We start from the raw sequence: 72,089 nt of genomic DNA, 5'->3' as shown, positions 1-72,089 counted from the left end.
AGTCGGGGCAGTACATACGAGTCTCCCTCCGCACACCTCTTCGCCAACAGACTCTACATCTCCTAGTGGGAAAGTCTTTTGAGGTTGTGGGAGGAATGTATTCTGGAAAGTGGCGATCTTTCAGTCTAGCCACATCCTCCACCACTCCATCTCTAGGAACTCTTGCCTGTTCCACTAGAACAAGGCTGCCTATTACAGACTCCTGAAACTTAACAAAAGTCATATTTGACTCAGGACAAGAATTCTGGAGCACAACAAAAGCATTAAAGGTTGCCAAGTGGAAAAGATGAGTAGCCAAGTTCTTAAACCAAATGTAAGCCTTACGAAGAGCAGCGTAAGGTTCCAACCTCTGATCTACTCTGTCAACACCACCCATGTGCCTATTATAGTCTAAAATGCACACAGGTTTGCGTACTTCAGCAGCCTGACCCCAAACAGGCACAGGTGCAGTGCTTTCATCATGGATGGTAGTCAGCATGTACACATCTCTCCTGTCTGAAAACTTCACAGCTAGAAGCTCCTCACATCGCAACGCACTGCACTGTCCCCGCACAAGCTTTTGGCAAACAAGTTCTTTTGGGAAACCTTTACGGTCACAGCGCATTGTGGCACAAGCTACAGTGCCCACTTTGGCCAATTCCTTGAACTACCGCACGCCAGTGTAGAAGTTATCTACATATAAATGGTGGCCTTTGTTAAATAATCCTCTACCTATTTCCCACACAATTTTCCCAGTCACTCCAAAAGTGGATGGACAACCAGGGGGGTTAATGCTGGACTCCTTACCGGTGTACACCCTAACATTAGAGACATATCCAGTCCCACTGTCACACAGCATATACCATTTAATTCCATAGCGTGCCCTCTCACTAGGAATGTATTGCCTAACAACCAAACGGCCCTTGAAGAACACCAAAGACTCATCCACTGCTATTTCTTTTCCTGGAGCATAGATCTCAGAAAAATGATCAACAAAGTGATCAAGGACAGGCCGAATCTTAAAAAGACGGTCACAATCAGGGTTATCTTGTGGCAATTGTAAACCATTATCGTCAAAATGCATCATCCGAAGCAGAAGCAAATACCTATCACGCTTCATGACTGCCGGAAGTATAGCCATTGCCATCAAGGTACTAGTAGATCAATATGAAGCCACTGATGGCTTCCTTAGCAAGCCCATCAAAAAAGTTAATCCCAAGAACTTCTTCATCTCTTTAAGATTTGTGGGGGACCACCGGGTAGCTCTAGAATGGGGCTTAAGGCTGGCACTGTTGTCCCTCAAAAACTGGTCGGCATACAAATTAGTCTGCTCAACAGTCTCTGCCAAAAACACATCATCCATAAACAACTGAAAAAAATTTTTCTGCAAAAATGTATTCACTCTACACCCCGGAACACCAGTAAAGTCTGGCAATGCTTGCTGCACCATGCCAGGGGCAACCCAGAGGCCAACACTATCAACGGGAAGTGCTGCAACCCCAGCTTGCAGCCCAGATGTCTCTTGCCGCACTACACCAACGGGAAGCCTAGCAGCCCCAGACGCTTCTTGCCGCACACACCAATGGGAAACCTAGCAGCCCCAGATGCCTTTTGCGGCACTACATCAACGGGAAGCCTAGCAGCCCCAGATGCCTCTTGCCGCACCACAGCAACGTGAAGCCTTGTAGCCCCAGCCTGCAGCCCAGATGCCTCTTGCCGACCTATACCAATGGGAAACCTTGCAGCCCTAGGCTGCAGCTCAAATGCCTCTTGGCGCACTACCGGCGCATCAATGTCCACCTCTAACACAGGTACTTCATCAGCACTAGAAGAAGCTTCATCATCCGATGATTCCATGTGAAGAGAAAACTCAGTGCCTGAATCTTCCTCTCCTACCTCTGCCTCAGAATCAGAGTCAGTCTCTGAACCAAGGTCAGAGGAAGACTCAAAAAGCATACCAACAACCTGCTGAGCAGTAATCCTGTGGCTAGCCATTATCCTTACTAAGAAAGGAGACTGCACAAACAAGTCAACAACAACCAACACTGTGCAAAGTAAGTAGTAAACAAAGTGAGGCTTTAGCACAAACATCTATACACTCCAAAACAATATAACTCTTACCAAAGATAGCTACACTCACCAGCACCTACTCTGCAGAGACACAGCAAAAAGCAACGATATCCCACTAGAAAGAAGAAAAAAAACAATTACACATAAGACAACAAAGTACACATCAAGCACTAATGCAAAAAAGATTTTGACACTCAAAACACAGAAGCCAAACAAACTGCTATTACTACACCATTTACAAAAACACATTCATGTAGGGAAATGAAACTAATTTAAAGTAAATAGTACAAAATAAATTCACTTACCAAGCACATGCAACTACACAAGCTGCAAAACCAGCAGTAACAAAACCACAACCTACAACAATCCAAACAGCAAAAGCCTTGAACTAGAATAAAATAGAGAAATAAAAAAATTACTATTACATTTCACAAACAATATGACAATTAAAATTATAACACACAATGTCGCTACCCAAATGGACATTCGGTCAGATGGACATTCAAATAGGGTTTGAGACCAATGGGAATTAGGTGAGGTTTTCCACCAAGCCACTGGTTATATTTTTGGATTTTTTTTCTGCCCGCCCCCCTTGGTGGCAGTCTGTGTTTTTTTTTGTCCTTACTGTACCCCCCACCCCCACCCGGGAGCAGTAAGGTAAAAAAAAAGACCGACTGCCACCGAGGGGGCAGGCAGAAAAAACATCCAAAAATACAACCACCTTTGGAAGCGAACCTTGCCCAAGGGGTCGCTTCCACACACTACACAACACAATCCCTAGGGCCTAGTGGGCCAGAAAGGCCGAAAAAATGGGCAGATCTGGGGCACACAAGAAATGCTCCCTTTTGGAGGCAACCCTTGCCCAAGAGGTCGCTTCCATCCAAATTTAAATGCCACCAAAATAATCCCTGGTGCCTAGTGGCGTTTTTCGGCACCCCCTGGGGCAAAACGGCTGAAAAAACGGGCCGATTTGCCACTGGGGGGGGCAAACAATCATTATTAAAAATTGCCCCCACTTGGAATAGACTAATGCCCAAGGGGTGCTTCCAACCAAATTTAAATGTCTGCCTACATGTCCCTGGTGCCTAGTGGCATTTTCTGCCCCCCCCCCCCTCCCGGGACAAAACGGACCAAAAAATAAAATGGGCCGATTTGCCCCCCGGGGAGGGCAGAAAATCATTATTAATATTTTCCCCCACTTGGAAGCGTCCCTTGCCCAAGGGGTCGCTTTCAATGCTGAAAATTAAAATCCCTGGTGCTAGTTTGAGCATTTCCGCCGCACTATCGCGACTTCTGTGCGCGAACGTGAGCCAGAAATGCCCTGCAAAGAGACATCAGGGGAGAGGAAAATCTCTTTCCTCTCCCCTGATGCCTCCATGCATTCCCCAAATCCCCCCGGGAGCGAGGACTCCTAACTGTTTGGTCGACTGCTCAGGAAGCAAATGGCTTCCCGAGCGTCTGGGACTTCCTCATGTCCCTTTGTGGGGCGAAAACGGACACCCGTGGGGGGAGCGCCAGCACTTCCCCCATGGGTGGGGCCCATGTCGAGCTGGACTCGTCATCAGCACACGTCCACTGTGGTGCCATGACGAGTCCAGCTCGTCACCAGCAGGGAAGGGGTTAAGTGCACATCAGATGAAATGTAAAAACATTTTTACAAATATTTTTCCGATATTTGTTTCAGTTCAATACATATACATTGGATTACATTACCTCACCGAGTAACGTTTAATATCCGAAAACTCTGCCCCAATGATTGCGTGTGATTTGGATACTCTCTCATTCATGACTTCTAATTGGACAGATCTGTGAAATTTAGCTAGTCTGCGGTCTGTAGACATTCTACTTTCTTGCTCTGCCTTTATTTAGAGCTACAGTTTCAGTGGGACTGGAAATGCGTGTTCTTAGTTTGATTTATGCCCTTGCTGTGGTACAGTGGCCCTTTTGTTTATGCGACTACTGCTTTTTAGGTCTAGCCTGAGCCAGTGTGCATGCATGTTGTGGTAGAGTAGCGAAAGGAGCCCTGCCCACTCTCCGCCCATATTTGCCATTGGCTTGTGTCATTGTCTGTCCTAAATGCTGGATTCTGATTCGAAAATAGGTTTGATAGTCCCTCCATAGTACTGCCTCCACTTCAATTGCCACCTCCAATGGCGACTGGCCCCTTTACTTCAGTTGTAACATGGTATGTGTTATTTAGACTGCGTGCACTATTTTCTATATTCAGTTCCTCTTACTGCTGGCATGACGTGCTTTGGTGCCTTCTGTACCTCCCCTCTCCTTCCCGTTGGTGTGCCTTGTTTACCCCCTTCCCTCCCTCCTGTTCTCCGTGCCTTCTCCCACCCTGTCCCCCCGCCCGTGGCCATGCCTTCTAATGATTCTAATAAAAGAATAATGATTCTGCGTATCTGCCCGTTTGTGAAGAAAAAAATGATTGATGCATGTGCCTCATAATTTCTTATCTTTCGGCTGTAGTTCCTGAGGGAACTTACATTTATTTTCGATAGAACGCCTCTGTCTATGAATATTACCATAAAAGGCACCTGGATACCTGATGCGGTGTCTCTGAAATAGATTTCTCCTTTTTACCTTTTTTTGCTAATGTCCCTTTTAGAAAACAACAGTTTTGAAGTCATTGACGACTGAGGTTAGGTTTTTTGTAAAGGGAGGGGCCGGGTGACCACATTTAAGTGAAGTGGAGAAAGTACACTATTCTTTTGGGGAGTTGACAGTCTTGGGGATTCTAGAAAGGATGTTTTGACCATAAGTTTTTTTCCAATCAGTGGTTGAGTGATAGGATTGATGATGTAGGATTATGGCTTGGTATTTGCAACAATTTGCAAAAGTGATGAGAGTCATGTGGGTGCAAGGATGATCATTTTCTTATTGTCTTTCTGTAATGCAAGAAGTTGAAACATTTTGGCGGAATTGGAGTTCTTTATGGATAGTTTCTATTTTCTCTTAACATAATTTGTAATTTTGTTAACAGTAGTACTTCATCCGGGATTTTTGGTTGGTTTGTAGAGGTGTTCAGTTTACTGACATGATCTGGAAGAGAAATTTAGAACGATGAGGGGCTTCTTTAATCTTATTCTTAAAAAGTTTGTTTCAGTCAACTTAGTGAGAGTTGCTTTTTTAGCATTTAATTTCAAGAATAAGGTTTTATTTGTGTGGCAGCCCCTGGTCTGATCACATCTCAGGGTTTTTAGACAGATATCTATTTTAATAGCATGTTCCAGATTTTAAAGGAGTTGTCATCTTGACCTATTCTGAAACATTGAGATGGGGTAATGTATGGTGATCAGACTAACATAAAAGCGAGTTTACCGTTGATAGTATTGCCTTTTTTATTGATTAGGTTGTGGATAACGTTGAAGCAGGATCACATTTATTTTAGCTTTGTTGCTTTTTTAATGTTCCTTTGCAATTTTAAATCACCTAGGGAGATGATGGTTCAGTATTGTATTTTAATTGGTGTGATGAGTTCACTGAAGCAATCCACAAAGCAGCGAGGTAGTTGATACTGAAGCACCGCATTTTATTACATTTCAGTTAGATCATGATAAACAGCGGTTTGAAGAAGGAAAATATTGGTGAGTTACCACTGGAGTGCTTTCAGGAATTCTTGAAGTCTTTTTTTTACATTTGCAAGGCCTTCTTCATCTTTCCTTGTGTAGAAGTGTTTAACCATTAAATATTAGGATATCAATGATGATGTGATGTAGGTGTGAGCTGGATCTCTGAGATCGTAAGCGGATGTACACCATGTGTGCTCAGGAGGTCAACAATTCAGTGTGTATCAGATTAAGTGGTCTCACATTGATAAGAAGGAACTTTAGTCCAAGAAGCAGAAGGTGATCAATGGACTGTGTTTGCAGTAACTAGAATCAGATTTTTGGTGTAAACACCTTGTTATGGATTTTTTCTGTGATGTGTTTAAGAGAGTGTCTGAAAATAGGACTTGATAACTACGAGAGAGTTTGGAATGCCACAGCATAACAATGGGTCATAGAGTTCTAACTGATTATATTTATATTATAAAGAATGTTGGCAATAAATGAATATGTAGCTGTCAAAGCAGTGATAGTGAATATGTTTGGGGCTAGCTGTTAGGATATCCAGCTCAAAGAAGGATATAGTGTGATCTGTGTATATAAAGGACAATGCTGCTGCAGAAGGGCTTATTCATAGATCTTGGTCAATTGACTTTGTTCGGCTGTGTACTCTGAAGAAATATATTTTCCAACTGATAGATTTGGTATTCATCAATGTAGGTAGAGTTTGTAAATCCACCTTTCGTGTTCCTTTTTGCTGAGTTATCATTTTTCAGAGTTTAAGATTGTATCTCAGCAGTGCATGACTGGTGCACATATGTTTATTTTAGTTAGACGTGTGCACTACAGAAGAGAGATACTGCATTACACCACCATTAAACAAATCCCGCCATCTGTGTTAGCAGTCATTGAAAGAATTTTAGCAGCATTGAATTGGAGAATAGTGTTATGCACGAAAGCAAACCATAAAGACCCTGAAGAATTGCAGTAATCATCCAAGTGAATATGAAGACCAGAATGCAACAGTTGTACTCACAAAACTCTACTGCCTTTATGTGATGGAACTTGAGGGGCAGTGTGCATGTGGTTGGGCGTTCCACTATCCTTGCTGAGTTTATAGCTGGTCTGGTACAGACAGGCTGCATTGGGAAACAACGCAATAGGCAAGTCAAAACATCTTTTCATGAAACCCCTGACTTAGGTTTTTTCCTGGCTGAGTCATTCTTCCATTTCGGGCTTTCTTCCAACAGTCAGTGAGACATTCCAATTATTTTTTTGAGCCTGAGACCAGTGTTCTTGCACACTATGCTGCCCACTTTTCGAAGCGGATGTAGAGTAAATGGACTTGATTTACAAAGGTAAAGTGAGACAAATTTAACTTTATTACTTTCAGTATTCACAAAGTAAAAGCCCTTTGTGAATATCGAAAGTTGTAAAGTTCAACTTTTGGCATTCACAAAGGGCCTTTACAATTACATATGCCCTTTAGGAATACCAAAACTTGTAAAGTTAGACTTTCACCTCATTTTACCTTTGTGAATCGGGCCAAATATGTCTATTCAATTACTGCCGGTACTGTCTTACTTCTAAAAAACCAGACAATGAATAATGGGTTAATTAGATCTGAGGTCAGAGATGTTATTGAGCCCATTGGGAATGCAGGGATGCTTGTTTCTGGATTTGCATCTTCTTCAATCAATCAGGGGGGTTTGTATAGCAGAGGTACTCACCCGTAAGTGTCTCAAGGCTCTTAGGGGAAAGGGGGACTGCTGATCCATCTGGGTTCAGTTGAAAATGAAGGTCTTCAGATCCTTTCTGAATTGGGTCAGCGACAGGGATTGACTGAGGTGGAGGAGCAGGATGTTCCAGGTCTTGGCGGTGAAGTGGAAGGATCTTCCTCCAGTTCTTGTCTTGTGGATCCGTGGGATGGAGGCAAGGGCCAGCTGGGCGGAACGGAGGCGTCTGGCGGGAATGTGAAATGTGAGGCGCTGGTTCAGTGTTGTGGAGAGCTTTGTAGGCGTAAGTGAGGAACTTGAAGGTGATTCTTTTATTGAATGGGAAGTTCATGAAAGTGTTCAGTGATATGGCGGCTACAGGGGGTGTTGAGGACCAGTCTGGCTGCGGCGTATTGAACATTTTGTACTTTCCTGAGGAGTTTCTGAGTGATACTGGTGTAGAGTGCATTGCCATAGTCGAGCCTGCTGGTGATGAGTGTGTGGGTGACCATCTTTCTTGCTTTAATGCAGATCCATCTGAAAGTCTTTCAAAGCAAACGTAGTGTGTGGAAGCAAGAGGAGGATACAGCGTTGATCTGGCAGGTAATTGTGAGCGCAGAGTCCAGTATGATACCGAGGTTGCATGTGTGGTCCATGGGGGTGGATGGTGTTCCCACTGCAGCAGGTCACCAGGGGTTGTCCCAGGCAGAGGGGGTGGCTCCTTGGATGAGTATTTTAGTCTTGTCCGAGTTTTGCTTGAGGGAGCTGTCCTTCACCCAGGAGGCAATGGTCTTCATCCTGTTGTGGAAGTTGATTCTGGTGGCCGAGGCTTCTTTGGTGAGGGAAAGGATAAGCTGGTTATCATCTGCCGTGGTTTCTTACTATGCCTGCAAGGGGTGCCATGTAGACATTGATGAGGCTAGGGCTCAGGGAGGAGCTCTGGGGTACTCTGCAGCTGATCTGTGTAGGTTCAGAGCGGAATGGGGGTAGCCTTGCTCGTTCAGCTAGAGAGGACGAAGTGGACCCAGTCCAGGGCCTTGCAGCAGATGCCATCATTGTGGAATCTCATGATTAGGGTATGGTGTGAGACAGTATTGAAGGTGGGCGAGAGGTCCAGCACGATCAGGACTGTGTTTCACCCCGGTTGAGGAGGGCACAGATGTTGTCAGTGGCGGTGAGAAGCTCGCTATCGGTGCTGTGATTGCTTCAGAAGCCAGAATGGGAGACTTTCAGGATGTGGTTCACTTCGATGAATTTGTAGAGTTGGGTGTTGATGACCTTTGGTCCATTATGTCAGCGGACAGCTTTTTCCACAGGGGATTGATCTCAGTGTTTTTCAAGTCATCGGGGGAGGTGGCAGTCTCGATGGATCAGTTGATGGTGCACTGGAGTTTGGGGGCGATGGAGGTGGTGGATCTGTGAAATATGTGGTGCGGACAGGGATCCGATGGGGCACCAGAGTGGATGATCTTCATGGTCTTCAATGTGTTGTCCATAGTAAACGGTGTCCAGTTGGGCAGCTTAGGTTCAGGTGCCTTGAGGTTAGGTGCAGTGGTGTTAGGCTAAGTGGCAGGTTCTTGAGCATCGAATCTGTCATAGATTAGTCTGATTTTGTGGTGGAAGTAGGTGCTGAGTTTGTCGCAGAGTTCTTGGGGGGCATCTGTGGTCTTGTTGCTGGGTCTGGTGGACTCCTTGATAATGGCACAGAGTCCTTGACTGTGTGTACGTCGGTGAAGATTCTGTCTTGGAAGGCCATTTGTTTGTTGATTTGAGAAGTAGGTGGTGTGTGGTGATGGAGGTTTTGAAGGCTGCATAGGCTTCTGGGGTTTTGTTGTTCCTCCATCTCTTCTCGAATCGTCTGCAGGTCCGTCTGGACTTACGGAAGTTGGGAGTGAGTGAGCTGGCTTTCATGGAGTGTGGTTTGCAAGGGGGCCTTCTTGAGGGGAGCTAGGACATTGGTGCAATTGATGATCCATTGGTGGAGGTTGCGAGATGAGGTGTTTGCGTCTGCTGTTGTCAGCAGTGTGGTGGTGCTGAGAAAGGGGGTGAGATGTTTCTCTGTGCTCTTGTTTCAGCTGTGACAGGGGTGGTAGGTGTGGTGATGTAAGGTGAGACAGTTGAAGGTGAAATGCACTCAGTGGTGGTCGGTCCAGAGGAGTTCAGGGTGTGGTCATAGGTGATGTTCCAGCTGGCGGTGAAGACGTGGTCGAGCTTGCGCCCTGTTGTGTGGGTTGGCGCGGTGACTAGCTGCTTCAGTCCTATGTGGTGAGGTTTTCCAGATGGGATGTCCATCTTCTTAGGATTTTAGACACTATCTTTCCTTACAGAACCATAGTGTTTTGTTTAACAGATTTAAGAAATGGATTGGAGCTAGTGAATTGTCCTGATTGGATGTTGTTATTATGCTTAGTGTGATGTGAATAGTCTAACTTTATATAGGCACCAGTGAATGCAGGTATCTTAAAGGAAATACAAAATAGCTGCTGTTGTTGTCCAGTGAGTCAAGCAGTTAAGTCTAGTCTCCAGTTTAGTCATTAAAAGTAGAGTGCGCTTTTGGGGAAGCAACATTTGAACATTGTCAGATTATATGTTATAGTAATGTTGTCTACATTTGATGGGCCAATGTGAAAAAGCTTGAAAGATAAAATGTTCTAGAAGACTGAACAGCGACCAGCACAGAACTACCAAACCACAAACACCTGATTGCACGGTCATGTAAGCTGCTTCAGAATGTCCATGGATGACCAGTAGTAGAAACCGTCCCTTGCCACATCAACAGCGGAGCAATCAAAAAAAGATAGTTATGGTTGTTATGAGGTGCATGGGGCAAGCACTGATGTCTGAGTGGATTCCTGAAAACCTGAAGTAGAGGCAAAGATGGAAGCCATTTACATAGTTGCTGACGTCCACGTTTCACTGAGTGCAAAATAAATGTATCAATAAAAATAATGTGGGTAGTAATACAGGTTCACACAATGAAGATGCTGTTGGTTTCTGGCTTCAACAGCTATTGTGTAGGTACGGGCCAAATTACATGTCTTTCCATAACATCAGGAATGTCTAAGATAGCTTTAAATTAAATATGATGTTACTGGTATAGCTGGGAGTTGTGCTGGAAATAGAGGGCCTTTCATAAACTTTTGACTCAAAAAGAAGAAAAGAATCCTACTTTGAACATAATTCTCATGGTCTTGAATTTTGGAGTGTGCACTGAGTGCCAGTTCTGAGGGAGTAGGAGCTTCAAACTGGAAATGCATTTGGTGTGCTACCTTAAACAGCAGTAACAGTGGTTCTAGTAGATAGGTTAATCTCTAATGCATTGAGAGTATTTGTATCATCCCTAGATGTGTAAATGGTATTAGTCAATGATTTGCACCATTGGGCATGTGAAGACCTCAAAAGAATATAAAGAAACATTAATTTCAAATATATAAGATGATTATCGCCCTTGTTGGTTGCAACACAAATACTTCTAGTACTCCAAAGGAATGATATAATAAAACAATTGTCATATATATCCTTTATCTCATTGGAGACTTTTAAAAAAGAAATGACCATCAGAGATGAACCACCATGATTATGAATTTGTGATAACAAGTGGTGAAATATGACAGAGAGAATGAAGTTGAAAATATTATTTCATGATCAAACTCCACTTCAAAACTCACATAGATTACCACACCTGCTAGGGTGAACATTCACACTGATTGTAGCTAATTCATATGCCAGAGAGTCTGAGATACTATGCATCTAAGCAGATGCTAATTAAAGACAAAATCACAATAGAGGGCGGGTATATCAAAGACTCCTAATCACCTGAAGAAAGGCTGTACATGGCCAGACTTGCTTCTAAACATGGTTCAACTCTCAGGATGACAATTACAACTTCAACTGTACTCAAAGCATTGAATCTGAGACCTTCCAAGACTGCTTAGTACACCTAGCAAATTTGAAGTATTCACTTATGGAGTTTCCTCTGAGGGAGAATCTTGTAGTGGGCCAATGTCTGCATTTTAGGTGCAATTCTAGCATCACTGCCTGTTGATTTTATTCAAAAACGTTCTACACTAGTGTTAGACCTGTCTGCATCTGGGGGTGTTCTAACTATCATGATTTATTTTTGTCCCCCTTAGCCTCCCAGTGTTTCTATTTTTATTTTTTATGTCCACCAGGATTTTTCAGTGCTGTCAGGGGGCTAGGTGTTCCTTGACTATGACGCCATTTTCCCTTCATACACTGTGAGGCCTAGTCTAGCTCCTGGAAAATCTAGGGACACTCATGAACCTAAAATGGTGTCCACCAACTGCCATAACGGACATTCCAGGAGGACAGACCCATAGACTAACATGAGGAAGGTTCCAGAAACATCTAGTGGCTTCCAGAGGTCTCAGGCCACTCTATAAAAGGCCAGTGACCAGCAGCCATTTTGTGCAGTCTCAGGAGTGACCAGTGAGGAGAGAGGCGACTTGTGGAGGAGGATTGCGCACCAGTGGTGACCAGATCGACCTGTGGGCCGGCTGTCGCGTTATTGGGAAGTGCCCCCTTTCAGGCTGACCAAACCCCACTGTCACGTCATCCATTAATTGTGACCAGAGACATTGTGACCAGATTTCAAATCACCGGGTCATGTGTTGAAAAGACCCTCGCAAACTGCTGTAAAGCGACCCTTGTGGGTGACCTGAACACCTGCCCTGAAGGCTGTGGGCGGAGCAGGTGGATGTCGATCCAGAGCTGTATTGTCTGGCTGAGGAGTGAGGACAGCCACATTCACCCCACTCGAGACCAGCTCTCACACTGTGGAGAAAGGCGGTGAGATCGGCTGAGGCTCCTACCTGTGTGTAGCGCCGTCATCAAGCCTGACCCACACGCGAGTGAAATGCCCAGCTGTCCCGTGTGTTGACGGGAGGAGTTGTCGTTGGAGGTGAGGCGGAGTCCGGAGCCAGGAGGAAGGACCCGGCGCGTCAGAGGAGGTGCGCCCGAGGCGGAGTCCGGAGCCAGGAGGAAGGACCCGGCGCGTCAGAGGAGGTGCGCCCGAGGCGGAGCTTCGGCCTGAGGTAACGCGGAAGGAGGCAGAAGCGCCGCCACGGAACCGCCAGAGGAGCGTCCCCGGCTAGCGTAAGCCCTTCCCATTTTCCCCGCCCCGACGCCGACTTCCTCAGAGGCCCCGCCGTCAGCGCTAGGAGAGAACAACCGAGCGCGAGGACATCTCAAGCTGGATTGCCTTCAGATAAAGTAAGCGGGGGAGAAACGAGGGGAAGCGGGAGGCGGCAGAGCCGGCTGACACAGAGCATTGAAGCGGCAGTGTTGGGAAAAACAACTGAAAAACTAATGAACCGTCAGGAATAGAAACGTGAGGAACTTGGCCATCAACCCTCTCAGTATATTAGTATCCGTTAAGACCAAGCTAATAACAGGGGGAGCAGTGACAAAGGGAAACGAAGCTTGAGGTTCTTGTGCCTTGCGTAGGAGTGGTGCATGTTGGGCCATAGGGTGCCTGTAACGAACAGAGCTCAGTCACAACAACTTCCCAGGCAGTTAATCACTCGGAGTCAGTTCTATTACAGGAGAGGAGTAGCCGTAGAATAGTCCCAAGGAAGCCTAATTAATGTACCTTGTCTCCTCTTTAACTATATAGTTGGCTGTGGGCTTTGTGAACAACGCTGCTGGGGGTAGAAGTCTGACAAGCTTGACCTGGGCCCTGAGTGCAGATGGGTAATGTACATGCCAAGATTGTGTAAAGCGAGTTTTCCCTTCTGTAACAACTAAGTGAAGAAGCATTCTGTGAAACTGATAGTAATTTACCTCAAATGTGATGTACCTTTGATTGATCTGCACTGAATTGAGAAAAGTATTGAAGTTGATGTGATATATATGAAATCTGTACTGAACTAAAAGTGTACTGCTTTTGCCTAAGAAAAGAACAAAAGAGAATTTTTATAAAAGGTACTGGTATTTTTCTAAACTGGTGTAGCGTCTTTTATTTTTAGTGGTCAGTCATTGAGTTACTGTGAGTGGGTCCTGTAAGCACTTAACCAACGCCTTGGAGTTTAGCTGTTTCCCCTACTGTGCCAGGCTACCCTATGTAGTCTAGGATACCCTAGGTCTAACATAATTGGTGTTTCAGCGGTGGGATTGCGGATTTGTGCTTACACTCACTTAGTAGTAACGCAGTGCTTACCACGGGACTACACCTGGAGTTTTCTCCCTGCGGCCCTCCTAATCTGAATTTTGTTTTTCTAAATTTACTCCTGGTGGTGGGTGGAGGTGACCCTCAGAGTTTCCTATCCTTGTAACTTACTTCGGGGTGGTTGTCCACACTTTTCACTGACAAGATGGAATTCGAAATGTCAGAGCTGGAGACCTATACTGTGGCACAGCTCAAGGATTTCTGTCAGGAAAGGGGAGTGTTCGTTAGGCTAGGGGCCAAAAGAGAAGAGCTCCGTACTAGTCTGCGAGCCTGGGTGGAAGCGCACACGGAGGGAACGGTAGAGGAGGAGGAATCGGACAGAGGTACTGTCATTGATAGGACTGCGGAATGTCCCCCGGGGGTGGGTGAGATGTCAATCAGCCCCAAGGCAACCTCAAGGGAGGGCAGCAGTGTGTCATCGAGAGGGTTGTCAGAAACCGAGTTAGCTGACAGGAGAGAGGAAAGACTGTTAAGGTGGGAAATAGCAAAAATGGAGTTGGAAGAAAGGAGGGAGGGGAGGAGGTTGGAACATGAGTCCAAGCTGGAGATGGAAAGGAAGAGGTTGGAACACGAGTTCAAGCTACGAGAACTCGAATTCCAGGCCCCTAACATCACTCCAAATGGTGGCAGCGAAACCAAGGTGAACACCAGAGAACCCAGACCCTATTTACCCAAAGATGTCATGACTAGCTACGTACCAAGTGATGATATTGCAAAATGGCTAGCCGCCTATGAGGTCTCATTGAGGGCCCATGGGATCTTGGAAGCACACTGGGGGGGTGGGTTGTATAAATACATGCCGCCTGCTGGCAGGGATACCTTGTTGGCCCTGGAGCAGCGTGAGCAAACCCACTACCCTGCTATGAAGGTGGCGCTGATAAGGAAGTTTGGGCTAACCCCTGAGAAGTATAGGCAGAAGTTCCGGGGTAGCCACAAACTAGGCACGCAGAATTGGGTGGACTTTTTGGATTACGCCAGGAAGGCATTGGAGGGTTGGGTGAAAGGCAGCGAGGTAGGGGACTATGAAGGTTTATATGACCTCATACTCAAGGAACACCTACTCGAGAAATGTTTTCCCGAGCTGCGCCAGCATCTGGTGGACAGCAAGCTGACCAGCCCCAGGAAGCTTGCTGAGGAGGCGGACATCTGGGCTAGTACCCGGGTGTCATCTAAGGGGACTGGAGGGGATTTCCAGAAGTCTGGACAGGGCGCCCCCCAGAAGAAAGAGGGCGGGGATAATAAGAGGGAGTTCTCAAAAGGTCCACAAAATACTTCACAAGGAAGGGGCAGAGGATTCATCCCTAAGAGTAACCCCCCTCGCAACCCTAATCCTGGCCAAAGCCAGCAGCCAAGGGTTGTTCATTGTTTCGAGTGTGGTGGTGTGGGACACTATAAAGGAGATGTGAGATGCCCAAAAAGACCACCCCCTCCCACTGGAGGAAAAGCCCCGGGAATAACTAGTGTAGTGCTCGGGGAGGAGATGCCTTTGGGTAACGGAGGGGAGCGGGCGGGTGTCACTTTAGTGTCCCTGGGTGATAAGGAGATGGTGCCAAAGACCCAACTGCCCTCTAATACTACCAAGTATGAGCAGTGGGTCACCATCAACGGCCGTAGAGGGGAGGCTCTGAGAGACACAGGAGCCAGTATGACTATGGTAAGGAGTCAACTGGTGTCTCCAGAGCAGGTCATCCCAGATGTACTCCATCCTGCCGTGATGGCTGACGGCAGATTGGGCCACTATCCTGTGGCCGAGGTTCCCTTTGAGTGGGGAGGGGTTGCAGGCCCACTTCGAGTGGCCGTAAGCCCTGCCGTGCCTGTTGACTGCCTGTTAGGAAATGATATGGAGCACAATGCTTGGAGGAGGGTGGAGTACCAGACTCATTCTGAGATGTTGGGACCCCCTGACTGGGCCTGTGTCAGCACAAGGTCCGCGACTACCCGAAGGGGGAGTTCACTTACGCTGGAGCCTGGAACAATGGCCCAGCCGGCTGCCAGAGAAGAGAAGGACAGGAGGCCGGAGGACCCTGCCTCGGCATCTCCACCTCGTGAGACAGACAGGCCACCTGCGGAGGTGGATCTGGAGTCCACAGGGGAGAATGTTGCTTCCTTGGAGAACCTACCCATCCCTACTGAATGGCATGTGGAGGGAGGTCCTTCCCGGGAAGAGTTCTGCAAAGCTCAGAAGGAGTGTCCTACTCTTGAGGGGCTGCGGCAACAGGCCAAAGCCCAGGCAGCAGGGAACATTGTAGGGAGCTACCAGATTTACTGGGAGGATGGACTCCTCTACAGTTAGCCCAAGGCACCTGGACATGGTTCATCCAGGGCCTTGGTGGTCCTTCAATGCTTTAGAGCCTTTCTTTTGGAACTGGCTCATGAGATACCATTGGCAGGACACCTAGGACAGGACAAGACCTTTGCCCGGCTTGTCCCCCACTTTTACTGGCCTCGGATGAGAGTGGCGTCTGATACATATTGTCGGACGTGTGTGTCTTGCCAAGCCAGTGGGAAAACAGGGGTGAAGCTAAAAGCTCCCCTGGAACCACTACCTGTCGTTAGCACCCCCTTTGAGAGGGTGGGCATCGACATTGTAGGGCCATTGGATCCACCAACTTCAGCTGGTCACCGGTTCATCCTGGTTTTAGTGGATCATGCCACACGGTACCCAGAGGCAATACCTCTGAGGACCATCACTGCACCCGCAGTGGCAAGGGCCCTGATGGGGATCTTCACCCGAGTGGGTTTCCCCAAGGAGGTTGTGTCCGACAGGAGGACTAACTTCCTTTCAGCATATATGCGGGCTATGTGGAAGGAGTGCGGTGTTACCTATCGGTTTACCACCCCTTACCACCCACAAACCAATGGTCTTGTGGAAAGGTTTAATAAAACCTTGAAAGGCATGATAAGAAGTCTGCCTGAGAGCCTGCGGAGGAAATGGGACGTCCTCCTACCCTGTCTCTTGTTTTCCTACAGGGAAGTGCCACAGAAGGGAGTGGGCTTCAGCCCCTTCGAACTTTTGTACGGGCACCCTGTACGGGGTCCTCTCAGCCTGGTGAAGGATGGATGGGAAAAGACTCCCAGGAAGCTTCCCCAGGACGTGGTGAGCTACATGCTGGCCTTCCGGAGCCAAATGGCCAAGTTGTGGAAGCAAGCTTCTGACAACTTGGAAGCCAGCCAAGCAGTTATGAAGGAGTGGTATGACCACAATGCTCACCCAGTGGAACTGGAGCCTGGACAAAAAGTGTGGGTGATGGAACCTGGAGAGCTAAATGCCCTCCAGGATCGTTGGACAGGCCCCTTTGAGGTATTGGAGAAAAAGGGTAAAGCCACTTACTGCGTGGATCTTAAGACCCCGAGACAGCCCCACCAGGTACTGCACGCCAATCGCCTCAAGCCACACCATGAGAGGCCCGAGGTTGTCTTAATGATGGTGACCGATGGAGCAGAGGAAGAGGAAAGTGAACCTCTCCCTGATCTTCTCTCGTCTCAAGAAAAGGATGGGTCAGTGGAGGGAGTGATTCTCTCACCATCCCTGACTCCTGAACAGCAGAGAGATTGCCGTCAGATCCTGGAGCAATTTTCTTCTCTGTTCTCCCTTGTCCCGGGTAGGACCCACCTGTGTACCCATGACGTGGACACAGGAGACAGCCCACCTGTGAAGTCTAAGATCTACCGGCTGTCGGACAAGGTGAAGGCCAGCATCAAAAGTGAAGTCGCTAAGATGCTGGAGCTAGGAGTGATTGAACCTTCTAGTAGCCCTTGGTCTAGTCCGGTGGTTTTGGTACCGAAAGCTGCCCCGCCAGGCACCACACCTGAATTGAGATTCTGTGTGGACTACCGAGGACTAAATTCAGTAACCAAGACAGATGCTCATCCCATCCCTAGGGCGGATGAACTTATTGACCGGCTGGGAGCTGCCCAATACTTAAGTACCTTTGACCTAACTTCAGGGTACTGGCAGATTTCCCTTACTGAGGGGGCGAAGGAAAGGTCAGCCTTCTCTACACCTCAGGGACACTACCAGTTCTGTGTGATGCCCTTCGGGCTCAAGAACGCCCCTGCCACTTTTCAGCGGCTGGTTAACAAGGTCCTTTCTGGTATGGAAGCTTTTTCTGCTGCTTACCTGGATGACATTGCTGTCTTCAGTAGCAGCTGGGAGGATCATTTGCAACACTTGCAAGCTGTTCTTCATGCCCTGCAACAGGCTGGCTTGACAATCAAGGCAAGCAAGTGTCAGATCGGGCAGGGGTCGGTGGTGTACCTAGGCCACTTGGTGGGCAGAGGGACGGTGCAGCCCCTCCAGGCAAAGATTGAGGCTATCATAGCCTGGGAGCCCCCCAAGACTCAAACTGAGGTCCGAGCCTTGCTGGGCCTCACTGGATACTACCGTCGCTTTGTGAAGGGGTATGGCACCATTGTGGCACCCCTCACTGAACTTACTTCCAAGAAACAACCCCGACGGGTAGTCTGGACGGAGGCTTGCCAGCGAGCCTTCATGACCTTGAAGCAAGCATTGTGTACTGCTCCAATACTCAAGGCCCCTGATTTTGCTAGAGAATTCATTGTCCAAACAGATGCGTCAGAACATGGCATTGGGGCAGTGTTATCGCAGCTAAATGATGAGGGCTTGGATCAACCCGTGGTTTTCCTGTCTAGGAGACTACTCCCCAGAGAACGGAGGTGGAGTACCATTGAGCGAGAAGCCTTTGCGGTGGTCTGGGCTCTGAAGAAGTTGCGGCCATACTTGTTTGGTTCGCACTTCCTGGTTCAGACAGACCACCGGCCCCTTCGTTGGCTGATGCAAATGAAGGGGGAGAACCCCAAGTTGTTAAGGTGGTCCATCTCCCTACAGGGAATGGACTTTCGGGTGGAACATCGGCCTGGATTGGACCATGCCAACGCAGACGGTCTATCCAGGTATTTCCGCCTTAGTGATGAGAACTCCCAAGGGATTGGGTAGCTCTCCCCACTTTCAGCTGGGGGGGACGCGTGTTAGACCTGTCTGCATCCGGGGGTGTTCTAACCATCATGATTTATTTTTGTCCCCCTTAGCCTCCCAGTGTTTCTATTTTTATTTTTTATGTCCACCAGGATTTTTCAGTGCTGTCAGGGGGCTAGGTGTTCCTTGACTATGACGCCATTTTCCCTTCATACACTGTGAGGCCTAGTCTAGCTCCTGGAAAATCTAGGGACACTCATGAACCTAAAATGGTGTCCACCAACTGCCATAACGGACATTCCAGGAGGACAGACCCATAGACTAACATGAGGAAGGTTCCAGAAACATCTAGTGGCTTCCAGAGGTCTCAGGCCACTCTATAAAAGGCCAGTGACCAGCAGCCATTTTGTGTAGTCTCAGGAGTGACCAGTGAGGAGAGAGGCGACTTGTGGAGGAGGATTGCGCACCAGTGGTGACCAGATCGACCTGTGGGCCGGCTGTCGCGTTATTGGGAAGTGCCCCCTTTCAGGCTGACCAAACCCCACTGTCACGTCATCCATTAATTGTGACCAGAGACATTGTGACCAGATTTCAAATCACCGGGTCATGTGTTGAAAAGACCCTCGCAAACTGCTGTAAAGCGACCCTTGTGGGTGACCTGAACACCTGCCCTGAAGGCTGTGGGCGGAGCAGGTGGATGTCGATCCAGAGCTGTATTGTCTGGCTGAGGAGTGAGGACAGCCACATTCACCCCACTCGAGACCAGCTCTCACACTGTGGAGAAAGGCGGTGAGATCGGCTGAGGCTCCTACCTGTGTGTAGCGCCGTCATCAAGCCTGACCCACACGCGAGTGAAATGCCCAGCTGTCCCGTGTGTTGACGGGAGGAGTCGTCGTTGGAGGTGAGGCGGAGTCCGGAGCCAGGAGGAAGGACCCGGCGCGTCAGAGGAGGTGCGCCCGAGGCGGAGTCCGGAGCCAGGAGGAAGGACCCGGCGCGTCAGAGGAGGTGCGCCCGAGGCGGAGCTTCGGCCTGAGGTAACGCGGAAGGAGGCAGAAGCGCCGCCACGGAACCGCCAGAGGAGCGTCCCCGGCTAGCGTAAGCCCTTCCCGTTTTCCCCGCCCCGACGCCGACTTCCTCAGAGGCCCCGCCGTCAGCGCTAGGAGAGAACAACCGAGCGCGAGGACATCTCAAGCCGGATTGCCTTCAGATAAAGTAAGCGGGGGAGAAACGAGGGGAAGCGGGAGGCGGCAGAGCCGGCTGACACAGAGCATTGAAGCGGCAGTGTTGGGAAAAACAACTGAAAAACTAATGAACCGTCAGGAATAGAAACGTGAGGAACTTGGCCATCAACCCTCTCAGTATATTAGTATCCGTTAAGACCAAGCTAATAACAGGGGGAGCAGTGACAAAGGGAAACGAAGCTTGAGGTTCTTGTGCCTTGCGTAGGAGTGGTGCAAGTTGGGCCATAGGGTGCCGGTAACGAACAGAGCTCAGTCACAACAACTTCCCAGGCAGTTAATCACTCGGAGTCAGTTCTATTACAGGAGAGGAGTAGCCGTAGAATAGTCCCAAGGAAGCCTAATTAATGTACCTTGTCTCCTCTTTAACTATATAGTTGGCTGTGGGCTTTGTGAACAACGCTGCTGGGGGTAGAAGTCTGACAAGCTTGACCTGGGCCCTGAGTGCAGATGGGTAATGTACATGCCAAGATTGTGTAAAGCGAGTTTTCCCTTCTGTAACAACTAAGTGAAGAAGCATTCTGTGAAACTGATAGTAATTTACCTCAAATGTGATGTACCTTTGATTGATCTGCACTGAATTGAGAAAAGTATTGAAGTTGATGTGATATATATGAAATCTGTACTGAACTAAAAGTGTACTGCTTTTGCCTAAGAAAAGAACAAAAGAGAATTTTTATAAAAGGTACTGGTATTTTTCTAAACTGGTGTAGCGTCTTTTATTTTTAGTGGTCAGTCATTGAGTTACTGTGAGTGGGTCCTGTAAGCACTTAACCAACGCCTTGGAGTTTAGCTGTTTCCCCTACTGTGCCAGGCTACCCTATGTAGTCTAGGATACCCTAGGTCTAACAACTAGGCTTAACATTTTCCTGCTACTTAGCTACTTATTGTTTATATGCAAAAATGACAAGGTGATGGATGGAGTGCTTGAATTAATCTCAGTCACTGGCAATCATTCAAGGTCGCATCCCAATCCTTGGACCCAGCCACATGCAAATCAGTCTTAATCCTGTTTCTCATGGGAACAGTCCAGTCTGAGCTGCCAGGCCAGGTTCTCCCCTTACTGGAACATAAGCAAGCCAGGACCAGATTTGCACCAGTTATGGGCTCTTCAGTCAGGTATGGTCATGCGCCCAAGTTAGGCCTGGTAGGAAATAATGCCAATTTACATGTACACTGTTCTTTCATAAAGTTAACTTCCCTTTGTCAAGTTAACTTTTGACACACATTTGCATTTTTTACACTTCAGTATGTTTCTAAGAAACATCAACCTTGCTGACACAAAAGAACTTTGCGATAACTCTATCACACTGCCTTGGTGTGAAGTGCAAGGCCTTCATGTGCATGATACAAATGTGTTTGTTAGTACGTCTATATGGTGACACACTTATCTGTGGAATACAAACAATAGGCAGCCAGATCACAATCACAAACCAACACAAGGATGCCCTTTTCTATCTATATAAACCAACGCCCACTGGAGGGCTGAAAAGAATCTAAAAGGAAATTACCCTGTTGGTGTGAGCGAGATGCCGAGGCAGATGTCCTCTGAGGAAAGTCGGAGACACGACTGAAACGCGTCAGGACTACCAGAAAATAAACAAATTGAGTGCGGCTCGGTTCTTTTCTGTGAAGAAGAGAGCGGTAATAATAATTACGGGCTTGGTTCTGCCCGGAGGATCGCACAGCCAGCAAATGCGCCGCAATATTGCCCGAAAATGAACCAACTAGAAGCTCGTGAAAACATATAGGGCAAGCTGGCGCTACCTAGAACTGCTAAGGTATGGCTTCCCAAGAATGTCGAAAGGAGGCATTTCAAGGAGCAACAGTATCCAAAATGAAAACGGCGACAATTAAGGCATAACCCACTGGAGGGCTCGAGAACACACCACAATTCCCAGAACGCTTAGCAGCAAAGAAATAAACCAATGCCCACTGGAGGGCTGAAAAGAATCTAAAAGGAAATTACCCTGTTGGTGTGAGCGAGATGCCGAGGCAGATGTCCTCTGAGGAAAGTCGGAGACACGACTGAAACGCATCAGAACTGCCAGAAAATAAACAAATTCCAAGAAAATTGCCTGTTGGAGTGCGGCTCGGTTCTTTTCTGTGAAGAAGAGAGTGGTAATAATATATATATATATATATATATATATATATATATATAGGAGGGCACAGAGTATGGGTGCAGTTCTGGACCAAAGCAGTCCCGAACTGCAACAAAAACCTAATTGGTTATCATCATCAGGGTTCCGTAAATTCACAACTTGCAGAGCGTGCAAGTTTGGCATGAATAAAACTCATTACAGAACTCCTTTCTCTGCTGTTGAGATTCCAATTAGAGGTAGCCATACCTGCAAAACTGAATATGCTGTGTATGTCCTGACGTGCACTTGTGGCCTCAATTATATAGGCAGTACTAAACAGCAAGTGCACGTCAGGATCTTGCAGCATATTCGAGCCATCTTACATTGTGATCAGGCATATCCAGTGGCTCGCCACTTTGAGAGCACACACAACAAAGACATCAATTGTCTCTCGTACTATGTGGTGGCATCTGTCCCCAAACTCAGAAGAGGAGGCAATCGTGAGCTCACATTAAGGCGACTTGAATCAAGTCTGATCCTCGAATATGACAGTAAATGGCCCAATGGGCTCAATAATACTGAGGATTACGTCACTTTCTTTAAAGACTTGTTTCAGTATATAATGCCCAGATATACATCTATATCTCTCTTGTTTTACAGCATCCCATTTGCTCCCCAGATAGGTCAGGTTCCCTGTGATCTGGGGAGTGGGTCTAGATACTAGTGTTTCACCTATAGAGGATTGTGTTTCTATATGATAATGGTAGTGGCTAGTCAAGTTCCTTGTCAGTCACTCCAATGTAAATTTCATCAATTTCTGATTTCTCTTGTACATAGTCCACTTTTTGTACTTATATATTCAATATTTTTAGATGTGAGATTTTTTTTAACACTTATTTCACATAGGGTGTTTTTATCTAATCGTTTTATATGATGATGTTTTTATACCAGTATTAAATATTTTTTATATGCTTTTAATATGACGTTTAGAAAGGTAAATATTTTCTTTCGATGTCATGATCAGCATTTATGCATTCTATACACAGGTCAATATCATCATGCACTTTTAGCACTTTTTCCTTTCCCTCTGACTGCATTTATGCACAAAATATAATTACTCCATGAATTGCAGACTGTGATTCAATGAAACGTTGTGATTTGCACTTCCAATTTTACCCGCTCCCTCGTTGTTTACAGGTCGCTATATTTGCACAAAGCATAATGTTTGCACATGGATTTATCCTGCAATAGTCTTGGAAATTACATAAAATAGACAGTATTTTATTAGAAATATCAGTTTACTATGTTAAGTTATTATTTCATTGTAAATATAACTTTGGTTGGAGATTGTTATATGCTCTCCCTTTCTTTTTCGAGATGGTAGAGTCTTTTCTCTACCTTTATGATCATGTGACCTGTTTTGAAAAGTGGCGGGGAGGCGGGCTTCACTGCATTATAAATACAAAATGAAATCATTGGGTCATTGCATGTGAACAAGGGCTTTGTAAGCCCGAAACGCGTCTTGCCCTCTTGCCTACACCTTTCCTGCAATAAAAGACCTGTGAATTTAGAATTGCGGTCCGTCTCCTGCTTGCCTCGCTGTTCCTGTTCCTGGGTTGTAGTGGCGTTCTCAGGAGTTTGCGCATATATATATATATATATATATATATACTTTTGTTTCCAAATACAATCAGAGGAGAAGCTTCTGCTGACTTTGAGGGGTGCCTACATGCTGAAGCTTTCGCTTAGCAGCTGACTGACATCTTCTTATCCACAGGTGTCCAGTTCATTACCAAGGCGGGTTCCTAACTTATTACCAACCAGGTAAAGGGGTTACAACATCCAGAAGGGGGTCTCTTGGCATACCATACTCTCACATCCTAGACACATAGGTTAGGGTTTGCATCGTAGGAGTATGTTAGGTCATCATAATACTTGAAGTGTATGCATATCACAGGTGTCTCAACAAGATGGTTGAACTCTTTGTTTGATTTACTGTTTTGACACTCATTATAACTTTTGTCTGCTTCTGTCTATTTACAATTGCAGCACACGTTTTCTATACAAGAATCACTACATTTCAATAAATATTGAATAACGTCCCTTTGTGTATTTTTCATATATTGGTCTGAGAGAAAGAGAGCACGAGTGGCTGAGAAAAAATTCCTATGTCTGTCACCACGAGTCCTGAGAGAACAGGGCTGTCATGTTCAGTTGTTGCTAGAACTGTTAGCTCCCTGCCTAAGCTTATTGGGACTAACAGTGGCACTGTGAGCTAGCTGGTCCTTGGGGCAACATATCCTGTGGGGCTACTTGGAATCCATCTGGCACCATCCTAAGATTATGTCATCCGCAAACAAGCAGTTCCTGCTGATTAGTGGGAACTACACAACATTATAACTTACAGTGAGCCCGGGTCCCACATCTGGGTGTGCTTGGCACGTTTAGGGTATCAAATGCAAAAACAATAAAGTAATAAAGGGAATGCTTGAATTAATCTCAGCTATTGGCAATCGCATGCCACCTTAGCTTGGACGCAGCCATATGCAAATCAGTCTTGACCATGTTCTTCATGGGAACAGTACAGCCCAAACTGCCAGGTCCTCCCGGTACTGAAAAACTAGCAACCCAGGACCATATTTGCCCTGGTTCTGGGCTCTTCAACTGCGCATACCCGGTACACTAATGGCATCAAATGCAAAAACAACAAGATGATGCATGGAATGCTTGAATGAATCTCAGCCACTTACAATCACTCAGGCCACATCCCGTTCCATCATTTTTCACCCACCATGCCACCTCAATTTGGACCCAGTTCATACGCAAATCAGTCTTGACTCTGTTCCTCATGGGAACAGTCCAGTCTGAACTGCCAGGCCAGCTGGAATGGAATGGAATGGAAAGGAATGGAATGGAAAGAGGATTTATATAGCGCGATGGCTACCCAGAGGTGTCCCAGCGCTGCAGAGGAAATAGGTTTAAGCTGGATGCGCTGGATTTAATGGATTTAGGTAGATGTTTTATTAAAAAGCCAGGTTTTAAGAAGCTTTCGGAAGGTTAGCAGATTGGATTCTGATCTGAGTGAGAGGGGGAGAGAGTTCCAGATCTTGGCTAGATTGTAGGAGAGCGACCGACCTCCACATCTGGCTCTTCTGATACGTGGCACTGAGGTGAGGTGAGAGGTCGCAGATCTGAGAGGGCGATTGGGAAGATAGGCTTTTACCAAGGGGCGGTTGATGGTGGGGCCTGTTCCCCAGTAGGAGCGGTGAGCGATACACATGCTCTTGAATTCAATTCTCGCTCTCACCGGGAGCCAGTGGAGATCCTAAATCGGCTTTGACTGAGACTCGACGAGGGATGTCGAGGAGGATTCTTGCCGCGCAGTTTTGGATGATTTGAAGTCTGTTGAGTGTGGACTGTGGAGCCCCAAGGTATAGGGCGTTTCCGTAGTCGAGGCGGGATAGAATTAGTCCTTGGACCATGATCCGTCTTGAGTGGAGCGGCAGGAGAGGGAGAATTTTGCGAAGTAGTCTCATGAGCCCGAAGCATGTGGCAGCAAGCTTGGTTGCTTGGTGGTTAAATGTAAGAGTTCGGTCTAGCCAGATGCCTAGACTCTTGATTTGTTCTTTGGGTTGCGGGGGGCTGCCTAAACAGAGGGCCAGATGGAGTTGATGGGTTTAATGATGTTGTTTCCCAGGAGCATTACCTCTGTTTTATCTCCGTTTAGTTTTAAGCAGGAGCCCGACATCTAAGCGGCAACTGCTTCCAAGCAATTATGTAAGCTGTGGTTGGAATTGAGTGGTGGGTCCAGCGCTACCACCAGCTGTGTGTCGTCCGCATAGGTGACAATTTTCACACCAAAGGGCCGGACGACATCAGCCAGAGGGCTGAGATAAACGTTAAAAAGGGTGGGACTCAGGTAGGAGGAGCCCTGAGGCACTCCGCAATTAAGAGGTTTAGTGGAGGAGGTGAAATCCTTCTCAAATACCTGGAAGGATCTGTTTGTAAGAAAGGATCTCATCCAGGTGAGAGCTGTTCCTGAGATTCCTATCTGGCCAAGGCGGTGGAGCAGAATGTCGTGATTTACAGTGTCGAAGGCGGCACTAAGGTCGAGTAGGACGATGGCTGCTGACCCGCCACCGTCCTTCTTGCCTCCTCCGTCACTGCTATCAGAGCAGTCTCTGTTCCATGACGAGGCCTAACACCCGTCTGGGTGGGGTCCAGAATATTGTTAGATTCCAGGAAGTGAGTCAAGACAGAGTTGACATGCTTCTCGAGAAGTTTGCTGAGCCAGGGTAGAAGGGAAATAGGTCGGTAGTTAGAAGGATTGGTTTGATCGAGTCTGGGTTTCTTTAATAGTGCCTTGACCATAGCTCTCTTCCATAGAGGTGGGACAACGCCGGTATGGAGGGTGGAGTTGAGCAGGTCCTGGATGGTGGGTGAAATCTGACTAGTTATCGGGGTAAGAACCCGTGGGGGTGCTGGGTCAGTGGGTGATCCAGATTTGACCTGTCCCATAATCTTTTGATTAGGTCTAGTAACGGGATGCTATTGAGAGAGTTAAGTGAGACTGTCGTAGGGCCTATGTTGGCGATATCGCAGGGTGAGGTGGTGGGGTGAGAGAAAGAGGAGTTGATAACTTCTATTTTATGGTAAAAGAACTCGGCTATCTCCTCACAATGGGTCTGAGTATTGTTGTGAACCTTTGGGGCCCCGGGAAGTTGCAGGAGGGATTTAGCTATCCGGTAGATCTCCTTGGGTTTCGAGGCTGCCTTGTCGATTTTTTCTTCGTAGTATTTAGCCTGGGCTAGTTTGATGTCTGCTTTATAGTTTTTGATAGCTGTTCTATAGGTCGCTTTGTCAGCTGGAAGATAATCGAGACGCCATTTCCTCTCAATTCGTTTGCAGGCACGTTTAACCTCCCGGAGATCAGTCGTGTACCATGGGGCTGTCGGGTTGCCCCGCTTGGGACAGGTACTTTTTAGTGGGAGTACTCGGTCTAAGGAGCTGGTAATCCATCTATTGTAATTCTCGTTGCCCTGGATGGGGTTAGAAGTATTGACGGGTTTAGTGCACTGTAAGTTGTCCTGCCATTCAGGTTGGGGGATTTTGGACCAGTTGCGTGACTGTTGAATCGTCGGGGGTTGGGAGGGGGGTGATTGGGGAGGGTCCAGGTGAAAGGGATGAGAAAGTGATCAGACCAAGGGAGGGGGAAAGGTTACCGACGTGAAGGTTGGGGCAGTTGCTAAATATAGGATCCAAGATCAATCTGGCGAACTTTTCCTCCCAGGCCCACAAAGTTCAATGTGGCATCCCCCAGGGATCTTCTCTTTCCCCCCTTCTTTTTAATTTATATGTCTTTCCGCTCATCTTTGCACTGCAGAGGATGGAGGTCACGATGTTTAATTACGCCGATGACCTCCAGCTCATTTTTAACCTCTCCGATTCCCCTGTCTCTATTTATAATTTTCAATCAGTGATGGTCTTTGTCAGGGATTGGATGAGCTTTAACCATCTTAAGCTCAACCCTGACAAGACCGAGCTTCTTCTCACTGGTGGCAAACTTAACCCTTGGTCTCCCACTTTCTTCCCCCCTCTCTTGGTCCCTCACCTTCTCCTTCTCTCTCTGTTAAGACCCTGGGGATCACTCTTAACCATCAACTCACTTTACACTCCCAGATCAGCACGGTGGTTTCTTCTTGTTTTTTTATCTTGCACACTATTCGGAAGATCTCACGGTTCTTTTCTTTCTCAGCCCTTAAATTGATCGCGATGGCTATGGTCCTCTCCCGTTTAGGTTATGGGAATGTCCTGTACAATGGCGCCCCTGCATACTCCATCCCACGGCTTCAACTGGTGCAGAACCAAGCCGCCCGCCTGGAACATGGCTTACCCAAATCACACCACACCACTCCCCTTTTAAGATCCCTCCACTGGCTCCCTATTAGAGAAAGGGCCTTTTTTAAGATGGGATGCATGACGTTTCAGGCCCTTGCGGGAACAGCTCCCTCCTTTATTAGGTCTAAAATCGTACCCTATATCCCCAGTAGACAACTGCGTTCTTCTTCTCTGTCCCTTTTGGTGGTGCCCAGGTTTAAGAAGAGCAGAATGGGAGGTTCTAAGTTCTCCACTCTGGCTCCGCAATTTTGGAACTCTCTACCTCTCCAAATGAGATCAACACCATCTTACCTGGAGTTCCGCGCACCCTAAAAATCCATTTGTTCTTGCAGGCTTCTAAATCTAAATCCTTCCCTTTCACTCAGGAACCATTGTTTCTCCTCAATAGCGCCATGAAAGCGCCTGGTGTACGTGCGCTCAATAAAAACTTTCAAATTCAAATTCAAGAGATCGCCCTTTAGATGAGTGGGCTCAAGGACACGTTGGTGTAGTTCGAAGGCCCTTAGGCTAGAGGATAGTTCTCTGGCGTTTGAGTCGTTTGGATCATCAAGATGGATGTTGAGGTCGGCCAGAATTGTAAAATTAGCGGAGCTAAGTGCAAGATTTGCAGCTGTTGGAGCAAGATTAGACAGAAACTGTCCTTGTGTCCCTGGCGGGCGGTATATGAGCATACCAGAGAAGGTGAGTGTTGGGCTAAGTTTTATATTAAAGGGAAGGCATTCACTGTCTGGGAGATGCACAGGGGTGCTAGTGACTTCGTATCCTATTTTATAGATTACTGCTAACCCACCGCCAGTTCCCGTTTTACGGTCGAGGCGGAATATTTGGTAACCAGGTGGAAGGGTTTGTACCAAGTCGGGTTCCGAGTGTTCCTGCAGCCATGTCTCTGTGATAAAAAGGATGTCTGGCTTTATATCCTCTATCATTAGGCAAATTTCCATAGAGTGTTTGGGGAGTGATCTGTAATTAAGCAGGAGCATGGAGTATAGTGTGGGTTCCGTTTTAGGGTGAGGAAAAAGGTGAAATCCGCACTGGTTGCAGGTGGGGTGTTTTAGGGATGGGTCCCATGCGTGTTGGCAGGGTGGCCCTACAGCCTGATTTAGTTGACGGAGGAGATGGGAACTATAGGTGATGACCTGGTATGATGATTGAGCAGGGGGGTGGCCCCTTGCCCCGGTCGGCCGCGGACGGGCGCAGATGGGCTTACCTTTGGCGCGCCTTTGGCGCGCATGCGGCGTGCCCGCAGCGCGCTTCCGTGGGATGCACATTTATATATGAGAGGGGGCGTGGCCTCTGGGCCGTGGGCGTGGCCTGTGGGCTGAGGGAGGCAAATGGCGGTGAGTCTCACTGTGCCGTGTCAGCGTTGAATCGGCTGTACGGCGAAGCAGTGATAAGGAAGGTGAAGTAAGCACTAGGTGAGTGCAGTGCAGGTTAAAAACAAATTATTTGTGACTGTTTTCAATTTTTAAAAAATCTAGCGTCTCCCGGCTTCCGCCTCAGGAGAGTAGTGCCTCTGAAATGCGTGCTCTTGATCAGCGCGCTTTAAATAGCCGGGGCCAGGGGGGCGTGGCCTCTGGGCCGTGGGCGTGGCCTGTGGGCTGAGGGAGGCAAATGGCGGCGAGTCTCACTGTGCCGTGTCAGCGTTGAATCAGCTGTACGGCGAAGCAGTGATAAGGAAGGTGAAGTAAGCACTAGGTGAGTGCAGTGCAGGTTAAAAACAAAATATTTGTGACTGTTTTCAATTTTTAAAAAATCTAGCGTCTCCCGGCTTTCGCCTCAGGAGAGTAGTGCCTCTGAAATGCGTGCTCTTGATCAGCGCGCTTTAAATAGCCGGGGCCAGGGGGCGTGGCCTCTGGGCCGTGGGCGTGGCCTGTGGGCTGAGGGAGGCAAATGGCGGCGAGTCTCACTGTGCCGTGTCAGCGTTGAATCAGCTGTACGGCGAAGCAGTGATAAGGAAGGTGAAGTAAGCACTAGGTGAGTGCAGTGCAGGTTAAAAACAAAATATTTGTGACTGTTTTCAATTTTTAAAAAATCTAGCGTCTCCCGGCTTCTGCCTCAGGAGAGTAGTGCCTCTGAAATGCGTGCTCTTGATCAGCGCGCTTTAAATAGCCGGGGCGAGGGGGGCATGGCCTCTGGGCCGTGGGCGTGGCCTGTGGGCTGAGGGAGGCAAATGGCGGCGAGTCTCACTGTGCCGTGTCAGCGTTGAATCGGATGTACGGCGAAGCAGTGATAAGGAAGGTGAAGTAAGCACTAGGTGAGTGCAGTGCAGGTTAAAAACAAATTATTTGTGACTGTTTTCAATTTTTAAAAAAGATCTAGCGTCTCCCGGCTTCCGCCTCAGGAGAGTAGTGCCTCTGAAATGCGTGCTCTTGATCAGTGCGATTTAAATAGCCGGGGCGAGGGGGGCGTGGCCTCTGGGCCGTGGGCATGGCCTGTGGGCTGAGGGAGGCAAATGGCGGCGAGTCTCACTGTGCCGTGTCAGCGTTGAATGGGCTGTACGGCGAAGCAGTGATAAGGAAGGTGAAGTAAGCACTAGGTGAGTGCAGTGCAGGTTAAAAACAAATTATTTGTGACTGTTTTCAATTTTTAAAAAATCTAGCGTCTCCCGGCTTCCGCCTCAGGAGAGTAGTGCCTCTGAAATCCTCCCTGAACTGGAACACAAGCAACCCAGGACCCGTTTTGCCTTTGGTATGAGCTTTTCAGCTGGGAATAGCTTGGTTCCAGTGGCATAGTGAGCCAGGGACCCACATGTTGGCATGTCCAGTGCACTTAGGGCATCAAATGCAAAAACAGCAAGATGATGGATGGAATGCTTCAATTAGTCACAGCCACTGGCAATCACTCAGCTCACATCCCAGTCTATCATTTTCTGCCAAACAATGCACCTCAGCTTGGACCCAGTCATATGCAAATCAGTCTTGATCTTTGGCAGTACGGGCTGGATTGTTATCATTAGAGTAGGGTCAAGACTGAGTTGCGTTAAGCTGGGTCCAGGGCTAGACAGGGAACCAAAAACAGCCCTGGCAAAGTGCTCAGCTGGCCCGCTGTGAGGGTCGGGGGTGCGGCCGAGCTGTTTGCCAGGGTTAGTTTCGGCTGATTTTGTTATAGGGGCCGATATTGCAGCTACGCTGCAAAAACAGCCCTGTTAGAAAAACGTCCCCCATTGGCCCAAAACTGGCTCCCACCCTGGTGACCCACAGAGGAAATGCTCGGTGCCCGCTGCGGCCAGTCCGGCCCTGGCTGTGTCTAAATTGAGGTGGTATGGTGTGCAAAATTACAATGAATTGGGATGGAGCCCGAGTAATTACCAATGGCTGAGATTACTTCTTAGTTCTTTTTTAACAGTGCGTGTGCCAATAACCATTAGAGACAGTGAGCTTGTATGCAAGATATGTCTGGGTGCTGGTGGTGATGCCTTTGTAAATGACACAGATGGTTCTGGTGATGGTGTGGGCTGGTAAGAGGAGGAAAACGAGCTTCATCAGGATGGTGGTGATATGATTATATTTCTTCAGGCCCTTGATGAATGAATGAATGAATGAAAATATTTATAAAGCGACTGCTGCCGAGGTGTCCTGGCGCTATGGATGATGAACAGACCACAGTGCAGTCGAGGATTATTGTTGAGTAAAATGCCAAGTTTTAATTTCTCTCCGGAACACCCTTCAGTTCCTTTCCTTTCTCAAATGAATAGGAGGTGAGTTCCATAGTTTAGACGCAAGAAAGGAGAAACGTTTCCCTCCCCATCTTACTTTCTTTATCTTGGGAAGTTTCACCAGCCCAAAGGTGGCCGATCTTAAGTCACGCACAGGTATGTACCGGGAAAACAAGGATTGCACATCCTCTGCCACACCACCAAATAGGGCTTTGTGAGCCAGACAGAGTGATTTAAACTCGATGCGTCTTCGTACCGAGAGCCAGTGTAGTTGTTTTAAGGCAAATGAAGTAGGATGGAATTTAGGTAGATTAAGTAAGTCTCTGGCCGCCGCCTTTTGAATTGATTGCAGTTTGGCCAGTTGTCTTACACCCGTTCCCAAGTACAGAGCATTGCCATAATCAATTCTCGAAAGAATTGTGGCAATTATCACAGTTTTCCTCAAATTAAGAGGAATAAACGGAAGGATATTTTTCAGGCAATAAAGCCTAAAAAAACAGGCTGATGACAGTTGATTAATCTGTGCATCCCAGTCCAGCTGTTTATCAAACATAAAGCCAAGATTTCTGGCCTTGGTTACTGGCACTGGGCAAGCCCCTGCTGAAGATGGCCACCAATGCTGACCCCAAATTGCAGACTTATGACTGAACTCTACAACTTCCGTTTTTTCTGTGTTTAATTAAAAAAAGTTAGCATTCATCCAAGTCATCAAAGCCGTGAAACAATTAGAGAAATCAACTGCCATTACACCCTCTGCCTGGGTTACTGATACTATCAGCTGAGTGTCATCAGCATATGGCACCAGCGAAAACCCCAAACTCTTTATTAGTTGCGCCAATGGAGTAACATAGATATTAAAAAGAGTGGGGGATAGTGCAGAGCCCTGAGGGACACCTCCCGGCAGCAGAAATTCCTCCGACTGAAGTCCGTCCCAGTGGATAATTTATTTTCTGGATGCCAGAAATGAGGACAATAAGGCTAAAGCTTTACCTGAGATACAAATGTCCTGTAGCCTTTGAATTAACACCTGATGATTCACAGTATCAAAGGCCGCTGTTAAGTCTAGCATAACCAGAATGGCCCTACCCCCCGAGTCCATGATCTTCCGTATTTATTCCGCAGCCATAAGCAATGCAGTTTCTGTAGAGTGGTTCGAGCGGAAGCCATGCTGGGTGTTATCAAGAATACTGTAAGATTCTAAGAAAGATGTTATCTCCACATTCATGGTCTTCTCTAATACTTTGGCAGGGAATGGTAGACAAGAAATGGACAATAGTTTTTTCGTCCAGCGGGTCGAGTTTGGGCTTTTTTAAAAGGGGACGAATGCAGGCCTTTTACCACTGCCCGGGATATACTCCGGAGGAAAGAATGGTGTTTAGCACAGGGGTCAGGACAGAGCTAATTTCTTCTGGAGCCAGGTGAATTATGGATTCGTATCGAAGCCCATGTTAGATGTGAAGACATCTAACATGGGCTTCGATAGGAATTCATAGAGCATATTATCAAGCCCATTATCGCCGCTTTATCGGCAGTTTCCTGCCGATAAAAGCAGCGATAATGTATCGCCCGTCCTTGATAATATGCCCCCAGACGCTTCTTTGGTCTTCTTCTGAAGGTCAGAGTGAAAGTTTTCATTGACCTGTAAGTCTAGCTCCTTCATAAAATTGGTATAATCATCTATTAGATCCTGGAGTGCTCGTCTAAGCCACCCCATCAGCATGGCAATGGTCGCATTGAGGATTATTGGGACGGGAATCGTACCGATGTATCGGATGTCTCTTTCTCTCCCAACAAGTGCAGCTTCAAAACTGTTGGAATATAGGGAGAAGGGGAAGGGGGCAAGAATACACCCATGCATCACCACCTATTTGATCTTAAAAAGCTTTGTGCATTCACCCTCCCAGCCATAGCACTCAAAGGCACTCGCCTCCGAAAACATCTGTCTGATAAAGATAATAATGGCATCCTGTTATGTTATGTTATGTTATGTTATACTGTATTTCTAAAGCGCACGGCTACTCAAAGTGTCCAGGCGCTGCTACAATGAATCCCCCACCGCCCGTCTAAGAAGAAAGCATCACAAGAAAGAACTCAGAACAAAAGTGTTTTCAATTTCTTCTTAAAGACTAGTGGGTCCGAGACCCTCCTAAGCGTACGGGGAAGCTCATTCCAGGCAAGGCCAGCTTTGCGGGTGAAAGAGCAGCCCCCCAGCCTATGACGCAGAAACCGCGGATTTTGTATGAGGAGTTGGTCCGAGGACCGCAAATGCCTAGATGGAATATAGAAGGCGAAGCGCTTCTGAAGATAGAGTGGGCCCTGTCCATACAAGGCCCGTTGGACAACGGCCAGCATTTTAAATTTCAGGCGAGCCTCGACTGGGAGCCAGTGAAGGTGCCAGAGATGAACCCGCACACTCTGCCTGGACGAAAAACCCAGCAGGAGCCCCGTGGCCGCGTTTTGGACTACCTGCAGTTTTTTTATCAGATAGCCCGGGCAGCCCACTAGAAGCGCGTTGGAGTAGTCTAGCCTGGAAAGAATAAGCGCCCGAACCACCGTTTCTTTAGCCTCTGCAGGCAGGAGGGGGAGAAATGTGCGTAGCGTTCTCAGTAAGCCAAAACAAGTCCCAGTGAGTTTTTTGACATGCTTCGCAAAATTCAAATTTTCCTCTAACCAGACCCCTAAATTTTTTGCAAGACCTTTGTCAGATTGAGGGGGCGGAAAGTCTGGAGGCCACAGTCTGGCTCTGAAATCCGCAGGAAACGCTCCGAAAAGGAGCACCTCAGATTTCTCCTCCTTACATTTAAGCTGCGCGTTGGACAACCAACGAAACACAGCAGAGAGACAACACTGAGCCGAACTGACCGAATCCTCGCCCCTTCTCCAGGTGAACAATAGCTGTGTGTCATCCGCATAGGCCATCACCTTAGCCCCCAGTGACTCCACCAGGTAGACCAGGGGAGTCACATAGATGTTAAACAAAAGGGGGCTAAGCGAAGAGCCCTGCGGGACACCAGTGGAGAGAGGGGATGGAGACGAGGCAAATGGCGGCAGCCAGACATGCTGAGATCTATCCTCCAGAAAGGATCGAAGCCAGCTCCAAGCTGAGCCCGCCGTCTCAGACATAAGAGCCCAAAGCTTTGAATGCGAGACACAATCAAACACAGCCATTAGATCCAAAAATACCAAGAAGATAGAGCTTTTCTTGGCAACAGCATATTCGTCTATTAGCATGCTCAAATTTAGGCATTGATCTATGGTGCCTAACCCCATTTTAGGCGCTACTAGGTGTCTGTTAGAATATTGTTAGCCTCAGCCTAGACCTCCAGTCTGTGCAGCAAAATGTGACCCATTACATTGGCAGTGAAGCCAATAAGTGATAGGTGTCTGTAATTCTTTGGGTGTGACTTATCCCCCTTTTTATAAATTGGATCAATGATTGATTTATTCCATGTAGACGGTGGACGAACCCTTGCAATGACATTGAGCACATTCACAAGCAGTGGAGCCCATAAAGCCCGACAGTTTATAAAAACATAAGCTGGTACCCACCAGGTCCAGAAGCCTTACCACTACTACATTCACCAAAGGCCCTCTGCACCTCTGCTAAATCAAAAACAAAAGAGATAGCAACTGCACATTGATCATTTGTGTCACCAGATTAAGACAAACCAGTGCCACTCGAGTATATCATCGAAAAATGTTCTATCCACCTTGATTCCTGTGTGTGTAAATCTGTGGAGGGGCCAGTAGATTCCCTGAAATAGGGTGCATTTAGCACATTCCAAAAACCAGAGCTGTCCTTAACCATGGTAGCTGTCTGAAGAGCCTCCCAGGTGGTCTCCTCCATCTCCTGTATCCTGATTTCTCGAGCCTCTTTATCCAGTGCACATGATCTTCTACCAAGTTCCTTGTTATCCGGGTCAGTGCACAGGGCAAGATGTAAGTCAGCCTGGGCATTTGTACAAGATAAATTAACCATCCCTGGTAATACGACTTTGTGGGATGGAATTCACATGGCAGTGCTTGCTTTATGTTAATCATAATAGCAAGGAAGGCCGGGATAACTTGTGATGGGACCACTGCCAGGTCCAGGCATACGAATACCTCTGCCTGGTTACAATTAAGAAAACCTGGAAGAAAGTGCACTTGATCCACCTTGTCCCATCTGATGGTGAAACCATTTTTTCTTGCTGACACCGGTTTGAATACCACTCTTGTCTGGTATTTCATATCCCCCAGTAACTTCAGGGTCCAGGACAATTTGGCATGATCACTGAAGCCCAAGAATAAAGTCTCAATGTCATCCAACCAAATACCTAATGTCTCTGATGACATGATGTTGTCAATTGAAGATTCACTATCAACCCCTCTAAAGATACAGGCAAGACAACCTGATGGATCGAACACCTCATTCATCATTACAAGGTTACACTTAACCAGGAGACTACTAAGGGCATTGCCATACACATTCATGATAAGTGTACCTGTGTATCCCCCTCATTATCAGTTTACCCACACATTGGCCTTCCAACCTTCGGACAGTGATTGCCATTAAAATCACCCACCAAAAAGAGCTTTAGGACCTGGGGGTGTGTGTGGGGGTGGGGGGGTAATTTACAATAGACCACAGGGCTATCCTGAAAGCTTCCGCCACCTGTGAGGCATTTTTATTTAAACAGTTGTTATAGTAATTAACAATTAACAAATCCTAATCCCTGGCAACATCACACACAAGGCAGTGAAAATAAGGGGAATCATTATGAAACTTGATCACTTCCCCGAAAAAGGTATTTGCAATCAGCGTAAGTTGACCACCTTTAGCTCTACCGGCATTTGAAGGGATACCTGAAGAACGATATGTACCAGACCCATCTATATACATTGGTTAGATCTCCCAGGTTTCTTGTAGACAGATTACATGGTAACTTGCCACTAACTTGACCTAATCTTGGTCTCTCCATTTTTCTTTAATCCTGCAATGTTCCACAATAAGACCTAAACTGGCTCAATGGTGTTAACAATGGTGTTAGCATCTGTTGACACATGAGTCTGGGTATCCCCCTACTATCAGTAGTTTGCATTTTCGGTAGGGCATTCATTCAATCGCACCTATCCAGCCCTTCTATGGGTATATGTTTGTTACTCTGCATCAATCCGGCTGGACCAGAAGCACGATTGTGTACGCTGTGATATTTAAAGAGTGGTCTTCCTGCACCCAGAGTTGGTTGGGTGGAGAATTATGAGGATTGTAAAAAACCCTAGTGTGGAAACATATCTGATAAACTCTTGAGGAGGGGAAGTGAGTTGCTGTAAGAGACTCAAAGCAAATACAGCGACGTTAAAGTTAAACAATGTGCTTTAAGCCCCCTGAAACTCGGGGCAGCAATAATTGAAAATCAAATCTCAAAAATGTGCAGTGACTGGTTGCCTAGCCCAAATGGCTTCCCATCAGCCATCTTCAAAGAAGATAAATCATTCTGGGCAATGAGCCTGGAGCCAGTCTTTGATAGAATCACAACTCTCAATATCATTCTTGCTTCAGGTAAAGAGTCAATTATTTCCCCAACTACTGGCTCATAGCGCTTCTTGACATTGGTACAAAATATGTAGCTAATTATCTCCTTGATGAACTAACATCCTGGGCTGCTGAAAGGTGCTTCATCTGTTTTTATCAAACAGAATATTCAAAGGGCATTGGTACGCCATGAAACAAACGAACTCTGTCAATACTGTTTGATCAGTACAAGAAAAATGTTCAGCCTTTTTATCTCTGCTTTATAGACAACAAAGCTGCATTTGACAGAGTCAATCGGAGCAAGCTCTAGAAAAAGCTTGCCATCTACAACATTCCTCACTCCTTGCTGCAAGCCCTGATCATTCTTCATACAAACACCTGGGTCAGAATAAAGTTTAGGGATGTCATACACCTATCCAAAAAGATTTAAACACACCAAGGCTTAAGACAAGGATGCCTACTAGCCCCCACACTGTTCAATCTCTCTTTGGATGACCGTTCATCTACCATAGATCAAGTTAGGTCACACGCTCCAAAGGTGGGGAGCACTCTTTTGCCAAGCCTAAAGAATGCAGATGACTTAGTCTTGCTCAGCCAAGCAAAAGTTGGTCTTCAGATACTCTAGAATGCCTCTGCTGCTTATTCCAGAATGAACTAAATGGAAATCAATATAAAGAACACACAAAATATGGTCATAAGAAAGCCTTCCTCCAACTCCCAATCCTGGAATCTGGGAAATAAAACAAATTGAGGTCACAACTGAATACAAATATCTGGGTCTGCTATTTGACAGACAGGGTTCCTTTAAGCAGCACATGGAACTTATGAGGCTGAAATCCAATTCCATTTATTTTAACAGCCCTTCAACGTCTAAAGCCAACAATTGCTACATCAACATACACACCCTTACTGAAGATAATACAGGCTAAATTAGTATCAACCATAGAGGCACTAATAGGCAAAGACGCTTCTTACTTGTACAAGCTCTTAGTCATGCTTTTCAAGTTGGTTTTCCATCTTCCATGTTATACATCACCAGCTCAGCTAAGATTGTAGTGTGGTCTCATGAAACAAACTTTGGCAAGGCAAGGGGAATTTATCAAGTTCTGTTATAAATTTAAAAATACCACCCCCAAAACACTGAACTACCAACTCTGGGAATAAATTGCCAATAATGACACCTCCCCTGCTAGGATTGATCTCCTATCAGACTTAGTATCCCTTGTCCTAAATCAGTTACCGGACTAAGCTGGCAGTTACTCCCAAGTTAAGAGCACCATAAAGAAAACAATCTAGGGCCAGATGTGGGAGGCCAAATACCAGTCGGTAACGGCCGATTTCGGCCGTTACCGACCTGTATTTGGAGTTTCAGATGTAGGGGGCCTTTAATTTACCTATTCGGTAAATTTACAGATTTTGTAAATTTACCGATTCTGTAAATTACTGAATCGGTAAATTTACAGAATCGCTAATTTGTGATGTAGGTGGCACTGAAAACAGTGCCACCGGCCCTTCAGAATTCGTTATTTACCATCAAATACTATTTGATGGTAAATAACAAATTCCTGTGTACACATGTACACCTGTGCCATGTGGCACACATACATGCCCTAAGGGCATGTATGTGTGTCACATGGCACACAAGCCTGAATCAGGGGTGCAACAGGGTGTCAAAGTGACACCCTGCCCCCCTTGTAAATTCGGTATTTTTACAGAATTGATATTTACCGATTCGGTAATTGCCATTGGTTCCTATGGGCCTTAAGGCCCATAGGAATCAATGGCAATTACCGAATCGGTAAATACCGAATGTTACAGATTCGGTAAATAAATCAGTAAAAATACCTACATAGCATTTACCGATTTGTAAATACCGAATCAGTAAAATTCGGTATTTACGAATCGGTAAATACTAATTACCTACATCGGGCCCTTAGTGTTCCTCTCTACTCGCCGACAAAGAGGTATTTTCCAAATGACCGCACACCTGGTAAACAATAGCAACCTACAAAAGCCTAGCACCTCAACCATACCTGGGTGCAGGCATCAATTCTCACATTAAAAGATCCTTTTCGCAATACCGTCTGGGCTGTCTGCCATTACTTTTACATCTGCTGCCATGGTCTCATACTAACAGCATGGAGGCATGCCGATTATGCGACCAAGGCCCTGAAACTGTAGTTCATCAAATCACATATGCAAATCAACAATGGAGGACCTTAATACCATATTAAAACTACTATTTAATATCAGGGGGATACGCTGTTGTAGGCAGGCGGTTATAGCCTGTTTTGTTCCTTCAGTCATACAGCTAAATTGCAGATTGGTGAAATATCTGTTGAGAGTCCAACAGAAACTCAGAAGCTTGGCAGCTGCAAATGTTTCGGCCAAACATGTGATCTTGATCTCTTTTAGCCCAAGACCAGTTTTTGTACTGCCACTTTGTTGTATCTTCTTGCACAGATGAGCACGGTCATTTCGTTCATTTTGAATTGACCAGTCATTTTTCGACCAGCACAAGGGCAAGCCTCTTTTATGGACTATTGCCTCCGACTTTATAAGCGACCCCGTCCTCAGTCTTTTGTTTTCAAACTTCAGCACCGACCTCTATTATTCAAGAGTTCATTGAGAAAGGAGACGTAATGACATTTTAAAAGTCAATTTGATATCATATAGAGGCAGGTATATTTTACAGTTTTATCACTTTGTACAAACTGTTGTGTATCATCAGCATTGACTTCTATCTCTATCTCTATCTCTATCTCTCAAAAGCTCCTGACTAAAGGGGCAGAGAAGGAACCTTTCAATGACTATAATATATCACATTGCGGCAGTTTATCTTTTACGATTTGTTTTTTACTTTGTACAAGCTGTTTTTTCGAAAATCTAATTTTTTTTAATGCACTCGTTTCACTGATCGGTGCAATGGTTTTAATTGACAATGCACTTAAAAAAATGAACTTGACATGACTTGAACTTGATGGAAGGGATATTGCCAATTACTGAATGTTGTCATATGTTTTTTCCATTCTCATGTTTGTAGTGGTTTATTTTCAGTCTATTTCATTGCAGTCAATTTCCTTGCTACCAATGTCACAAGGTATATAACATTTTCTGATGGGACCCATTTAGGTTTCTTTTCTATGGGACGAGATGTTGAGGATGTTTTATGATTAAGTACTACCACAATCTTTAAGAGATGAGTTAGCTGTGCTTGGATAGAGCACCAATAATATTGTAATCTTAGGGAATTCCTCAAAAATATCTTCCCACAATCATATTCTCTCACATCTTGGACACTGCAAGCTGGTATTTGGATACCATTAATTATTTTCTGTGATGTGAGGCATAGTCTTAAGAAGATATAATACGTTGTACGCTTTTGGTTTGCCCTGGAAGTAATCTAGGTATTTTCTCACAGAATTGGCTAAGCTCTTGTTATTGAAAATCAGAAACAGCTGTGGCCCATTTAGTTTGCTTCTTACAGAATAGATACATTCTGGTAATCAGTATTCTATATCTTGTATTATTCTTTCTAGTTTTCAAAATTCAATCAGATCATCCTTATGATATATACTTCTGTACTGATGTTTAATCGAGGTGATCTCATTTCTCTGTTGGCTTTATTTAAAGAAAATAACTCTGATCAGTAGCTTTACAGATATGGATTCAACTTTCCCACCTTCATTTTAGCTTTCTCTATTTTGAACCGGATCGAACCTCATATTTAAATCTCTTCATTTGTTCCACGACTATTCAAAATGGTCTTGACTCCAGGGAACAGTGGAATTGCTATTGACCTCTCTATCCTGTGGAAAAAAATTGAACATAGTCCGAAGGAGTGGATAATGAATCTTGAGTAGAATTGTACTAAAATATTTAGAATGGCAAAACTTAAACAAAACCCTTTTATCTTGTCCTTATGGACCATTGCAAAAAAATCTATGGACTGGGATGCTGCCCAAGCGATTGCGAGTGGCTGAGATTAATTTAGGCATTCCATCGATCACCTTGCTGTTTTTGAATTTGCCACCTTTAAGTGCGCGCGCTGCATCACATTTGGCGATGCAGTGCGGGTAACGAAATTCATTTTTTTTTTTTTTCGGTATTTACCTGACATCGTCCATATCCCGCATTTTACAACCCCCCACCCTGCCCCTCCTCTGCCTGACGTTACCGCCCAGTGTAACGCCCTGCACGAGCCGTGGCTGCAAATGACTGGTAGTGGCTGAGATTAATTCAAGTATTCCATCCATCACCTTGTTTTTTGCATTTTCCACCTTTAGTAAACCGGATAGGTCCAGGTGTAGGTCCTGGGCTCAATGGTGCCACTGGATTCAATTTAGACTTGCTGATGAGGGGTGATACATCGAAACTAGTCCCAGCATGATTGTTTCCGGTCCAAGGAGGACCCGGCCTGGCAATTTGAGCTGTACTCTTCCTATGGAGATTAGGGTCAAGACTTATTTCCTTTATCACTGGGTCCAAACTGGGGTGGCATGGTGAGCAAAAACAATGGATTTTGGATGTAGCCCCAAGTGATTGCCAGTGTCTGAGATTAATGTAATCATTCCATCCATCACCTTGATGTTTTTGCATTGCATTATGCAAGCATGTTATCTGTCCCATTGAACAGTTTAGTATTAATCAACCTTTTCAAATAACCAAATGATGCTGTTATATAATATTTTTCTACATCGGGGAGAGCCCAACCACCATTTAGTATTTTAAAACTTTTTTTTTTTCTGCAACTGACTCTACTCGTTTTCTGAGACCAGTTAACAATACTAATTATTCAATTTACATCATTATGGAAAGGATGGTGTAGAAGCACATAAGTGTTGTAAACAGAAACGAACACTGAGGAAAAACTTTCATTGTGATCAAATCAATCATACCAATTAAAGAGAATATCCAGTTGTTCCATCGTTGTAGCTGTTGAGTTAACTTTTTCAATAATGAGGTTTAATTGAAGAGATACAATTCAATAAATCTAAGTAGCCATAAGCTTGTGAACTTAACCTAATTAACTGAGTCAGTACATTAATCATTCATTCTTAGAGGTCTCCATAGGAAATTCTAGTTCACTTGGGCCAAGTCTTTTTCTGTATCTAAAAAAGTGGACCTTCGCATCCTCTCTTCATTTGTCTACTGGACCTGTAGAAGGACCCTCAACTTAATGCTTGCTGCTTCTTACCTGCTGTGCACTCTGCCACACTGCTGCTGTTCCTGGAAGGACTGCTTTGTTGCATACACCCACAACGAGTTTGCTTGGCTCATCATACCATCATCCTTGCTGACTTCCCATGTGAAAACCTCAAAAGGAAGTAGTGTCACATGGTCAAGATTGGCCCGCTAGAAACCATTCCATTTTACATGCTCATGTTTCTTAAGTTGACTTCTCTTTTTATACACAGTGACTTTTGACATACGTTTGCGACTATGACCATGCAGGATAACATTCTCTGAATCTGCATAGCTTGCATTTCCACTTCATAGGCACACTGTCACGATACCTTGAGCATTCAGTACAAGGGATAAAGTTCACTGTTCAAATGGTATTTATGCAATTGTCTGGTAGGCGGCGATGCTATCCAACTAGAATAAACAATTGTGGCCTTATGGGGGTAGCGACATGGTCACTTGAAATGAAATGAAATGAAATGAAGGAGATTTGTAGAGCGCGGCTGCTGCCCAAGGGTGTCCAAGTGCTGAGTAAAGGTAACAGAACTCCGAGGGAGGAGGGGAAGATCCAGGTGGGGAGCTAATTGCTGAAAAGATGTGTTTTTAACTCTTTACGGAATGACGAAAGGATAGGGTTGGACCTAAGTGAAAGGGGAAGGGAGTTCCATAATTTAGCAGCGTTGAGCGTGAAGGACCTGCCTCCTGCTCTGGATCTTTTCACTCTGGGAACTACAGCAAGGAATGCGTTCTCTGAGCGAAGTGACTTGCCGGGACAGTAGGGAGTGAGAAGAGTGTGGTTCATCTCAGGTCTGGCTCTGTGAAAGGCTTGGTGCGATATGCATAGAGTCTTAAATTGTATTCTATCCCTGACCGGGAGCCAGTGCAGTGACCTGATCCCTTGCTTGGCTCATTCTCTGCGTGGGATGAAGTTTCTGTAGCACGTAGTCAGGGGCTCCTAGGTAAAGGGCATTGTTGAAATTGAGCCAAGGTTGAATGAGGCCTTGAATAACAACCTGTTTAGCTTCTAGGGGCAAAATAGGCAGGATCTTTCTTAGCATTCGGATAATCCCGAAGCAGGTTGCTGCTGTTTTAGTTGCCTGCGTATTGAAGGTGAGGGTTTTGTCCAGCCAGACTCCCAGACTTTTAATGTCCTCCTTCGGGGATGGGGGAGGACCCAAACTGGGCGGCCATAGCTGGTCCATGGGAGTGAGAATAGGGGGGCCAAGGAGCATTATCTCGGTCTTATCGCCATTGAGTTTTAATGAGGATGCTGTCATCCATCTCCTGACGTCCTCCATGCATGCTGCTAGGTTGGTTTTGGGGGGCCTGCTGTTCTTCTGTGCCAGGGAGACCACCAGCTGAGTGTCGTCCGCATACGAGATGATCTTAACACCGTATTGTCGGACGACCTCAGCCAGCGGCCTCATGTACACATTGAACAGCGTGGGGCTTAGGGAGGAGCCTTGGGGTACCCCACAGTTTAAAGGTCTGCTAGTGGAGCAGGAGTCGCCATCGAAGACCTGGAAGGTCCTTCCGCTCAAAAAGGAACCCAACCAGTCAAGAGCGTTTCCTGCGATCCCCAGATCAACTAGACGAGACAGCAGGGTTTTGTGGCACACCGTGTCAAACGCGGCACTTAGGTCAAGGAGGATCACTGCCACTGACCCTCCTTGATCCAAGATCCTCCTAGATTCCTCCGTCACGGCCAGAAGAGCAGTTTCTGTGCCGTGTTTTGGACGGAATCCTGTTTGGGTGGAGTCCAGTAGAGAATTCTCCTCAAGGAAGTTGGTAAGGTGGAGATTAATGTGCTTCTCTAGAATTTTACTTGCCCAAGGCAACAGGGATATTGGACGGAAATTGTTAGGGTCCATAGGGTTGAGGTTGGGTTTCTTAAGCAGTGCTCTCACCATAGCCTGTTTCCAGGAGGGAGGAACCACTCCTGTTTGCATGGAGCTATTAAGTAGGTCCATGAGGGTGGGGAGGATGACTTAGCTGGCCATGTTCATCATCTGAGGGGGCACTGGGTCAAGGGGGAGCCTGATTTTATTTGATGTGCAAGGGATTTGAAGGATTCCAGATCTAGAGGTGAAAAATTATTCATGGAAACTCGCGGAGGATGTACTGTATCGCTTGATGGTGGTATGGCAGTAATAGTCTCTGAGATGGGGGCTGTAAAGGATGAGTATATTTTATTGATTTTTTGAAAGAAGAATTCAGCCAACTCGTTGCATCGGGCTATAGGGTCGTCGGTTGGAGCCATGCGAGGGGAGGTTTTAGAAAGACTTTTGACTACCAAATATATTTCTTTTGGCTTAGATCGAGCTGCCATAATTTTTTCAATGTAGTAGTTAGTTTGTGCTAAGTTGATTTCACATTTGTACGCCCTAATGGCTTCTCTATACCTATCTTTTGCTGTAGTAGCGTACCCAAAGCGCCACTTCCTTTCCGACTTTCTGCACTGTCGTTTTAGCTCCCTGAGCTTCTCTGAGTACCAGGGGGCAGTTTCTCGTGCTCTTTTTAACCTGGTTTTCCTGGGAGGAAGGACAGTGTTGATGGAGTCTTCGATCCACTTGTTGAATGTCCTGCTGTCAGGTACAGGGCTCTTGGAAAGAGCGGGTTTGGAAGAGGAGAGGAGGCTCGACCACTGCTCTAGCGGGAGTTTTGACCAGTTTCTCATCTTACGTGGGATAGGTGGAGGGGGAGTGACTTTACAAGTAGACCAGTTGAGGGGAATCAGAAAGTGATCAGTCCATGGGAGGTGGGTGATAGTGCCAACCGTGAGGTTGGGGCAATTGCTAAAGACTGGGTCGAGCAGGTGACCTTTGTTATGAGTGGGGGACCTGATTAATTGTTCTAGTTGGATTGCGGCTAAGCTGGAAACTAGCTCGTTGGCGATGCTGTCCGTACTGTTATCGAAGTGGATATTGAAGTCTCCTAGCAACGTGAAGTTGGAGGAAGACATAGCAGATTCGGCTGCTAGCGAGGGTAGTGAAGAATGGAAATGATTCAGTGGACCTGGGGGGCGGAATACAAGTGCCCCTGTTAAACTGTCGCTGGGGGTGAGTTTAAGGCAGGAGGACATGCTTTCGCAGTCTGGGAATGGATTAAGGGTGCAATGACATTGATATATAGATTTATAGATGATGGCAAGTCCTCCCCCTTTTCCGCGTGAGCGGTCCTTGTGAGCAATTTGGTATCCCGGTGGCAGGGTTTGGATTACATCCGGGTCCCAATATGAGTTTAGCAAAGTTTCGGTAAGGAAAATGGCGTCGGGAGACCGCTCATCTAAGAGCAGGAAGATTTCTGCGCTGTGTCTTGGTAGAGACCTGCAATTCAGGAGCAGTAAGGTGTAGTTTTGCAGGGACAGCCTGAGTCGAGTGGGTCGGAGGTTAGTGTTGCAGTGCAAACAGTAGGTGGGGAGGTTCAGAGGATGGTGTTGATGGAGGCAACTCTCTTCCGTGGGGGGTTTAATTGTCAGAAGGGCGGCAGCGCTATATCGGGTCTTAGGAAGGAGGCCAAGGAAATTGGCCCCTGTCCCCGTCCGGACGCGGACGGGCGCAGACGGGCTTGCCCTTGGCGCGCCTTCGGCACGCTGGCGGCGCGCCCGCTGCGCTCGCCTGCTGCGCGTCCGGTAAATACACATGATTTATAGGTGAGGGTGGACGTGTGAGGGGGCGTGGCCTAGCTGTGGTGGGCGTGGCCTGAGGGGTCCCCAGTGATGGCGGCAAAAGTTAGACTGTTTCCCGCACCAGCGCCAAGATCGGCTGCGCGGGGATGCCCAGGGAGTGGAGAACACGTCAAAGTAAGTACCCAGGGGAAGAGGGTCAAGTTAAAAACACAGTATCACAATTCAATTTTTTAAAAAAATAGTGCGATCGTTCTCCCGGCTGTGCCTCAGGAGTTAAGCTGTCTCTGGCTCGCGCTAGCGTTCAGCGCGCCTTAAATGCTTCGGCGCGCCTTAAATGCTTCGGCGGGGGGCGTGGCCTAGCTGTGGTGGGCGTGGCCTGAGGGGTCCACGGTGATGGCGGCAAAAGTTAGACTGTTTCCCGCAGCAGCGCCAAGATCGGCTGCGGGGGGATGCCCAGGGAGTGGAGAACACGTCAAAGTAAGTGCCCAGGGGAAGAGGGTCAAGTTAAAAACACAGTATCACAATTCAATTTTTTTAAAAAAATAGTGCGATTGTTTTCCCGGCTGTGCCTCAGGAGTTAAGCTGTCTCTGGGTTCTATTGTTATATATACAGAACCACTTCCTTGTCTAAGCAGAGAAGCCCTCAGCTGACACTGTGGAGTTACCACGTCATAATTCCAGCTCAGCTGATTCCTGCATACCGACATCAGGGATGTCCAGCTTTACACCAAGAAGGGCAGCCTGCTGACACTTACCCACAGGTAATGGGGAGTTAATCCACTCTGGCAGGGATTAGGCAGATCACCCACCCTAGGCAAAACTAAGTTAGGGAGCACTAGGTAGGAGTACAACCATACACAGTACTTATACACCTGCACATATTAAGTGTCTTAGCACAATGGTGGAAATGTTCATCCATTTCACTGTTCTTGTGATGCTAATTAGGCTAAACTGTTTCATTCCACTAAATATTGGAGTGCACGCATTTTATGAAAGAATCACAGTGCTTCAATAAATATTACAAAGTCTTGAAGAGTATTTCTTGTTTACTTCTTTGGGTATGCATGAGAGCCCAAATGAAAAGGTTGTTGCCACAGTTTCCTTGGGAATTCAGGGTTGTCATGTTTGAAGTTGCACATACATTTGTTGCCCTGTAAGGTTAGGGGTACATATGGTGCACCGTGGCTAGCAGGGACATAGGGGGACGTATACCGAGGGTGTGTACGGAATCAGTCTGGCACAATCTTGATGTTTACATTGTCCCACAAATGCTCAGCTTTACTGATGGAGGTACAAGCCATACAACAGTAGAATTTGTGTCAGGCACTTAACTACCCCCCATTTGTCCACTTCCATTGTCATGCTGTTCCCAATTGCAGTCCCTCCTCTTTGAAGGACAGAGTTGGTGATCAGTCTGTACTGCTCAAACAAACATTGCAACATGTAGTAGTTCCAGTTCTAACGTGTTGGCACCTCCTGTACCAGGGTTTTAACTGGTACTCTGTTAGCACTCTGAATGATCTGCAACTGCTTCTGGTCTTTAAAAAGAATGACTGAAATGAATGCTGATTTTTCTGCAGGTTTTCAGTATATTGCTGACTATGTCTTCCTTTATGAGAAAATCCTGCACAATCACGTTGAAACAATGCACCAAACACATGACCTTGAAATAGCTGTCAAATGCCATGGCCTTGACTTTATTCCTACAATTGTTTGTGGCAATAAACCATATTCTGAGGCCTCTGGATCTAATCCATTCGAACAAATTGCTGTTAAACTTCCATGATATTTGCAGCTGTATGGGATTTCTCCAGGACAAACATCACTGGTGTTGAATGATGCCAAATGCCCTTAAATCCTTATTCAGCACTGCGACCTGCAGATAACTGTTGCCTAGCCCCCACGAAGGAGATCTAGTGTGGAAAGATACACATGTAATCAGTTCCCTAATAACTGACCACATGTCTGACCACAGGCGGATATTGTGAACAGCACTCTGCTGCCTAGCTTGTCCAACGAATAAGAGTACATAATGAAGGAGTGCTGGGACAGCAACTCAGACAAAATAGTTCCGGCTTGGAACCTTTTTATTTTGGGCAGATGGTAGCTTCAAATTCTAAAAATTCCACTCCTTCCACAAAATAAAAAGGGAAGAGGTCCAGCACTATCATTTTAGCCAGCTTCCCATTGCATAAACGTGCATGTGGGTGGTTGTGTTCACAACACCCCTCCTGCCTAGACAAGCCCATAATAGTAGCTTGGATTTATTTCTTTTGTACTGCCACTGACACAAGAGACCTGATGGTGGCAGACTCAATATGTGGCTTCTGGGAATTGTCTGCATCTGTGTCTTCTGCCATTAGGAGGTTGCTGATGCAGGTGATGCTGACCCACTACAGGGGACAAGGCTGCTTTGTGTAAGGCTGTCATCCTCTTCTTCCTCAAGACTAACTTCTTCTTCTGTCACTGCGCATTCAGCTGCTTCTCCTCTCTCATCACCACAGCCACCATCCACGCCCCCACCTTTCTTTTTAAGGTGCTCCTCCAGCACTATAGTGCGAGCCTGGCTAACCTCGATGAATACTTGTGTGGCAAATGGAGCAAATTGCAAAGTTATCCTCCTGTTTGCTAATTGCAAAGAAGGCCCAAACTGGGGAGGACACATTTTTTAGTGTACCACTGCCAATGCGTGAACAACTGGAGATAGGTGGCTGTGTAGTTTGCCTCTCTGTAAGCGTACTGCAACTGTGGGAGTGATGGATGCAGGTCTCTATGGGGTGTTACAAATATGAAAGCTGCCAGTGATGGGGGTGGAACTACATCCCTCTGAGCAGTTTGAATAAGAGGGTCTATCTCAGTGACATCTGACCCACCATCCAGACCGAAAGTCACTGACTCATTATCATCACTATTACTTTCCATTATTATCAGCCTTTTCAGAAGTTTCCTTTTACCTTTTCTCTCGGGGCAGGTCTCAGATTTGCTGAGGTGCAATCCACACCCATATCACCATAAGGGGGGGCTTGGAATAGTTGATGGAGTACACTTTCTTTTTCTTACTGGAGATCATGAAGCCAATGATTGAAGAGCAACATCTTGCTCACCAGGTCGCTCAACCACCTCTTGTGCTCCTACTTCAGGAATAACTGTTGCTGGCTGAGGCTTCTGATGTCCACTTTCCTGGGATAATCTGGCATTGTGTGGCTGAGACAAATTCAGTTCAGACTCAGTGCTTGTTTCCTTGACTGCATCACTGAGAGACAAGGGATTGGGCGTAGCCTTAGATTGGGATGGCGTTGTTAATGACAGTGGAGTATTGCCCTCAGCCTTTTTGCTACAGAGAGGAGGGTGTGGCAGGCACACTGTTTCCAGAAAAAGGGGGAGGGCAGCACACCGGTGGTTGCAATATCCTTCTTCTCCTCCCCAATAGCCATTTTCTTGGCAGAGACTCCCTTCTTTGGGGCCATCTGTAAGTTCTTTCTCACCTCTGACAGTTGCCACTTAGCAGCAGAAGCAGAGGAGTAATCATGTGATGTGTACCACTGTTGGCCTTCTTTCTGGCTGCAATGTGTGCAATGATGTTTCTTGTGCACCTGAATGCAAACAAACAAGAACAAAAAATCAGTGAAATGTGGCAATATTTCAATAACATACATATTGAAAACGTTACTTTATGTGCCTTTATGGCCTATGAGATGCCAGTGGCAGGCAGGGAGGTGCAGGGGAAAATGGAATAATCCTTAAAAGAATTATTGCTGGTGTGAGCCTATGAGATGCCTGTTGCAAGCAGGGGGTGCAGAGGTCCAAGGCATCACAAATTGCCCTATAAAAATAGTTTACACTCTGCAGAAATGTTTTAAATATAAACAAAAACACATTTTACATTTAATCCAAGGCCATCCCTAAATCAATAGATGTGTAAAAAAAACATATATCACAGAAACCCAATGCCTGTACCTAATGCTAAGTAATAACTGGTTGGCAGTGGCTCATTGGCAGACTAAGGCCCACAGTAAAATGAACTAAATAATAGTGCAAAATTCACAAATGTCACACAGGCAAACGATGAAAAAGTACTTTCAATGTTTTACAACCAGGCCCCAGCCCTCCCAAACCTGTGCAAACTTTTCCCTTAGAAAAAAACAGAAAAGTTTAATGCAAAAATAGGCCCCTATTTGCAGATTTAAAAAATGGAAGAAAAATAACACAGGTAAAACAAATACTGGTGCATGCCCTTAATCAAACAACAAACGTATCCAAAAGTTCATTAACTTACTTGATTTCCCACAAATAAATCCTTGAAAACCTAATGGTGCATGCAGCGGGGACTGCAGACAAAGAAAAGATTGAAACTTTCCCCTCAAAACCCAAACAAAAAGTGACCAAGGGATGCACAAAGCAGTGGGAGCAGCCTTCTGGACAGGAAGAGAAAGGTAAAGTCCCTGTGGCACTTCTTTTCTGCTGAAAAAAAAGTAAAATAAAAAAAATGTGTTTCATGCTGAAAATCTACTTGAACCGTCTATTGTGGTAGAACAGTTACTTTAAAATCCAAGTTTCAATTGATTTTGCTGTTTCTCGATTAGAAAATCTAATTGAGAAGCAGTCCTCTGAGTGCAACCTCACACGAAAGCTCCTGTTAGAAAAGCTCCGTGTTTGATTTTTTTTTTATTTCAAACAGTGTAGTGATCACAGGCAAAAAACACAGGAAGTGGTTAATTTTAGATAGTGGCAACATGTCTAGAAAGAAATATTTGTAGCACACAGTCTCTCATCAACTGATCCTGCCAGTTTAAAGTGGTATTAATAAATGTTGACATTTTGTTGTCACTATCTGGAGACTCATTCAGTTTCTCTTATTGTATGTGTCAATCAAGGCTTCTTTAGGTGTTCATTTCTTTCCATTTACTGAATTCCCAATTGTACCATATAACGTGTCAGGGCAGCTCAGATCATATGTTTGCCCTGTGGTTTTTATTTAGTCCTTCTAAAACAGTGCAATAAAAACAGCAATGAACGTATTGTCTGCAGTATAAAACAGTATTTATTCTCCCTCCAAAGTGAAGATTCATATATGCTTCTTTTACAATAAAATATAGCTGTGATTGTGTTTCATATGGAAAACGTGTTGTTTAAAACAATGGCATAATATATTTAGGAATTATTCTCCTAGTGGTTGTTTTATCTTTTACTAAAATTGCCTGATTTACACCAGAGATTTACCTTCAATCTTGGCATTAAAGCCAGACGTCCAGGAGGGACATATCATGTTGGCCTTACACTCGATGGGAGCCTTATAGGACAGCTTCCTTCTTCTGAATGATACTAAGGGTGGGAGATGGCAGAGGTCCAAAGGACTGTTGCTCGCTCCCATTCGTTTTTATTCACTAATCACTGGGGGCCATGTTTATGGCCAAGTCACACAATGCAGTGCAGTGCAGCGCAGCACGTTACCTTGCTGAGCTGCACTGTGTGACAGGAAAAGAGCAGAAATTAACTGTGTTTAAAGCAATACAGCACCTTCCTGCATTTTCCTCTTTGCTGGGGCCTTTTGGCTACCTAGCGCCAATGCAGGCACCCTTGCACCATGGTGCAAGGGAGCCTGCTTTGTACGGAGGATTGTTTTGGGGCAGTAAGGGGCATCTTCCTTTACAAAAACCATCCCCTGAGGCTTTTTCCTCACATAGAAAGAGGAAGAAATGAGGAGGAATAAAGATATTTCTCTTTATACGCCTCACCTGGGGAGGTGTAGGTTTTTGACACATTCCCAGGTCTACCACTTCCGGTAAATCTGTGAATGCACCAAAAAACATGGATGTTGCTTGGGAACATGCATTCAACACCCATGGAAACGCCTCCCTGGCACAAAGAAATGCAATGCAGGGATTTTCACTGCATTACGTTATTCGAGATTTATGAAGCCACCCAGGGCAACGCAAGGTGGCCTTGCGTGGCTTCATAAATCTCACTTTTAAGTTGCGTCGCTCCTGCGCGATGTTGCATGGTGCAAGAGTGACTCAAAAGGGTTCATAAATATGCCCATGATTTATTTATTTATAATTACTGCTGTACCTTTGTGGAGCAGGGGTGGCTTGAAAAAAAAGACTCCGCAAAAGATTGGAAAACGGCTTTTTCCTTATATATCAATTATATTAATGCAGGAAAAGATTTTGTGAGATTTGTGAGCATCTGCCAATGGACATATTGTTCTGCGACATTCATTTTACATCAGTCACTGTGTAAAATTAATGTCATGTCCTAAAGCATGATCAAACAACAGTAAGCAACCCAAAATATACCCTTGAGGGCTTGGGTGATTAAATATAAAGAGAAAAAGTGCCGTCAAGGGAGTTTGTTTTGGATGAGGTGGAGGTCACCTCCACCTCATCCATCCTCTGTCTCATTTAGACCAATATTAATTTTGGATAGGTGTTTTTAGGTTCTGTTGTGTCAACTGTTATTATATATTGTGTTTGACCTGCAGTCCTAAAGTGTTTCTGAATTAATTTTATCTGTATACAATCTTTGACCTTCAATTTTCTTGATAAATTTCTTTTTTGATACACCTTGGTATTTGTCATTTATGTTTTTGTTTTTTGTATTTCATTTATGATTATATATTGTGTTATCCGACTGGTAATGAATTAAATTCACATCAGCATTATTCATTCATCCTATTAAGTGAGTTCAAATTTGTAATTATCATTCAAAACAAACTCCCTTGACGGCACTTTTTCTCTTTATGTCCTAAAGCAGACATGCAAAAAATATGTACTTTTTCAATACCTGAATTAAAAAAAATATGGCCTCTGATTCAGGGCTAGCATGTGCAGGAGAGAGTGGGTAAGAAAGAGTTCAGTAGAAGGAGATGGAGAGAGAGAGAGAGAGAGAGAAAGGGGGGGAGGAAGGGTGGAAAAAGGAGCAAGAATGTGTTGTATATTGTACATTAACATGTGTTAGTAAAAACAATACCCTTTTAGTTTAGAGTGCTGCCATAAATTATGCAAAAAAAAAGAAGCAAACAACTCTAGGTAGTTTGGGTGGGGAACATCTCCTATATAGAGCACGATTCAACATTAGCAACACTCTGAATCTGCTAACCTCACTGTATGCTTTTCTGGCAAGGTTTTTGTGCATAGGATTTGCACATTGCCATCCACTACAAAGATTTGAAGCAAACTACCCAGAGTTCTCTGCTTCCATTTTTGCATAATTCTAGCTCGGTTTCAATGACACTGTTCAAATCAGATCTGAAAAACTTTGCCAGAAACACAGACATTTGAGGTGAGCAGATTCAGAGTGTTGCTGGTGTTGTAGGGTGCTCTAGTAGGGAGCTGCTCTCCACCTTAAGTTGGACACTTCACAGAGTTCACTGCTTTTTTATTTGCATAACATGTTTGGGACCAAACACTATGGCCTACAAAGTATATCACTGTTCATGCAGTAATCATGACATTGCATCCAGTAAGCAGATTTGAGCTCTCGAGTACATGCAATATGACCCATTTGGTAGCTAGTTACTACATGATGCTTAGATTGACACATATGGAGACTTACTTTTAGAAACATTGGCTATTCTTCAATATGGAATTGTAGTTTGTTTCTTAGTCCTTGGCACTAAAATATATGAGCTCTTACAAGTCCTCTTTGGTCAGCTGGGCCTTCGTTGAGTCAGTAAGATGAGAATAGGTGAAGCCCTCGTGGAAACTCCAAGTCAAAAGAGGTAGAGCTAAAGCTGCCCTTTGTTCAGCCAACTTCTCTTGTCCATCCCAGATAGTTAATCCCCTAGGATGCTTGTGTGGTGCTGCATTACCATTGGAATGAAGGCTGAAGGTCAGCACCTAAAAACAAAATATGAGCTGGATGTTCACAGGGGATGGGTTTCTGCAGGGGAAGTTCAGAGATACTGGTCAGAGGCCAGGCCCAGTAACTAACCCTTTGCAGCATGCACAGCAGGAGGTAGCTGCTTGCGAGGTCCTGAGCATCACTGTTCATCGCCAAAGGCAGTGTGTAGCAAGGGAGATGGCTGAATATGATCAGAAAACATTATAAAGTCACTGAAGAAACAAAGGCTAAAGTGACATCATAGTTAGGTATGGTAATAGGATCTTGGTTTACCTTAGTAATAAAAAAAATAGAGCGATTCAATGAAACACCAAAGGTTAAAATGATGTTAAAGTTAGGTGTTGATATAAGATTAAAAAAATCTTTAATAAACAAAATACCATTGAAATTCTCTGATAATTATAGCTTGTGCCCTGTCATGCCATTCTTCTGACCTCACATATTACATTTGTCATAACATGCTAAATGACATCATTGATCAAGCTTCTTTCCGCAATTGTCCATCCCTGTAGGTTCTTTTTGACACTTTTGGAGTCATATTGTTACTGGTGGCCAGCACTTGGCATCAGGCAGGGTATCATCAGGCCTCCTGTCTCCACCCACATGGCCCTGGAAGTCTGGATCTACCCTCCCTCCCCCTAAAATGGCCTTTCATTTTTTTTTCAGGAGCCCTGTAATGGTTGCCTTAACACATTCTCCATATTGTGCCCAGCCAATTAGGATCCACCAATCCACATGAATGGTCCAGTCATCACATATATGGACACACTACCAGTCCAGGTAACTCCAAGTTTTACAGGATTAACCACTTCATTACCATATTTTTAAACCCTTATTTCTCAAAAACAGTTGAATGGATTTACAACAAATAACAACAAAGGATACCTTTTGAGTAAAGTTCTAACTTTTTGCAAATTTGGTGTAATTCTGTTCAGCAGTTTTTTATGTATCAGAGAGCATCTTTCCTATTGGAATTAAAATGGGAAATATCATTTCGTTAGGGCACCCCCTTCTATATTGGACCCTACTTGATGGACCTGCATGTAACTTTCTATGGAAAAGAAAAAGTACTGTCAGAACTGATCTCAATATGAGCAAAGAATTAGTGGGACACTTACCTGGGTAAATATTAGTTGCCCTGCAACACTTATTATGCCTGCTTAATCCCTTCTACACTGGGCTAATTCCTCCGCGGTGCGGGGGGGGGGGGGTAATGTGGAGCCGCGGTACTCATGACGAGCCCAGCTCGTCATGCTGCACAGCAGAGCTGTGCTCATGACGAGCTGAGCTCATCATGACTCCGCCTGTTCCTGTGGAACGCCCACACAGGAGGGAAATTAGCCCTGTGTGGGCGTTCTGCGGCAGTTATGACGAATTTTGTTGCGCGCACTGCATCACCAAATGTGATGCAGTGCGCGCAACGAAATTTGTTTTATTTATTTAAATGTTTACTTACCTGTAAAACTCCGTAATCCATACATTACTACCCCCCACCCTGCCCCTCCCCCTGCCCACGTCACCGCCCTGCAGTAACTCCTACTGCCGACCGCTACTGGTTGTTAGTCAAACTCATTTGAATGTCAGGTCCTGATGGAACCCATACAATCCACATAGAGTACACAGTATCATTTTCTTGGATAAAATAGTCTGGCATATCAATACAAGCTTCTGTTAAGAGTAGATTTTTAGATCTTGTTTCCTGAAATGAGCTTTTGACATCTATTTTATGAAAGCATGGTGCAGTGCAGTTTCCACAAAGTAAGTGCAAGCAGTCTGTTTGAATATTGTTTTTTTGGTGATAAAGGCCCGATTCACAAAGAGCCTACGCAGTCGTGGCAGAGGCTCCGCACTCATGGCAGGATCTCCGCAATTAGTGCGGAGATCCCATCATGAGTGCGGAGATCGCACAATGACTGTGGAGTGTCTTTGTGACTAGGGCCCAAAATTTACACAAACTGATCTCCTCACACTACAGTCATGGTTGGTCATAAAAGTTCCTAAAGTCCTAGAGTTTTTTTGATCTGCAAGATATAACTATAGTGTCACATATTAACGATTAATTTAGGGGACTAATGGCACACAGACAAGTCTACAAATGGTAAGATAGCGGATGGTATCAATTTACATTTTTTCAAGTATCAAGAAATTGGCTGTATTACGACTGGTCCACAGTCTTATCCCTGGGGGGATGCTACTCCTGACCATTCTATGTTTTTTCAGTGTCACCATGCCCAAAATTACCAGATTTGCTAACTTCGATCCTGATAATTTTGTATCCAGAGGCACAGGACCTAGATTGTTAGGGCCGCTGGAGACTGATTTGCCCAGACCCACACCTGTGTACTAAAGTCAATATGAGGGGACAGAAAAGACTCTCCCATTATATGATAAATGGTGTTGTTGATTGACTCGGTGTGAGCCTTAGTCAAGCAAAAGCCACAATCCCTTGCAGAATGGGCCATAAAGAGTCACTAAATTAATCTGTGCTTAAACCTGGTTAGGTTTGCACCCAAGCAGTCAGGCTTAACTTAGAAGCAAAGAGAGGATACACAAAGCCCAGCTGTCATTCAACTCAGATATGCAATCAGAGACAGTTTGTAGGCACACAGGGCTAAGAGTAGGAAAATGCCAACTTTCTGAAAGTTTCATTTTCAAAATGGTGATGATAAATTCAACTTTGCCATTCAAGAGTATTTATCACTGCTCTTCCATAGGTACCAAACATGACAGATCAACCTCTTCTCAATTAGGAAGTGCAGCTTATTAAAGGTAATGAGGAATACCCAATGTTATCCTACAAGAGGGGTCAGCCTCACAGTAGTGAAAAATCGAATTTGGAAGTGTTGTACTTCCAGGACATGTAAAACTTAAAACGTGCATGTGCTACCTTTAAATCACATAGCACCCTACAATATGGGCTACCTAGAGCTTACCTTAGGTTTGATTTATATGTAATAAAACAGGAGTTTAAGGGTTGGCAAGGGGTTTTAAATACCAAGTCGACATGGCAGTGTAACCCTGCATTCAGGCTGCAATGGCAGGCGTGAGACATGTTTTAGAGTGCTACTTAGGTGGGTGGCACAATAGGTGCTGCAGGTCCACTGGTAGCATTTAATTTACAGGGCCTGGTTAAATGGTATGCCACTCTACAAGGGCCTTATAAGTAAATTAAAAGTGGCAATTATGTATATGTCAATCAATCCTTGTTTAGGGGAGTGAGCAGAAGCACTATAGCACTCGTTAGCAGTGATAAAGTGCACAGAGTCCTGAGGCCAACAATAACGAATTAAACAAAAAGGGGCGGAGGAATGCAAAGCATTTGGGGGTGACCCCTCACAAATGTCAATTTTTCAACACCTTATTTACTCTGTCTCCCCTTAGCCCCATGCACCAATGGCCTGAAAACAGCCCCTTTGTACAGCACTAGAGAGGTAGATAGTGTGCCAGGAGGCTCCATCAAAGGGGAGGGGGAGATGTTTAGGACTGCTCGGTCATGGAGAGTTGGTAGCGATTGCTTACATACTAAATGGTTTGAAACCTGGGCTCCTGGAATGAGGACTTGCACCAGATACCTCTGTACTATTTGCTTGAAGGGCGTTGATGTGGGGAATGTTTGGGTTTGGACCTGGGCCTGGGAATGCTGTGAAGGATGTGCCGTTGTATTGTATGGTTTATCACTGTTGTTTGTGCAAAACAATAAACATAATTCAAAGAAAGTACCTGAATCTAACCCACCAAGCATTTAGACTATACGAGTCCTTAAATGCTAGGTGCATTTCATAAGTCCTGAAAGTATACAGAATAAAGGCAGAAGGCAGTGCATTGTAAGGGGCTGTGCTGTAGTGATCTTCAGGACTGACTCAATTCGGTGTAGCAGAGAACAACTTTTTAAAAGCTTTGGTAAACCTTCCCAAAAACAAGCCTTTACTACCCTTGAGTTGGTACATGGGCCTCAAACCAAAAATCTACAAGGCCCAGTTAAGACCCTTATTTTACTGGCATAGGTTAAAATATACCCCGACCCTAGAAAAGTACAATAATACCTTCAAGAAAATAGTGGTGGTAGCTTCATCCTGCAAAATGAAGTGGGCAGGTTATGTCAAAGACACTTTGTTCTAGCTTGGACTTGGAGAATACTGATAATGCCTGTATTTTACAACTATCTAGGGACACACTTAAGGATGCTTTCTGGGTCCACAAGTGGAGCCAGGATGTGAGATATGCTAATAAAGGCTCCCTTAGCATTCTATTCCTTGAATCAAGTACCATATAAAAGGGGCAGATTGCCAATAAACTTACGCAGCATGGTGCAGCAAGTCATTTTGCTGCGCCGTGCTGCATTCGTTTGGAAAGCACAATGATGCAACATATTTACAACAATATCTCGCATCTCTGTGCTTCCCCCTGGCGCTGGCGCACAAACTGCTGCCATGCGCCGACGCCGGCACCCTTGTACAATGGGGCAAGGATGCCTGCATTGTGGGGAGATTTTTTTTGTTCAGGAAGGGTTTCATCTTGCACAAAAACAATCTGAAATGCTGTATTTCAACATATTTGTGTGCTGCATTATCACACATAGAAGTTAATAAACAGCATACTTTCAATGATTGTTTATGTGCAGGAAGGGAACCCTTCCTGACAAAAAATAATCATTAGAGGTGATTTCCTCTTTCAATGTGTGCTGAAGAATGAAGCACGTATAGAAAGAGGAAAAGAAGACGGGAAAAGAAAACGAGGAGAAATGAATACATTTCTCCTTGTCTCGCCTCCCTATTCCTCCCCTATGGAAGCGTAGCATTCACACACATTCCCAGATTTACGATTCCTTATAAATCTAAAAATGTGTCTCGTTCCATTGGTGCTGCGTGGGAACACCCACAGCAACACCAATGGAATACCCCTTTCACGCAAAGTGCTGAGTGTTAAGGGGCCATATTTACAAGTACAGGAAAAACCACGCAGGGTGGCTATTCCTGTCCTTGTAAATATGGGGCAGTGTACTGCGCTGCCAGCGTGTCACAAAAGGTGACGTACTGGCAGCGCAAGAGGCTTGTAAATCTGCCCCTGAGTTTCAACCTTTCCTTCACTATGTACTTTCTGCAGCCACCAGACTTTTGTACCTTAAATTCTGGCACAGGACTCTACCACTCGTATCTTTCTGCTCTATTAGGAAATTCAAAGCTGACCTGAGCACTGTCTGCCCAGTGTGTTTGCAAGCAGAATAAACTTCACCACACTTAATTTTCTTCTACACTGGATACGAGCGCCTGAGGAAAAATTTGATTATTCCAATTTGTAGACAGCTTGGGTGTAGTCAGTGTTTTGTAGCACTTGAGCTATTATGCACAGAGACAAAATAGTTGTTTAAATGTGCTGTTGCAAAGTTCCTTCACTGGAGTGGAACATTAGTGCTAGGGTAATTTCCTGCCTACTGTGGGGTTGCTTCTATAACCCTCCTCCCCAGAAGTCTTTTATGTTACTAGTAGTTTTGCACTTTATCGCTACATATTTGTGTTGATTGTTAACAATCCTTATTGTGCATTTAAGTAACATTTAGATAGGTCTTATATCTGAAACGCATGCCTCTCATGCTCTGATGTGTATCTCCAGTATTGAAATTAGTTTGTTACTGGCCTGAAGGTTTTGTACAATGCTATCTTATTCTGGGAATTTATCCTTGAAAAAAGCCTTCTTTGAGATTAGGTGAACCCACATATGTTACAGTATGTGACTATCACCAGTACTGCTAGAGTTTCTTTTGACTTATTTTGACCTTTAAATATTATCTCATTGCATAAGATGTTTTTATAAGCGTTTATATTATCTGATTTACCTAATCATGGTATAGAAATCTATGAAATATTGATTGTTTATTTTTAGATCGTGTCTCAATATAGTTGATTGTAGCTGTACTTTGTATTGTTATGTGTACTTTTGTTGTTTTTTTATAAACTGAATAAAGTATTTTGATGATGATGTTGATACCTTGTCACACCGTTGGTGGTGGCGTAGCCTCACTGACCAAATCTTGAGTTTTTGTTCTTATTCGTCCTGTTTTGCGGGGTATTGCAGGTAATTGACAGTGCACCCTGTGGTAGCTGCGTGCAAAGAGTCAGATGCCAGAGCAGCAAGGTATGCCCTGACGGAGTCGGGTATATCTGGTGTGGCTGGGACTGCCCTTCCAGGTTGGAGCACTCTCAGTGTGTGGCTCGGAGCATCGCCTGAGGAGGAGCAAATCTACATGGACCAAGTTGCTCAGTCGAGCACAATTATACTGCTTTTTGTTTTTTTCCTGTGATGAGGTATGATATTTCCTATAGGGGGGATTTTTGGCAGTGGGACCTGACTAGGTTTCAGTGCAGCTAGTAAAATACAATTTTGTGGGACAAGAGCGTGTGTGTTCCTATTGTGCCAATTTGTCTGGGAAATGTCAAAGGAAGACTAAGTATATCATTAATTCTTCATCTTCTGATAACAAAGCAAAATGTCCTGCGAAAAGTGGAAAAAGTTGGATACTGCTCCTCTTCTGATTTCACAGACTGAGGTTCAGGGCATGTTTGGAAAGGATGTGTCTAGCACTTTGGATAAGTCTAAGTCCTAGTGAAGTACCAAGTCTGCGAGACGGTAGGATGATTGGGATTCATCTTCTTCGAATGCAGATAAACCATCCACTTCATTGTGAAAGTAAGTTAGGAGAGAAGACGTGAGACACTCTGGCACATGAGCGGCATAAATTGGGTTTTCTGCCTATTCAAGTGGTGAGGAGGTTCAGAACCTATTTCACCAATACATGAAGCCTTCTTTTATGGCAATGCCATTTCATGGAGCAATTAAGGACATGGTGATAAATGAATGGAAGGAAGTAGATAAAGTCACTGTGCCATGATTTCTTAAAAAAGCTGTATATAGGTTGGAGGGTGATGATGTTCTGCTGAAAGTGAATGCAATTTTGACCGATTTGATTGAAAAAATATCCATTAATCCAGAGGCTTTTGCTCCTTCTGATAGAAAGGTGGATTCAGGATTGTGGAAGGCATTCACTGTGGATAATCTATTATTGAAGCCCAGTTCATATGTGGCATACACAACCCAATCACTCATTAAAGACTTTGATGCTCTGTCAGTAGCTATCCAGGACGATCTGGAATGTTCGGAGGTACTTGGTGGCATGGATCAACAGGAACGTTTGATATTTCCTCAGATGTGGTCAAAGCAACTATGATGTCCTCTGGAGCTATAATTGCTGGCAGGCGCAATTTGAGGATGAGGGATTGGAAAACAAAAGCTGTGGAGAAGATATCTCTGATCAAGATCCTGTTTCACGGCAAAGTGCTCTTTGGAAATCAATTGGATTCTATGATCTTTAAAGCGTTTAAGGACTGGAAGCATCCCCTTCAATACAAGAGTAAGTCTGATTTCAGAAGGTTTTGGAACTTGGACTTTAAGTCTTATGCAGCATGTAAGCAGAAGTACCAACCAAAGTATTTTTCTCCCAAGAAGGATTCTGGGAATAAAGGGCTAAGGAAGATGAGGTCCTGACAATTATGGTTCCCGCAAGTCATTGCCAGAAGGAGGTTGGCTACATTGTTTTCACGATTTCTGACAAAAAGATGTAATGGATGCATGGGTGTTGAGCATAGTTGACAAAGGTTAAGCAAAGGACTTTGTGAAAACACCTCTCGGTACAGACATGAAGGTTACTCATCTTCTTCCTTCAGGTTCTAAATGCTTGGCTCTTCTGGATGGGGTTGATTTGTTGCTCAGCACAAAAGCATTTCGGAGAGTTCCTCTGCTGGAGAGGTGGAACCGAGCTTACTTGATCCTTTTCTTGGTCCAGAATGCCTCAGGAGTGGGTCGATTCTTGGATAAGAGCTCGTCACTTTTGGATGGTGACTCTGCAAGCCATTCTCCTACTGGTCTCCGCAAGACCTGGCACACTTTTTATTTTTCTGTCAGTTTTATACACTCCCCCGTAACCTGTTTTTAAAACCTTTACTTAAGCACCTGAATTTTGTACAATTCAGACCTGCACTGTGTCACCTTCAAATGCTAAATAGTGAATGTACCATGTTTATATGTAGTTTCCTAAAACTTGCAGTTAAACATAGAAAAAGCATGGAAGGGTAATTAACTCTGCTGCTGATTGTACTCCCACTTTTAATGTATTTTATCCTTTTTAACTATATTACTGTGTAGATGCTTGTGAATATCTAGTTGTACTTCTATTCTCCCCATTTCATTATTACTGTATGGATTAACTTTTATGAAATGTTCTTTTATGATTGTTATATGCAAACAATCGAATAAAGATATTCTATTCTATACTGGTCCTCTCAGGGGGATTGGTGTTCTTAAATAAATCTAGAAGATGCTTCTTTGCGCATGGCCATCAGAAAATCAGACCAAAGGTTTTTGCGGTCCACTCTGGGGACAATCAGTTTTAAATTCTGCCATTTGACCATAAATCCTCTCCCAGGGTGTTCACCAAGCTGTTGGCACGTTAGTGGCCCTACTCCATGTGAAAGGTTTATTTGTCCATCCTTAACTTGACGATTTGTTGATTCAGGTCACTTCTGAAGTTCTGCTCTTGTCTCACCTCAATAGAGTGTTGACAGTGTGGTATACTCATTGTTTTCCAATAAACTGGGAAATGTCCAGTTTTTGGCTAGTTCAAGATCTAACTTTTACAGGGGCCCTCTTTCTCAGACACCAGGGAAAGGTAATGTTGCTGCCATCGAGAATTGCAAAATGTAAAGGTTATATTTTGGAAGTGTTAAGTCAGAAAACTCCAAAAGTGTGGTTGTGGCTCAGGGTGCAGGGAGATCTTGCCTCTATGATTTTCTTAGTAACATGGGCATACTTCCATCTCCACTAACCTGTGTTCTGGACTTTGGGGAACTGAAATTTGAGTTGTCAGGACCTGAGGCTCAGAATTCCAGTAACTTAAAAGGTGAAAAAAGATTTGGCCTGGTTGAGTTCCATGGAGATTCTTCTGAAAGACCTTTTGATTGCAGTAGCAGATGCTAGTCTGCCAGGTTTAGGTGCAGGGGGACTCCATGCAGGTACAGGGCACCTGTTCTCACAAGGAGACTCAGAGATCCTCAAATTGGAGGGATTCGAGATGCTGAGGCATGCTCTTCTTACCTTGCAATCTCATTTGACAGTGCAGGCAGTGTTGATTCAGACAGGCACTGTTAATACTAAAGCCTAAGTGAATAAATAAGGGGTGATAAGCTCCAAGGCTTTGAATTTGATTGCACACAAGCTTTTTGCTTGGTCTTTCTCTGACGAAGATTAATATTTGGGGAACATCCAGTACAACAGCGGATATGCAAGGCATGGACATTTCTCTCTCTGTGTAGTTTTCTGTAGATCTGGCCAGCTTCATTATACTGACTGATTGTTGGGGTATGCCAGTAATGGATCTCTTTGCTGCAGGCCCCAAAGTTCATAGATTTTGTACAAGAGAGTCAGAGGAACAGTCTTGGGCATTGGATGCTCTCTCCTGTACATGGCCATGGGTTCTTCTTTATGCATTTCCCTCCTTTCCACTGATATGACCCTTCTTGGTGAAATTGAGGAAGGAACATGCAAGCGTAATCCTGATTGGTCAATGAAGGCCTCAAATAAATTGGTTTCTGCTTTTGTTGCTGCTGAAGGTGACTCCGGAGTGGTCACCGCCTCTTGTTCCTTCTCCTCTAGAGGTTCAGAGGATGGAGTCACTGTGGAGGCTATGCTTGACAGCCTGGAGATTGAGAGGAGGGGGTTGAGAGAGCAGGGCATAACAGAAGCATTGGTGGTTACATTACAGGCTTCTGGGAAGATGATGGATTGATTTCCAGGCATTTGAAGGGTTTGTCCAATTCCTGTGCTCAGTGTTTACAAGCTTTTCCTCCTTGGGAGTTGTCCTTAGTTTTAGAAGCACACTAAAATGCATGTGGCCAGCACAAGTCTTATCAAGACCTGTTTTTCAAATAAATAGGTAAAAAAGGCCGAGTCCTTATTGATGTTAATGGAAAATTAAATGTAAGAACCAATAGAGAGCTTTTATAATGCTATGAGGAATTCCAGATATTAAAAATAAATGGACGTTCATCTAAATGATTTATTATAAATTTAGACATTATGCATCCTACCGCAAATTTTTGGTATCGCGATCACACTTAATTATCTATGGACTTGTGAATTAATAATTGCTCATAACAAAATTTGTAAATGAAGGTGGTAGTTGAAGTCACTTTTTCCATATTTAATAAAAAATCATAGTTCTTCAAGTCACGCCTTCACTATTTATTACAATATTTTGGTACAAACTAGAACATGAGACAATGTGGAGATATGCATTAAGTCCATAACTAACTTTCCTCATTTGGAATGTGACTTATCCTCACATCTAATTTACCTAACCACTTTCATCCTTCTCTGAGTCCCAGTATTCCACAATGAATTCGCAATGTGAAAGACACGCTAACAAAGCAATGACTTAATAGGGTTGACCCACAGCTTCTGACTGGGTATTATGGGGCAGATTTACAATAACTGGCGCTTCCCTGCATATCAGCAGGGATGCACCAGTTATTGTGCGCCACACCTCCACCACCATAGATGCGCTGCATTTACAATGCGGCGCACCATAGGGCAAAAACGGCACAGATGCGTCACGCATCCATGCCGTAAAGGCGGCGCATTGCTGGAGTTGCGTCGCAAGCACGATGCAGCTCCAGCAATGCTCTGGGGGGACCTATTCTTAGAATGCTGTGTCAATCCTTACGCCTGCTTCAAGCAGGCGCAGAGTTTTGACTCAGCAGGGGCTTAAAAGTGACTGAGTGAAATCTTTTAGAAGGCGTCCCTGCGCCGGAACGCCCCCCCTGTGCAGGAACGCGTCCTTCTGGCGCAGGGCTTTACAACGTGACACATCTCCCAGAAGTATCATGTTGTAAATACCCCGCAGCATGGCACACCTTTTGCGCCGCCGCTGCATCACTAAAATGATTCAACGGCAGCGTAAAAGAGGCGCATGGGTCTTGTAAATCTGCCCCTATGTTTTTGCCGCTGCCCGTGTCCCCCGCAGGGGGACATCAGCGGGCAGCCTTTTAGTGCCCATTAGGCAGAGCTTCCCCCCCCTTCGACGGAAGAGGGGAGTCCCAGTGGGCTCGCTAGCCCCTCCCCTGGGCGGGTACACCTGTGCGCCCAGGGGAGGGCACTCGCTTGGGGGGCGGCCAGGGTATTTAGGTCACTGCCGCCCCCAGATCATCCTCTTCACTAGCCTGCTGTCCGGACCGACGCGCTGCACCCACCCTATCTGCGTACCCAGCAGCGAGGCAGGCAGCATGCTGGTTGGATGTTATAATGTTTCTTTTTGTGTTGCAGGCGGAGTTACAGGGCGATCTGGAGGCAGACGGGTACAGTAAGGGTACCTCTGCGGCAGACCGGTACAGTAAGGGTACCTCTGCCCTGCACAGTAAGGGTGCCTGAGCCAAAGACCTGGAGCCGCAGGGAGGTTCCAGGAAAACCGCGACGGCGCCCCGTTAGTCCTTCGGGCGGTTGGGGGGCCTGACCAACCGGGGGTGTGCCATACCACGCTCCGCCCTGAAAGGGGCGGGAGTGTAAGACATGATCACGTGATCCGGAAGGGGATCAAAAGGTTGCACTGTACGGGCATCGACTCACCGTGCTGGCTGGCTCATAAGGCGGGCGGGGCAGCGAGGGGCTGCCTGCCCTGGATCACCCATAAGATAACCCACTATACGTCATACTTTTGTTGTATGCAAATAAACCTGCAGCAGTTCTTTACCCATAATACAATGTGTCTGGTGTTATCATTATATGGGCAAATGTATATTGGCGGGGGGAAGCGAATGACGGTGTGGGCACTATACCTTTAGTACATGAGTTTTGTCTAAAAAGTTAACATTTTTTGAGTTAGACATGAAAAGAGCCTAGCTCAGCTATCTTTTATTCACTTAACATTCCCCCAATGACAATACTGGCAATGTTTTCTGAAAGCATCTCTTAAAATATACACACAGAGGTTTCCATGTATCCTTTGTGTACTAACCACATACTCACCCCGTTCTCGATCTCATATCTGATGCTTATTACAAATCTATATTTTTTGTGCAGTTTACTTTTGTGCTGCTGTTGAATATACATTCCGTCGCCACCGATTACAAATGTATGAATCTTTCAAATGCCTTAAAGTTATATTGATACTAACCACAAATGTACGTAGCTCTCACTTGACTCCTTTGTATATATTATGCCATTCATCTTCCACTGGCATATGTTGTGCAAGTTCTTATCCAATTACACTTTGTTGTAAAACACTCTTCGGTGAATGGCAGTACTATATCACAAACCTGAACATAAAAATACATTACTCTTTGCATCCCTCTGCATCGTTCATTGACAGCCCAAACATTTTAATAGCCACTGTTCCATTTCCCTCTGTGTAGTTCCATAAAGTTGAAGATGGGGGATCGCAAGGGATTTAAGGAATTTTTTTCCACTAAAAGTAATTTCATTTAAATCCCACTTTTTGGGTTAGATTTATTTTGCATGCGTTTTGTTTTTCAATTGTTTACACTGATACCTTAATGTATGCTTGTGGGTGACATGCTTTATGTAGACAATATCTTATGGAAACTGTAAACTGGATTTGTACAATGGCTAGAATGTGCTAAGCGAATAATATTGAATGCATGATTTGAAAATATATGTGGATAATACATTGAAGTGAGATCCCAGGACCCTTTAGTAGGCAAATGCATATCATGTGTAAATTATTATACAAATGACCACACATGTTTAATACACATAGCATGTCTTTTTTGAGAAACATATACTATGGATGTAAATAAATTGCAGCTTCACTCACTCCAGGGAAATATCTGAAATACTTGACTAATATTTTTGTATTTCTTTGTTTAAAAGAAAGAGTTATATACATTAAAAATGTTGTGTTTGCTCCCCCATATCGTTCACTTTCGAAGGGTCTTGAATGCCTGCCATAGAATAGAATATGTGGGAAAAGGGCTGAATTGCGTACTGAGGAGGGTACTCAATTTGTGTGTGAGTGAAGTGTAGGTATCTTTCATACAGCATACCACAATGTAGCAGCTGTGAAGTAATTGTAACTGAACGTTTAAGACACTTAAAAGTCAGATAATGTATCCTATATAAGACAGGTTGGCAAGAGGGAGACTGACACGAGTCTATGATGCCTGAACTAAAAAAAAAACAGCACTTGACATGTGAGTGCAATTTCACTTCGTGGCCATTTTTATTTTTATCCAAGTAATTTAACAGTAGAGCACCACCCCGTACACTGCCTCACAAAGCCGCAGAGAGTAAAGCTGCCATGACATCTGGGAAAAGGTGATGCGCTAATGAGGGAGCTTTCTATAAATACATTTGTTTCAGGGGTTTCCTCTTTGATATTTATGACTCGAAAGGTTTCGCCTGTGCCAATCCAAATGACCATATACGACTTCAGAAAGTGCCACAGCTCTAATAAAAGTTATACAGAAGGACAGGTTTCCAGGACCTATCACCCTTTTGTTCTTTGGCGATGGAAGCACCGGATTCACAAAAAAGCTTGAGCCAACTTTGCACTATATTAATCTCTCTGACAGTAAAAGAACATTAGAAAAAGGGTTCCCTGCTTACAGGCCATACTATATTAAGCTTCCATTTTTATTTGCAAATCATTACTTCTTTGTACATCAGCTGGCATAGAATATAATTCGCACATTCACTTTCAGGTACTATTTAGTGACTGTTGTATTGAGTAGATGTCATAAGGCAGGTAAAATGTTTCTATCTCTGTAGAGTATCAGGTGTATTTCAATACTTTTGTTTCAGACTTGCACACATGTACATATAGTCAATGTATGCTGTATATGTTTGCAGGCCCATTACTACCTACTTTGTTTTCTAAAAGGACCTATGGGTTCATAGAGTAATTTGAAGAGCAGTAGCTTGGATGATGCTATGAGTGTTGTCATGAATGATGTGATTGACGTGTTATCAGTGATGTAGTCCATGATGTCATGAAAATTATAATGTTAGGTCCTAAGCAGTGAATGGTGGTGAGCACAATTTATAGTTAAGTCACTGAACTATAACTGGAAAATGTAAGTGTTTTTCTATTTTATTACATTAGATCTTAAACAATTTCAACACCTTACTATACTATCACATTAACATTTAGAGGCCTATTATGAAGTCGGTCGGAAAGCCTCAGACCAGAGGTCAGGGGCTTTCCGACCGACCTCGTTTGTTTCAATTCCGACTGCCTAATTACAATCTAGGTGGTCGTAATTGAAATGGGCCGGTCATTCAGGCAAGATTCTGATGGGCTCAAGGAGCCCACCAGCCAGTTGGAGAGCGGCCCGTAATCCCAATAGACAGTGTTTCCGCCATTGGGGTTGCGATGCTGGGTTTCCCAAAGACTTTCCATGCCTGGCTTTCCAACATGAAAAGCCTGTCGGAAAGCAAGTTTGGGGGTGCAGAGCAGGGCCCCCTTCTCTTTGTGGCCTCCAGTTGGGGCCTACATTGATTCCTCCAAGCATGAACACAATATCCCATTACTCCATGGGAGTGTGTACTATGGCCGGTTTACAGCCATAGCAAAAGCTCCCATAGGGAAATGGGAGTATGGGACTGCATCATGTGCAGTTGCATCATAATTCTGTGGCCGGGACTGCCCAACTGTGATCAGTTGCACCCAATTCTGTGAGTATGTCAGTCAGAGGCAACTCTTACCGCCATCATAATCAGTCCCTTAGTTTTCTCAGTTATTTCTGTTTTTGTTTTAGTGAAATGGTAGATACTATTACCATAGCTAACTATGACGTCACTTTAACTTTTTTTACTCTGTGAATTTATTGGTTTTTTAAAAATACAGCCTTGCACAGTGGGCGGTTGGCCAACCCACGCCAGCTTGACCTCTGTGGTCAGCTTGCTGCCCTTGCTCCCTTTCCCCTTCCCCCTGCCCTCTATTGTCCATGTGTCTGCACCTGCACCCTCTGCCCTGTCCTTTGCGGTTCGTTGTGCTACCACTGTCCTGCCACCAGTGTTCTATAACACTAACATAATTTTTATGACAAAAAGAACCTCCTCATTTTATTCATTTCTAAAGGAAATGCTTTAGGTTTTACAGCTGTTATTCTATCATGAAGGCTTCAGGCGTGCCATGCTCGTGTTATACACATTGAATGTTAGCACACTAGGTTTTCATTAGAACACTGTGGGAAGCTGCAGTAGACTACAGGAGAGTTAACTGACAGACTGCTGCCTGTGTTGAAGGTACACATTTCAGTCTGGATGTCAGAATATTTTACTGGCAAGGATGAGCAATACATTTGAGACCTCATAGAACATGTGTCCTATGTTTACCTGCCTAGAGTACTAACCATAATTTCTATAACAAAACAATACTTCTTTGGAAAGTGTGTGTTTCACTTAGCATGTCAGAATTTATTCTCAAATGGTTGAGGTAGATAGTTTGTATTTTAGCTTATGGAGCACCACCATAAACTCAAGGCGAAAATCATGAGAGAAAACAGTTTTCTCTCAAACATGGTTCATCGTATCCCAGCAGAGGATCAGTATTTAACACTGGGTAACATAATCTTAAAGCACACTGCAAATCCTAAAAGTAATATGGTAACACCCTCCAATGATTATATTGTGGCTAAAATCTGTGATCACCCTTCGTATATGCTCCTTTTTATGACCCTGAAAACCTGCCATTCAATTAAATTAAATCAATAATCTTTATTTTGGTTAAAAAAACCATAAAAGATGTACATATAATAAAAACAATCGAAGGTACATAGCCCGCGCCCATCTTTTCCAGCATAGTCATATGTCTGCCCTTTGAGGCCCAGCTAAGGGTGTTGCAAGGTTATTTTGTTCTTTTTTAAAACAAAATATATACAAAATAGATTCTAAAAACATTAAAACATTAAAAGGCAGGTATTTTGAACGTAATATACAATATTTTCAATTCATTTAGACCAACTGCTAAAAAAAAGAATTTGCAATAAATACCATATCGTTCATAAATCTTTGCATAACTTTGTAGAACTTATTTGGACTTGTTTTGCATATTATGCTACAGATCTCTATAGCTTCAAGCCCTCTCTTCTCCTTACTAGGTACACAGAAAAAAGGTATCTACTTATGCTAAAAACAATTGGTTGAGTGGTTTCAGATTTAAGTATTCTTTCTGCCTCTCTAAAGCGTCTAAACCCCAAAAGACGACAAATAGGCTTTATCCATTTTCTTCTTGGACGAGTATAAGCTGGGCAGAAAAATAATACATGAGCCTCGTCTTCTCTAACACCAGTATTACAGAGTTCACAACTGGTCACATCTTCATTCCCTGTATTATACGCCCAGTTAATAGTATTTTCTTTAATTTGCAATATACCATAACGGAATTTTAAGTACAGAGATTTTGCGAGGCTAGGTAAAATTTCATCCATGAAAGGCTCAAATCTACTGTTACTTTTCACTGCAAGAATCCTTAATGATAAAGAGCCTAACCTATGGTTTTTTAGATAAGAGTTTAAAACAAACTCCCAGTAGCTTGATTTCAGCTACTTTTTGCAACTCAGAGTTAGGCTATCGGGATCTTCCCAGTAGTGTTTTAGACCCAACTTGGATAACCAGCCCTCAATGTGAATCAAACATGGCAACCTTATATTATTTTTTGTTCTCAAAATTTGTTTAAGTGCATCTCTGTAGTCGGCTAATTCATCCGTAGACCACAAGCGGACCCAAAACAATAAAGGCCGTAGAGCCGCGAGATCGTCAGTACGATGAACGCCTAAATCCAATAAAAGGGGAAGTAGTGGTGTATGCCGTGGGGTACCTAGTAATTTCCTAAAAAAGATATTTTCTTTTAACCTAAAGGCATCTTTTACAGCATAACCCCATAATTCAACCCCATAAAGGGAGGCGGATTGTGCCTTAAATTTGTATAACTCCAGGGCTGGGGACATCGCTTTGGAGTGGCTATTCTTGTGCCTTTTAGCAATTGGGACCAGATTCTGAATAAAAGTAGTTTTGCTTTTGTTTATTTGCAATTTCCAGTCCAACTTAGGATCTAAGGTTATGGCTAAATAACTGAATTTTTGCAGGTACTCGATCCTTTCCATGTTCACAGTCAAGGTTTTTAAAAAAATTCTATGAGGGTTAACCGCCATATATTTAGTTTTCGACGAGTTAATCTCCAAACCCTTTGATTTACAGTATAGACTGAAAGAATTAAGTAAATTTTGCAGGCCTTTGGGTTTTTGTGATAGTAAAATAGTGTCGTCCACGAACAGGAGGGCAGGGACGTGGGTGACACCCAGCTTGGGAGAATCATGTTCACAGCCCAAGAGGGAATCTGGAATGTCGTTCACATATAAAGAGACCAAGGTTGGGGCCAGTACACATCCCTGCCTTACTCCCCTGTTCACATTGATGCGGTCTGTCAATTCTCCATTTGGACCCCATCTCACCCTAGCGTGGTTGGCCTCGTGGAGCCTAACAATCTGAACCAATAGTTCCCCAGGGACACCCTGATCCCTTAGTCTCGACCAGAGTGCCCCCCTGGGGACCAAGTCAAAAGCTGCCCTGAGGTCAACAAAGGCAATGTACAAATGTGCCTTTTTTATTTTAATGTATTTCCAGAAAATACAAAGAAACCTGAACACCTGGTCGGACGTGCTAATTTTTTCTCTAAAACCTGCCTGAAATTTAGTTAAGACTCTATTATCATCAATCCAAGAGCCCAACTTGGATAAAAGTTGTCTAGCAAATACCTTTTGCAGAACATCAATTAAACTTATTGGTCTATAATGGGCCGGGTTCATACGATCACCCTTCTTAAAAATAGCTACTATCTCTGCGCCCTGCCATGAATCGGGGATAGGGGCACCCTTTGCAATAGCGTTGGACAAACAATTAATGTACGGGGCCCATACCATGTTCGCATGTTTCCACAGGTCCCTGGGCATCCGATCCGGCCCAGGAGCCTTCCCCGATTTAATGGCATTAATAGCTTCCACGGTTTCCAGCATGCTAAAAATTAAAGGATTCTCGTTTAGGTTGGGAGCTGGGGAATCATTACCCAGGGGCACCTCACTGTTAACAGGAGCATATGGATCTGAAAAATGTAAAAACCAGGTATTAGCATCTAGGTACAGATCCTTTCGACTGGTCCCAGTCCTATTACCCTTTGCAATCAGACGCCAAAACATGGCCTGATCTTTAGTTTTGCATGTATCAAGTAGTTCAGACCAGATTTGCTCGTCTCAACATTTCTTTGCATTAGATACTACAGCCTTGTAACTCCTCCTTTTCTCCCTTAGAACTAGGACATCATAGGGTGGGGCCACAGGGGGAAATGAAGAAACAGATAAAAATGTCCTCATTTGCCATAAGTCTTTATATTCCTAAACTTAAATGTGAACACAGGTCACTACTGGTTATAGGTGCGGAACTAATCCATAATGGTTCTAAACATGACATCTAGTAGTAAATTCCTTTCCTGGAACTGGAATGGCTTAGGGAGTCGGAATAAACAACAACAAGTTTGTGAATTCTT

The sequence above is a fragment of the Lissotriton helveticus genome, chromosome 4_1, assembly GCF_964261635.1.
Source record: "Lissotriton helveticus chromosome 4_1, aLisHel1.1, whole genome shotgun sequence".
Classification (NCBI taxonomy): Eukaryota; Metazoa; Chordata; class Amphibia; order Caudata; family Salamandridae; genus Lissotriton; species Lissotriton helveticus.
Note: the sequence above shows the minus strand (reverse complement) of the source record.